At 44.9% G+C, this 72,089-nt stretch overlaps 1 protein-coding gene and 1 pseudogene across 1 annotated transcript; one reads left to right on the top strand and one right to left on the bottom strand.

Annotated features, from left to right (window-relative positions):
* Positions 1-31,401: 31,401 nt before the first annotated feature.
* LOC135052190 (5S ribosomal RNA) lies at positions 31,402-31,521 on the bottom strand (annotated as a pseudogene).
* Positions 31,522-41,103: 9,582 nt separating this feature from the next.
* On the top strand, positions 41,104-67,867 carry LOC135009246 (thiol S-methyltransferase TMT1A-like). The gene is made up of 3 exons (XM_063952258.1): positions 41,104-41,757; positions 66,211-66,450; positions 67,658-67,867. The coding sequence occupies exons 1-2, from the start codon at positions 41,257-41,259 to the stop codon at positions 66,445-66,447; spliced, it is 738 nt and encodes a 245-aa protein (XP_063808328.1). The 5' UTR covers positions 41,104-41,256; the 3' UTR covers positions 66,448-66,450; positions 67,658-67,867.
* The last annotated feature ends 4,222 nt before the right edge of the window (positions 67,868-72,089 follow it).

Raw genomic sequence — 72,089 nt, 5'->3', positions numbered from 1 at the left:
GCAAGCCTACCATCTCACCTCAGAAGAATATCAATAAATCTGAGTAGACAAAATGAACAAACAACCAGAATAGGCAATACCATGTAACTCATGCGTAGACATTACACAGGTCATGGGCAACTTACAGCGCATAATGGAAGAACAGCACAGACAACAGCAAAGTTATATGAGCATTTTTCAACACAATCAAAAGATTAATGAAAGTTTATTCCGAATAGTAGACAATCAAAATGCTGCTACACGTGAACTCAATGCCACCCTCACTAACCTGAATGAAACACTCAGATGCATGCACCAACAGCAAACAAGCAGCAGTTCTGGTACGACTACTCCAAATATCACGCCAGTCTTATCACCACCAAGACGCTCCACCAGAGCACGACAACATGACAGTGCTAAAGGCAAAGGGCAGGACAAGCAGCCACCCAAAAAAACGTGAAAAAAACAAGTTAGACATTTGTGATAAGTAACTCAAAATAGTTAGCAAGTGTTTTTATTGCAAAAAAAATATAACACTTAGCTCCTTGAAACTTTTTTCAACATCATTAATTATAAGTGGTACAAGCAAAAACATAAAATTTGTACGCATATTTATTCATTACCATTTTTTTTGTATTGGAGGAGGGAAATGTTGATGGAGCCACACATGCATGTTAGCAGGAAGTAAACTGAACACTTGATTTTTTTCTAATCAATACTCTTTCTAGATTCCAATCATTCTCTTTTCCTGCAGAAACAATAATTGCCAGCCAGGCAGAATGTCTTTACCAGGAAGTAAACTGACCACTTGATTTTTTTCTAATCATTACTCTTTCTAGATTCCAATCATTCTCTTTTCCTGCAGAAACAGTAATTGCCAGCCAGGCAGAATGTCTTTAGCAGGAAGTAAACTGACCACTTGATTTTTTTCTAATCATTACTCTTTCTAGATTATAATCATTCTCTTTTCCTGCAGACAATCCAAATTACAATGTTATTGATACATATCTTAGCTTTCTTATCTGTACAACATTACAAGAAGAACACAATTGAGTTGCGTAAAAAGCTTGTAATATGTTGGCTTTGTTTTGTTTGAAAAACATTGTCCAAATGAATGTCAGTATTGTTGGGACATGTTTGTGTGTGTTAAAAATTAGTAAGAATGTTTTTACACATGATGCTGAAACAAACAAATATGTACTTTTACAACAAAAAATATGTATAATAATGTATATGTGTGGCAAACTGTGTATTTACTTACACATCATCTAGTTTACAGCATCAAACATTAGGAAATAAATTATTCCTGATTACAGTAAGTTTGTGTGTCTTAAATATGATGGTGCATCACACATAGGGACACATGTATTCCTCAAGGCTAACATATTATATGTTGAGGAGTGTTTTTTGGGAACACAGGTTCTCAAACTCGGCCCTCAGGAACCCACACAGTGCATGTTTTGCAGGTCTCCTCACAGAATCACAAGTGACATAATTAGCTCCACCTGTGAACCTTTTAACATATGTATGTGAGTAATTCATACACCTGTGCTTCTACTGGGTTACGTGAAAAACATGCACTGTGTGTGGTCCTGAGGGCCGAGTTTGTGAACCTGTGCATTAGGACGTTACACACAATGATAAAGTGAAATACTAAATGGATGATGTGGGCTTGTAAGAAATTAGCACTGCAAGTTTACGATCACTTATCCAGACTTAATGCATGCCACTCATAATCTGTTGTTTTTAGAATAAAAATACACACAATACACATGCGACATTTGTTTTTCATATAGCGAGGGTATGTTTGTATGTGTCAAGGAGACAGACACATTCTGAGTAATGGTTTTTGGGGGAAAAGGCAAAACATCTATTTATGATTACACAACAAATGAAATAAGCAAACCAAGCGTACCTTAGAAATAGCGATTGATGATCTCTTGCCTAACCTGCCTCCCTACATCAGTACTCCAAGTATCACCAGATGTCTCTAATTCCTCTGCTTGCTGGCTGCTTTCTTCCTCCTCCTCCTCAACATGTGGCAGATGTTGTTGCAAACACATGTTATGAAGAAAGCAGCAGCAGAACACAATTTGAGTCGCCTTGGAGGGACTATACAACAAAAGGCCACCAGACTTATCCAGACACGAAACCTAGATTTCAGCACACCAAAACATCTTTCTATCACATTCCGGGTGGACTTATGTGCATGATTGTAATTGTGTTCAGCAGGGGTATCAGGTCGGGACAATGGAGTTAGAAGCCAAGAGAAACAGCCATATCCTCCATCACCTAAAAGACAGATATAGTAATGTGATTCATGTTAAGATACAGCAACACATAAGTAACACACTGTGGGGCAGATGTATTAACCTGTAGAAGGCATAAGGAAGTGAAAAACCAGTGATATGTGCAAGGTAATAAAGGCAGCAGACAATCTGTTCCTAAATGTTCATTTACATATTGGAGCTGATTGGCTGGTGCCTTTATCACCTTGCACAGATCACTGGTTTCTCACTTCCTTATGCCTTCTACAGGTTAATACATCTGCCCCTGTATTTGGACAAAGTATACGCAGGCCTACACATATCAAATTACATACCCAGCAGCCATCCATCTGGCATTTGTCCATCCTCAAACTTATCAAAGAGGGATGACTGACTGAAGATGAAGGAGTCATGGCAGCCCCCAGGGTAACCAGAAACAACACTCATTATTTTGAGATTTGCATCACAAACCACCTGCACATTTGTGGAGTGTTCGAAATGGTGGTTTGTATATATGTGCTGCCTGCCCCTAGGTGGTCTCAGCTGAATGTGTGTGCAATCTATGGCTCCAAGCACATTGGGCATGCCAGCCAGCTCATAGAAATCTACTCTGACGGCATGCCACTGAGACTCCTGGGTAGGGAAGCAGATTGAGGCCTCGATGTGGGGCTGCAAAACAGCCAAAACCTGTGTGTATATTTTAAAGAACAATAAACATGAGATTTTAGGACAGAACTGGCCACCGAGAAAGTAAAACAAACACAAAACAGAAGAGGTCGTTAGGTATACATCACCTGTGTTAAGATTCTGGAAAATGTGGGCTGTGAGATTCCTATTACATCCCCAGACACAGCCTGAAAGCTGCCAGTAGCCATAAAGTGCAACACAGCCAGGAGTTTGTGCAGGCCTGAGACAGGGCGAGAGCGTGCTGTCTCAGGGTCTAGGCCCAGTTTGACAAGGTCATACAGACGGAAAATGTTGTTACGATTTAGACAGAACATCTGTATGACCTTATCATCGGACAATGCATTCAAGTTTAAACGCCCCCTAAATAAACGAGGCCTGCGCAGCCTCCGCAGAACCTGTACAACCTGCTGACCATGTTCAGTTTCTTGGCCCTGGTTACTTACAGGCTGATGTCTGAGTCTGAGGAATCCCACAGCACACAAAAGATCACTGGCCCACAGTCCTGCTGCCATTTCTGAGTGTAGGTGTATTGAAATGGGCCTAACATCCTTTTATAGGCATCCTAATTCAGGTGTGAGTGATTTTTTATTTGCAACACATGTAAACACGACTGAAAAAAGCAGGTCTATTTTTTTGCCGCTTTTTTTTACGAATCGCAAAAAAATACGACCGCATTTGAGCACTCAGAGACTAACACCCAAATAAGAATGAATAGTGAATTCCCGTATTCTATAAAATAACAGCCGCGTTTGACCGATGGTCTATTCATTCGTATTTCGGAACGTTGTAATTCAAACCATTACGAACAGACCAGACACTGCCGAGATTGGTGCTTAGTAAATTCCCGGATTGGGACTTAGAAAAAAAAACCACAAATCGGCCAAACTCGGATTTTTAGTAAATACTGGCCCTCGTGGGTTTAGTTAGTGGTGAGTAGGAGGGAGGTTGTGCTGTGGAGGTAGGTGAATTTGTGGTTTGGTGAGGAGTGTTGGTAGCGATTTCTGAGTGTGGTATTGTGTTTGGAAGTCGTCTTGTCATTCTTGTTGTCTTGTATTTTGTGGTTTTGTCTCATTTTTAATCCAAGTTATTTTTCTTTATAGTCCCTTGTCAGTGTGTGTGTGTGTGTGTGTGTGTGTGTGTGTGTGTGTGTGTGTGTGTGTGAGAGTTGTGTAGTGGTAGTGGAGGAGTGTGTTGTTTGTCTTTTTTTTTCCTGTGTTAACTGTTTAGACACACAATTATGTGTGACTCAGAGGTGGAGGGTGTGAGTGAGGGGGAGGAGGTTGGTCAGGTGGAGGAGGTGAGTGTTAGTGAGGTTAGTGAGGTGGAGGAGGTGGGTGAGGTTGCTGCAGCAGCCTCAAGTGATAGTGACAGTCAGAGTGCTCCGCAGCCACGCACCACTACTAAGACTGGGTGGAATGTAAAGTTTAGTTTTGCTGAAAATGTAGCATTGGTGCGTGAGCTTTCGAAGTATCAGAGGCAGCTATTTGGCCCTGAGTCCGCCAAGGTGCCAACACGGAGGAAAACGGTGTTGTGGGCGAAAGTTGTTGCTGCTGTCAATAGTGAGGGGGTGGTCAAGCGGCACGCAAACGGTACTATGACATAAAGCGACGTGTCAAGTCCAAAATGGCCAAGGAGGCCAAGTCGGCTCGGAAAACCGGTGGTGGACAGCCCTATATTGCAAGTTATCTGGAGTATGAGGAGCCCATGCGGAGTGTAATCCCTCCAGAAGTTGTCTCTGCAACCCATGTCCGGGATTCAGATAGGCCCAGGAAGAATGGTGAGCATGTGTATTTGCATTTACATTCTATGTTTTTTTTGTTTTTTTTTTGGAAATGTGTGTCATGTGACGTTGCATATTACTCCCATCTTCAAGTGTGTGTCAGCAAATACATTGTTTTGGTTAATGTTTTATACAAAAGCCAATGTAACATCTTACTTTATTGTATGTCATGTGTTTTTCAGACAGATATTTTGCATGTGTAGTTTGGACTTGGTGTGTCTCTGAATTGTCCTGCAATAATGTTTTCCTTTTGGGCGTTTTTTTTTTTAAATTGTGACTATGTTTTATATTTAAGTGATCCATGTGCAATGTTTTAAAAACAGTGGTTGTCATGTTAGAGGCTGGAGTACTGGAAAGTGGTTTGGAAACCACTTACATGTGTAATGTCATCTTTAGATAATGTTAATTATTTATTTTAAAAAACAATATTTTTTTTTTTTGCTTGTATTTGTACCGTGACACCACACTACAGTGTCATTTTTATATAAATTGCTGCGTTTTGTTTTTGCTCATATAGTGGTAATGTGTCTTTGGAGTGCCACATCACAGAGCAATTTATATATTGCATCTGTAATATTTTTCCTTTCAATACAAAATGACGTTGTGTGTGTTTTTTTTTTTCTTGAACTTGTGGCCTATGTCAGTGTCCTGTACATGTTTTCCTGTGTTGATGTTGCCATAGTGCATATGTGTTTTGGTCAATGTTTTTTTTTTTTATTTATTTCTGGTCCTTATGTTTGTTTTAAATAAAAACCAAGCATTTCTAAAAGAATACATGTTTATAAGCATAATGGGTGGATGTATACACAATAGCATGAATTTTTTTTAGAATTTATTTTATACAGTGTTTGAAAAAAGCAGTACTACTCGTCGGCCAATAACTCCTATCACATCTGATGATGATGACGCTGCGGAAGCAGGTAAAGTGTCCATTGTAGTATAGGGTATGCTTGTGAAGGAATGGCCATAACAAAATTGCACTTTCATTAAAAGGTCCATCAAAAGAAGTATGGAGCAGCAGAAGTGGCACTTCTGTAAGACATCACCACAAAAAACCTGTGGCCGAAAAGAAAGCAAGGTCGTATGTCCCGGCACAAACACAGCAGGCTACCCCGCCACGAAGATTATCATCCGTATGTTCTGTACCCCCACTCCAAATTTTGGACACACCTCCAAGACGTCATCCACACTCCCCTCATCTTGATTGTGAGTATCAAACTGAAAAAAATGTGTAAAATGTCAGAACATAATCAAAATCATTCATAACCGCATTAAGTCAAAAAACATCAAAAACTAAAATACTTACCGCAGTAAGTAAAAGCTGAAATGGAATCCAAGCTAAATGGCCTTGTCCACATCCAGTAAAGATATGTATGTCCACTTGAGCCATACAGTATGACATTGTGTGTAAGATGCTGCAACAAAAAAGCATGTTGGTTTGTTTGCAAAAAGTAAGGTTGTTTTTCCAAATTTCACATGTGTGCTTGAGGTAACATTGCAAAATACATATAAAAACATTACTATGTTTGTTTGAACAAAGCTATAAGGAAACACATTATGTATTCCAATGTTTTTTTATGGTGGAGTATGTGTGAGCTACAAAAAAACTAAAGTGTTTGCTTTCACAATTAAGTAACCAGACACATTTGCCTCAAACAGGCATATGTATGTATTTAAGTGTTATGATTCCAGCACTCTGGTCAGAGGAGATCTTATGGCAAGGACTGGAGCACTGGAACGGAATGCTGGGGAAGGGAGCAGGACAGGAAAATAGCCCCTGGCGCCCTAACTCTGTTGTCTCACCCGTGTTGTCAGAAATCCCCTGCGAGACTATGGTTTCTTGAGCCCTTGACAGCCGCGTTTGAAGGGCGGATTATGTCTGCCCAACTTCAATGCCCCCCGGTCTTAATGAGAGACAAAGGGAAACCCGAGACAGGGTGATAACAAGAGGCCCTCTAACTAAACAACCAGGCCAGGGGCTAAGCAAACTCAAAACTATAATATGTGTGGAGAAACCACCAGGGAAAAGGACAACCAAAATATCCACTTGTCTAATTCTCCTACCCGGCACCGCCGAGTACCAGAGAGGACTTGTGGAAGCGGAACCCTCCGCAAATGCTCCAAACACAAAATATAAAAGGTAAAGCGGCTGAGCCGCAACACACGGCAGAGCCGCAACTCACGAACACCACTGGATATAAAACGGTGATCAGTCAGGACTCCAGGGAACTAAACGACCTCTTGGGATGAGATGACAACTCCCGAATACCGGACTTCTGAGGACTGGAATGACCGGATACAGCAGGACTGGAAACAGACTCTCAGCAAACAAAGGCAGCATGCAGGAAGCTATTACCGGCGTCTGTGAGAAGCCCTGGGAGTGTATTTAACAAGGAGTCCTCCAATCAGCTGCTAAAGGCTGATTAGAATAAATGCCATGCAGCTGCCTTGCTGCACGGCCAGAGAGCAGGTGAATATCTTAATTTCCTAAAGCCTAGCAACAGGGAACGCGGTCCGCCAGTGGCGTCCCCGTTGCTAGGGTCCGTGCGGCTCAGCGCGCCCGGCGTCTAGCGTTGCTAGGGAGCCGGCGGCTGTACGTGCACGGCGTCTCTAGTTGCTAGGCGCCGGGCCGCGCAGACCATCAAGCGGACCCCGGCGCCTAACAGTACCCCCCCTTGAGGAGGGGTCAAGGAACCCCTAAAGCCAGGTTTCTGAGGAAATTCCCGAAAAAATGCCCTCTTGAGCCTCGAGGCATGAAGATCCTTATCCAGGACCCAAGACCTTTCCTCCGGACCATAGCCTTTCCAGTGAACCAGAAAATACAGCCGATCCCGGGACAATTTGGAATCGAGAACCTTCTCTACCAAGAACTCCTGTTGTCCCTGTACATCCACTGGAGATCTACCCTGAGAGATCTTCCGAGGAAATCTACTGGAAGAAACGTATTGTTTCAACAGGGAACAATGAAACGTATTTCCAATCCTGAGAGATCTTGGTAAACGTAACCGAAAGGCAACTGGGTTGACTCTTTTAATAATAAGAAATGGCCCAATAAATTTGGGTCCCAGTCTAGCCGAGGATTGTCGAAGCCTGATGTTGCGAGTCGACAACCACACCCTATCTCCCACCTTAAAAGTGCAAGGACGTCGGAGCCTGTCAGAAAATTTCTTCTCTCGAAAGGCCGCTTTTCTGAGAGCAAGGTGCACCTTTTTCCAAATGGCTCTGAGATGGGAGGTTAAGGTAAGCGAGGAGACTGAGGAATGATGAAAAGAAGAATTAGCTCTGGGGTGAAAACCAAAAACTGAAAAGAATGGAGACTCTTTAGTGGAGGAATGACAAGAATTATTGTAAGCAAATTCAGCCAACGGAAGAAACTCGGACCAATCATTCTGGAGTTTGGCTGAATACAAGCGCAAATATTGTTTCAATGATTGGTTAACTCATTCGGTTTGCCCGTTGGATTGTGGGTGGTAACCGGATGTTAACGACAATTTCATCTTGAATGATGCACAAAAACATTTCCAGAATTGTGCGATGAATTGTGGACCCCGATCAGAAACAATATCAGTAGGCAACCCATGAAGCCTGAATAAATGGCGAAGAAACAAAACTGCCAACCCTTGGGCAGAAGGCAATCGGGGAAGAGCAATAAAATTAGCCATTTTACTAAAACGGTCCACTACCACCCATATGACTCGGAATCCGGCTGAAAGGGGAAGGTCAACCACAAAATCCATGGAAATATGAGACCACGGCCTGAGAGGAACATTTAAGGGCATAAGTTGCCCGATGGGCAAGGAACAGGGAACCTTATGCTGTGCACAAACCTGACATGAATAAACAAATTCCTTGACGTCTTTAGAAAGACCAGGCCACCATACTGAGCGAGAGACTAACTCCAATGTCTTAGAGACTCCTGGATGCCCTGAAACTTTGTTATCATGGAATTCCGTTAAAACAGTAGCTCTCAAAAACTCAGGGACGTAAAGACGACCAGCATGAGTAATTCTAGGAGCTTGGTGTTGAAGCTGTTTTAACTGGGTAAATAAATCTTGTGTGAGGCCCGCCCAGATGACCGAAGATGGAAGTATGGGGGTAACAGGATTGTTATTGTGAACCGGAAGAAAGCTACGTGACAGGGCATCAGCCTTAGTATTCTTGGAACCAGGCCTGAAAGTGATTATAAATTTGAAACGCGTAAAAAATAATGCCCAACGTGCCTGCCGGGCATTAAGCCGCTTAGCCGATTCAATGTATTGCAGGTTCTTATGGTCAGTCAATACCGAAATAGTATGTTTTGCTCCCTCCAGCCAATGCCTCCACTCCTCGAAAGCCCACTTTACCGCCAGTAACTCCCGATTACCAACGTCATAGTTGGATTCAGCGGAGGAGAATTTCCTGGACATAAAGGCACAAGGATGTAACTCCAGAGACTCCGGATCCTTTTGAGAAAGGATAGCCCCCACTCCAACCTCCGAGGCATCAACCTCCACCACAAAGGGCAATTCCGGATTAGGATGTCTGAGGACTGGAGCCGAGACAAAGGCTTGTTTCAAGGCCCGGAAGGACAACTCAGCTTCACGCGACCAGTTGGTAGGATCCGCTCCTTTCTTTGTCAGAGCTACAATGGGAGCAACCAGGTCAGAAAAAGAATGAATAAACCTCCTATAATAATTCGCAAACCCTAAAAAGCGCTGAATTGCTTTTAAATTGGTGGGTTGCGCCCAACTAAGGATGGCCTGGAGTTTCTTTGGTTCCATGGAAAATCCCTGAGGGGAAATTATGTACCCTAAAAAAGATACTTCCGTGACATGAAACTCACACTTCTCCAGCTTGGCATATAAATGATTCTCACGTAACTTTTGAAGAACCAGACGCACCTGGGTAACATGTTGTTCCATTGATTCAGAAAAAATCAGGATGTCGCCTAAGTAAACGACCACGAATTTCCCTAGGAAGTCACAGAGCACATCGTTAATGAGGTCTTGAAAAACTGCCGGAGCATTGGACAGGCCGAACGGCATCACCAGGTATTCGTAGTGACCCGACTGAGTACTGAAGGCCGTTTTCCACTCATCTCCAGATTTAATTCGGATGAGGTTGTACGCTCCTCTAAGGTCAATTTTAGAAAAAATCACAGCAGAACGTAACTGATCAAAGAGTACAGAAATCAACGGCAAAGGATAGGTGTTTTTAACTGAGATCTTATTCAGGGCTCTAAAATCAATGCAAGGTCTAAGCGAGCCATCCTTTTTCTCCACAAAGAAGAAGCCTGCACTTAAAGGAGATTTTGATGGTCTAATAAATCCTTTCTCAAGGCTCTCCTTTACATAATCATTCATAGCCGCAGTTTCTGGCCCGGATAATGCATATAATCTTCCCTTTGGCAATGCGGCACCAGGAATTAACTCAATAGCACAATCATAAGGCCGATGGGGAGGCAGAATGTCCGCATTGCCTTTGGAGAAAACATCAGCAAACTCCTGGTATTCCACCGGAATGAGTTCTGGAATGATAGCTGCTACTCTGACTGGAAACGTGATACATTCCTTATCACAAAAAGTACCCCAATGTGAAATCTCCCCCGACCGCCAATCAATGGTGGGATTATGAAAGGCCAGCCAAGGGTGACCCAGAACAACTGGAACTGCTGGGCAATGTGTAAGAAAGAACTCGATTTTCTCGGAATGTAGAGCTCCTACTGTAAGTAGTACAGGGGGTGTACGGAGAGAAATAATCCCATTAGACAGCGGACTCCCATCTAAGCCATGCATGGTGACACACCTACCCAAAGGTAACTGAGGAATGCCTAAGGCCTTAGCCCAAGTTAAATCCATAAAGTTTCCTGCAGCTCCACTGTCAACAAAAGCCGACACCGAAGAACTGAGGCTGCCAAAGGAAACTTTAACTGGGACTAATAGGGAGTTATTCGAGGAGATAAGCTGCAGACCTAGGTGAACCCCCTCACAATTCACCTGGTCAAAGCGTTTCCCGACTTGTTCGGACAATTACGAGCAAAATGTCCCTTACCCCCACAGTACAGACAAAGACCAGAATTTTGCCTTCTGGCTCTTTCTTCGGGAGACAGCCGGGAGAGACCCATCTGCATGGGCTCCTCTACGTCTTCAGGAATGGAATATACACACGGACTTGACCTTACAGGTGCTCCTTTTTCAGCCCTCCGCTCTCTGAGACGACGATCAATCTTAATAGAAAGCTCCATGAGTTTATCGAGAGTCTCAGGAGCGGGGTACTGAAGGAGACTGTCTTTTAAAGACTCTGATAAGCCGAGGCGAAACTGACTGCGCAGGGCTGGGTCATTCCAGCCACAGTCGTTCGACCAACGGCGAAACTCCATACAATAAACCTCCGCAGGATTTCTACCCTGTCTGAGAGCGCGCAACTGACTTTCAGCGGACGCCTCTCTATCAGGGTCATCATACAAGAGCCCTAAAGACTCAAAAAAAGCGTCAACTGACAACAATGCCGGATCCTCTGCTCTTAAACCAAATGCCCAGGTCTGAGGATCCCCCTGGAGCAAAGAAATAATAAACCCGACCCGCTGAGATTCAGTACCCGAGGAAGTCGGTCTTAAACGAAAATAAAGTTTACAGGATTCTTTAAAATTAAAAAACTCTTTTTTATCACCAGAAAAACGGTCAGGCAAATGCATCTTTGGTTCAGGGACTACCCTTGGGGAAGCTCGCAAAAGATCTTCCTGCGACTTCACCCGAAGAGAAAGATCCTGAACCATCTGAGTAAGATCTTGAATCTGGCTGACTAAGAGCTGACCAGGATTTGGCCCTAAACCTGTTGGATTCATGAGGCCGATAAACTCTCACAAAACTGAATGAGAAAAAATTAAACCCCGTTTAATTTTAAGTTTTGGTATGGCCGGTAATAATGTTATGATTCCAGCACTCTGGTCAGAGGAGATCTTATGGCAAGGACCGGAGCACTGGAACGGAATGCTGGGGAAGGGAGCAGGACAGGAAAATAGCCCCTGGCGCCCTAACTCTGTTGTCTCACCCGTGTTGTCAGAAATCCCCTGCGAGACTATGGTTTCTTGAGCCCTTGGCAGCCGCGTTTGAAGGGCGGATTATGGCCCTCATTCCGAGTTGTTCGCTCGGAGTTTTTCATCGCATCGCAGTGAGAATTCTCTTAGTGCGCATGCGCAATGTTCGCACTGCGACTGCGCCAAGTAACTTTACTATGATGAAAGTAAGTTTACTCACGGCATTTTCATCGCTCCGACGTTCGCATTGTGATTGACAGGAAATGGGTGTTACTGGGCGGATGCACGGCGTTTTAGGGGCGTGTGGATGAAAACGCTACCGTTTCCGGAAAAAACGCAGGAGTGGCCGGAGAAACGGTGGGAGTGCCTGGGCGAACGCTGGGTGTGTTTATGACGTCAGCCAGGAACGAAAAGCACTGAACTGATCGCACAGGCAGAGTAAGTCTGAAGCTACTCAGAAACTGCTAACTCGTTTGTAATCGCAATATTGCGCGTACGTCGGTCGCAATTTTAAGAAGCTAAGATTCACTCCCAGTAGGCGGCGGCTTAGCGTGTGTAACTCTGCTACATTCGCCTTGCGAGCGAACAACTCGGAATGAGGGCCTATGTCTGCCCAACTTCGATGCCCCTCGGTCTTAATGAGAGACAAAGGGAAACCCGAGACAGGGTGATAACAAGAGGCCCTCTAACTAAACAACCAGGCCAGGGGCTAAGCAAACTCAAAACTATAATATGTGCGGAGAAACCGCCAGGGAAAAGGACAACCAAAATATCCACTTGTCCAATTCTCCTACCCGGCACCGCCGAGTACCAGAGAGGACTTGTGGAAGCGGAACCCTCCGCAAATGCTCCAAACACAAAATATAAAAGGTAAAGCGGCTGAGCCGCAACACACGGCAGAGTCGCAACTCACGAACACCACTGGATATAAAACGGTGATCAGTCAGGACTCCAGGGAACCAAACGACCTCTTGGGATGAGATGACAACTCCCGAATACCGGACTTCTGAGGACTGGAATGACCGGATACAGCAGGACTGGAAACAGACTCTCAGCAAACAAAGGCAGCATGCAGGAAGCTATTACCGGCGTCTGTGAGAAGCCCTGGGAGTGTATTTAACAAGGAGTCCTCCAATCAGCTGCTAAAGGCTGATTAGAATAAATGTCGTGCAGCTGGCTTGCTGCACGGCCAGAGAGCAGGTGAATATCTTAATTTCCTAAAGCCTAACAACGGGGAACGTGGTCCGCCAGTGGCGTCCCCGTTGCTAGGGTCCGTGCGGCTCAGCGCGCCCGGCGTCTAGCGTTGCTAGGGAGCCGGCGGCTGTACGTGCACGGCGTCTCTAGTTGCTAGGCGCCGGGGCGCGCAGACCATCAGGCGGACCCCGGCGCCTAACATTAAGCTATGAGTGATGATGTTGCTAGCCAGAATAGTTGAAAGCAACAGTGAATGACATGTGTTCCATGTGTAGTGATTTGTTTACATTTCACAAATATATGGATAGCTAACGGAGATTTGTTTAACATTTCAGCTTCGAGTCCTGGGAACAGCATCCCTCCGCAACAACACCAACACAGTGACATGGAGGAGACAAACATCTTAGAAATGCAGCCATTAATGCAAGGGATGGGCCCCCCAGCACCTGTGAGTACACCACCACAGCAAAGCACACCACCACCACAACACAGCCCAACAACACCAGGAACACAAGGCCCTGATCAGGTGTTTTGGACTATTTGGGCTAGACAGCAGGCCACTAATGAAGATTGCCTGCGTAAGCAGACACAAATGTTTGCAAGCCTACCATCTCACCTCAGAAGAATATCAAGAAATCTGAGTAGACAAAATGAACAAACAACCAGAATAGGCAATACCATGTAACTCATGCGTACAGACATTACACAGGTCATGGGCAACTTACAGCGCATAATGGAAGAACAGCACAGACAACAGCAAAGTTATATGAGCATTTTTCAAAACAATCAAATGATTAATGAAAGTTTATTCCGAATAGTAGACAATCAAAATGCTGCTACACGTGAACTCAATGCCACCCTCACTAACCTGAATGAAACACTCAGATGCATGTACCAACAGCAAACAAGCAGCAGTTCTGGTACGACTACTCCAAATATCACGCCAGTCTCATCACCACCAAGACGCTCCACCAGAGCACGACAACATGACAGTGCTAAAGGCAAAGGGCAGGACAAGCAGCCACCCAAAAAACGTGAAAAAAAAAACAAGTTAGACATTTGTGATAAGTAACTCAAAATAGTTAGCAAGTGTTTTTATTGCAAAAAATATATAACACTTAGCTCCTTGAAACTTTTTTCAACATCATTAATTATAAGTGGTACAAACAAAAACATAAAATTTGTACGCACATTTATTCATTACCATTTTTTTTGTATTGGAGGAGGGAAATGTTGATGGAGCCACACATACATGTTAGCAGGAAGTAAACTGACCACTTGATTTTTTTCTAATCATTACTCTTTCTAGATTCCAATCATTCTCTTTTCCTGCAGAAACAATAATTGCCAGCCAGGCAGAATGTCTTTAGCAGGAAGTAAACTGACCACTTGATTTTTTTCTAATCATTACTCTTTCTAGATTCCAATCATTCTCTTTACCTGCAGACAATCCAAATTACAATGTTACTGATACATATCTTAGCTTTCTTATCTATACAACATTACAAGAAGAACACAATTGAGTTGCATAAAAACCTTGTAATATGTTGGCTTTGTTTTGTTTGAAAAACATTGTCCAAATGAATGTCAGTATTGTTGGGACATGTTTGTGTGTGTTAAAAATTAGTAAGAATGTTTTTACACATGATGCTGAAACAAACAAATATGTACTTTTACAACAAAAAAACAAAAAATGTGTATAATAATGTATATGTGTGGCAAACTGTGTATTTACTTACACATCATCAAGTTTACAGCATCAAACATTAGGAAATAAATTATTCCTGATTACAGTAAGTTGGTGTGTCTTAAATATGATGGTGCATCACACATAGGGACACATGTATTCCTCAAGGCTAACATATTATATGTTGAGGAGTGTTTTTTGGGAACACAGGTTCTCAAACTCGGCCCTCAGGAACCCACACAGTGCATGTTTTGCAGGTCTCCTCACAGAATCACAAGTGACATAATTAGCTCCACTTGTGAACCTTTTAACATATGTCTGTGAGTAATTCATACACCTGTGCTTCTACTGGGTTACGTGAAAAACATGCACTGTGTGTGGTCCTGAGGGCCGAGTTTGGGAACCTGTGCATTAGGACGTTACACACAATGATAAAGTGAAATACTAAATGGATGATGTGGGCTTGTAAGAAATTAGCACTGCAAGTTTACGATCACTTATCCAGACTTAATGCATGCCACTCATAATCTGTTGTTTTTAGAATAAAAATACACACAATACACATGCGGCATTTGTTTTTCATATAGCGAGGGTATGTTTGTATGTGTCAAGGAGACAGACACATTCTGAGTAATGGTTTTTGGGAAAAAAGGCAAAACATCTATTTATGATTACACAACAAATGAAATAAGCAAACCAAGCTTACCTTAGAAATAGCGATTGATGATCTCTTGCCTAACCTGCCTCCCTACATCAGTACTCCAAGTATCACCAGATGTCTCTAATTCCTCTGCTTGCTGGCTGCTTTCTTCCTCCTCCTCCTCCTCCTCAACATGTGGCAGATGTTGTTGCAAACACATGTTATGAAGAAAGCAGCAGCAGAACACAATTTGAGTCACCTTGGAGGGACTATACAACAAAAGGCCACCAGACTTATCCAGACACGAAACCTAGATTTCAGCACACCAAAACATCTTTCTATCACATTCCGCATGGACTTATGTGCATGATTGTAATTGTGTTCAGCAGGGGTATCAGGTCGGGACAATGGAGTTAGAAGCCAAGAGAAACAGCCATATCCTCCATCACCTAAAAGACAGATATAGTAATGTGATTCATGTTAAGATACAGCAACACATAAGTAACACACTGTGGGGCAGATGTATTAACCTGTAGAAGGCATAAGGAAGTGAAAAACCAGTGATGTGTGCAAGGTAATAAAGGCAGCAGACAATCTGTTCCTAAATGCTCATTTACATATTGGAGCTGATTGGCAGGCCTACACATATCAAATTACATACCCAGCAGCCATCCATCTGGCATTTGTCCGTCCTCAAACTTATCAAAGAGGTATGACTGACTGAGGATGAAGGAGTCATGGCAGCCCCCAGGGTAATCAGCAACAACACTCATTATTTTGAGATTTGCATCACAAACCACCTGCACATTTGTGGAGTGTTCGAAATGGCGGTTTGTATATATGTGCTGCCTGCCCTTAGGTGGTCTCAGCTGAATGTGTGTGCAATCTATGGCTCCAAGCACATTGGGCATGCCAGCCAGCTCATAGAAATCTACCCTGACTGCATGCCACTGAGACTCCTGGGTAGGGAAGCAGATTGAGGCCTCGATGTGGGGCTGCAAAACAGCCAACACCTGTGTGTATATTTTAAAGAACAATAAACATGAGATTTTAGGACAGAACTGGCCACCGAGAAATTAAAACAAACACAAAACAGAAGAGGTCGTTAGGTATACATCACCTGTGTTAAGATTCTGGAAATGTGGGCTGTGAGATTCCTATGACATCCCCAGACACAGCCTGAAAGCTGCCAGTAGCAATAAAGTGCAACACAGCCAGGAGTTTGTGCAGGCATGAGACAGGGCGAGAGCGTGCTGTCTCAGGGTCTAGGCCAAGTTTGACAAGGTCATACAGACGGAAAATGTTGTTACGATTTAGACGGAACATCTGTATGACCTTATCATCGGACAATGCGTTCAAGTTTAAACGCCACCTAAAAAAACGAGGCCTGCGCAGCCTCCACGGAACCTGTACAACCTGCTGACCATGTTCAGTTTCTTGGCCCTGGTTACTTACAGGCTGATGTCTGAGTCTGAGGAATCCCACAGCACACAAAAGAGTGTAGGTGTATTGAAATGGGCCTAACATCCTTTTATAGGCATCCTAATTCAGGTGTGAGTGATTTTTTTTTGCAACACATGTAAACACGACTGGAAAAAGCAGGTCTATTTTTTTGCCGCTTTTTTTTACGAATCGCAAAAAAATACGACCGCATTTGAGCACTCAGAGACTAGCACCCAAATACGAATGAATAGGGAATTCCCGTATTCTATGATATAACAGCCGCGTTTGACCGATGGTCTATTCATTCGTATTTCGGAACGTTGTCATTCAAACCATTACGAATAGACCAGACACTGCCGAGAATGGTGCTTAGTAAATTCCCGGATTGGGACTTAGAAAAAAACCCACAAATCGGCCAAACTCGGATTTTTAGTAAATACTGGCCCTAGTCCCAATTTGACCAGGGCCCTTTTTTTTAGCCCTCACTATAGTTCCTCTATTGGTTGGTTATATATAATTGCTTCTATGAATTTTTGGCTACCTGTGCATTGTCCCTCAGACTTTTTGTCTTTCCTTCAAAATAGGAAGAATGTGACGCCAGGGAGAGGGTGACACAAGGAAGAGGGTGACAGGAAGAGCGTGATGTCAGGGAGCTGGTGACAGGAAGAGGGTGATACAAGGGAGAGGGTGACAGGAAGAATGTGACGCCAGGGAGAGGGTGACACAAGGAAAAGGGTGACAGGAAGAGCGTGATGTCAGGGAGAGGGTGACAGGAAGAGGGTGATGCCAGGGAGAGAGTGACGCCAGGGAGATGGTGACAGGGAGAGGGTGACACAAGGTTGAAGGTGACAGGAAGATCGTGACACCAGGGATAGGGTGACAGCAGTAGCAGTCGGTGAGAGTGTGATAGAGAGAAGGAAAGGGTGATGGGAACAGACAGTGAATGACAATGATATTGCTTTTTATTCACCTTGTCTTGGTCCTAGAACTGCAGCGCGGCTCCTCTGCACAGACTGCAGTCAGAGTGACCATAGTAAGTCAGAGCAGTAGCGGATCTAGACTTTACTTTTAAGGAGGGGGGGGGGGGGGTTTAAGAATGAATACAGATTCCTCCCCTCTATACTCATTGCTCTTCCCAGTTACAGTCCTGTCAGGGGCAAACACAGGATTTACTGGGGGGGAGGGGAGTGTCTTCCCAGTAATGTAGCAGCAACCATCTGTGCCCCTTCTGTAAATAGTAGTAACCGCAAACCAGTGGATGGCACTTGGAGGCTCATGTGGTACAAAATACGCTGACACGGCAAGTCTAAATGTCAAAGTTTCAGAGCTGTGGCCCATCATCGTAATAAAAGGGCCACAGTTATGAAACGTCATTTAAACTTGCAGTTTCAGTGTATTTTGTACCACATGAGCCTCCAAGTCCCGTCCACTGGTTTGCGTATATATATATATATTTGCAGGAATGAGAGGCGGCACTCGGAGACTTCGGAAATCAACAAACGTATATTAAAGTGTAGCACTTTAATACACGTTTATTGATTTTCTAAGTCTTCGATGGCCGCCTCTCATTCCTGAAAATTTACATAGGGGTTCTTCCCTGGGGAGGACACCGTCCCAAAGGGGATCTGGAGTGCCAGAGCAGCTGCATATATATATATATATATATAGGTAAGCAGGGTCGACGGCACTCCCAAGTCCCCTAAACGATGGTATCAATAGTTGTAATGCCGGTGCCCTCCCCGGTGATGACTTAAAGACTCACGTGTCTGTCTTCATTCACGCCGAGAGTGCCGCCCGCAATCATACTCTATATATATATATATATATATACAGCAATAAAGATGGCACTCAGAGACTTATAGCGGTACATTATTGTGTGTCCCTGTGGCCTATATTATATTGGCCAGACCACCCGCAAATTTAGGGAGAGGATGAATGCCCATAGGTCGGCAATCAATATGACCTTGAACGGGAAAGATATTGACCAGCCGGTATCCCGACATTTTAAGATGGCAGGTCATTCACTAGATGATTTAAAATATTACATCATTGATCATGTGCCAGTTTCCCTTCGGGGTGGGGACCGGGCTAAACAATTGTTGCTTAAAGAATCCCGTTGGATCATCCGTTTGGGCACTACGAATCCTATGGGGTTAAATGAAAAGATCAATTGGAATAGTATGCTTTGATACATTACAGTCACTGTGATCATATAGCTTAAATTCCTTGTGACATTGATAGTTAACATTGTCTGCACTTGACCCTGTGTTTAGCCTCTGAATATCTTTTTTGATGTTATGTGTTTTTAAAGTTGTCTTGTTATTGTTCCTCTTCCCTGCAGTTCTCATGCTGCAGCCACATCGGGATCCTCTGCTGGCTTAATGGAGCGCAGGAAGCTGGCTGTGGAACGCACACATAGCGGTATCCATAGTAACGGAGGCCGCGCACCAGGAAGTACAGCAGTTGGTACTTCCGGCGGGCGCGTAGTTTGAGCGCTGGACGGAGCGGGAATCGAGGGACAGGTAAGGGTATTTATGTAAGTGTTTTGTGTTTGTCCATTGCTGTAGATGTTGTCCTGAGGACGGGGCAGTAGCTCCGAAAACGTTTGATGTATCAACATCTAATACAGATGTCTTTTTCACCGCTATAAGTCTCTGAGTGCCATCTTTATTGCTGGATATTCATTCATTTGGAAGGGCACCTGAGCAGCTGGGACTTTTTACATTGAGTGCCGGCATACTGTGGATGGGTATATATATATATATAATGTTAGGCGGCACTCAGAGTCTTGTTAATTTGTAAAAAAAAAAACCAGTGTTTAATTATCAATGTTTCAGGTACTGTCTCCCCGTCATCAGGATACACTGCAAACATTGATTAAACACTGATTTTTGCACTGGAGCAGTATTTGTAACAAATAATAAAAATAAAATATATATATTGTGTGTGTGTGTGTGTGTGTGTGTGTGTGTGTGTGTGTGTGTGTGTGTGTGTGTGTGTGTGTGTATAAAAGAATACAGACACAGACTATACACACATACATAACCACACAGACACATATATATATATATATATATATACTGTACCCGAGCTGCAGAGAAGACAATTCCAGCAGCCGGACACTATTTAGGCCAGCACAGAGCTTTGACGGCAAGAGCTCTGTGCAGCGGGAGCTGCGGTTGCGATCGCGGTCGCGGCTTTGTTTAAGACAGAGACCCGTCTGTCTCCATCGTCCCCCGAACCCCCCCCCCCCACCTGCGTGCGCTACTGATGGCCCGGGAGCGGTCCTCACCCACAGCCCTCAGCCAGCTGCTGCTCCCCTCGCATCCGGCTCTTCCTCCACTGATTGCTGCACATGAAACCCGGGGCAGCCGGCGCTGATTGGCTGCTGTCACCGGCCAGGCCCGGGGGAGACACGGCGGAGGCTGCGGCGGCAGGTCTCCCAGGCAGCAGTAACCCCCAAGTCCTGCAGACTCTCCTGACCAGCGGCTCCCACTTCTACCTGGTACAAAGGGGGGGGGGGGGGTTTGCGGGCTGCTATATGGGCTAGAGGACAGGCGGGCGGGCGGGCAGGGACTGTGCAAATACATTGAAATATTTCTAATAAAAAATATCCCAGACAGCAGATAGGGTTTTACACCCTTGGTGGCCTCTTACCCCTTCCTCTCCCCACCCCGAACCCGCTACTGCCCAATCACAGTGACAGGGGCGTGCTTTCATATGGGCTGAAAGCATGCCCCTGCCAAAGAGGCACTTCTAACAGTGCCGCTTATGGGGACTTTTTCAATGGCCTTTTTCTGCCCGATGCTTGGCCCCGCCACCCTCTTCCGACACTTTCACACAGACAGCGGGAGACACCCCAGAGCGGTGCCTCCGAAATGCTTTTAAAACAGTTTTTATACAGTGTAGAGATGATTAAAATAATATAAAGTGTAATGCAGATACTTATGACACAGAATAGTATTTTAATCGTTATGACAGGGGAGGCACTGCCTCCCCTGACTGCACGTCCCTGTGTCAGGCTGTGATAATGCATTTGTAACACAGCTCAATTAACGGGTGTGATACTGTACACCGATGGTTGGAAAGCCTGGTGGTCATAAGACTGACACTGGCATCCCAATGCTCAGTATCCCGACAGGGGTCAGGTAAGTATTCCTGGCATTTGGGCTGCGTGACGGAATTCCGGCACCGGGATTTTGAGCGCTGGCATCCTGATTGCATCCACAATTAACTACACTTAATATGTAGCAACATGTCTCACAACATAGCTTACATTACTTACTTTTGTGTGTATTTCTCAGATAAACTATGTGCCCTGTAGCTGCATGTCCTCATCTGGTCAGGTGTGTGTAATTCACACACTGGGGCTGATTCAGAGGTGGATGCTATAGTGATGTATTAGTAATGTCCCAATGTTTAAAGACCTGCACATGCACAGGATTTGCCCTGCACATGTACAGCTCCGGGGATGCGATGATGCTTGCAGTGCCCCAAACTCTGCAGCATGATTGACATACTGCTAGCATTTGGAGGCAACAACGGTGCGGCGACAGGAAGTATTGGATAACCTCCAAATCTCACAGAGTACCAGTACAGCAGTTTTGTGGTGAGTTTAAAGACAGACTTTATTATCGGCACTGTGCTCCTAGTTAGCAGTATGTAGTGTAGTGATGTAGTTCAGCGTGTAGGGGATGTAGTATAGTAGTGCAGTGGATAGGGGAATGTAGTGATGTGATGAAGTGTTATGATATTGGGGTCATTCTGACCCGATCGCACGCTGCAGTTTATCGCAGCACAGCGATCGGGTCAGAACTGCGCATGCCAGAAGGCCGAAGGCCGTCGCTGAGCTACGATCGCCTCTGCCTGTCAAATAGGCAGAGGCGGTCGCTGGGCGGGAACGAAATGGCGGCGTTTGGCCTCCGTTTCGTGGACTCAGTCCGGCCAACGCAGGCGTTGCTGGACCGTGCGGGGGACAGGCCGCAGCGGCTGCGTGACGCCACACGCAGCTGCTGCGGGCTGGGGAGCGACAAGTAGCTCACGGCCAGCACGCTAAAACTGCACTGGCCAGGAGCTACTCCTAAGTGCAAAAGCATTGCCGCTGTGCGATGCTTTTGCACTTCTGCGGAGGAGAAGGCGGCACTGACATGCGGGGCGGGATAGCCCTGTGCTGGGCGTCCCCGTCATAATCGTAGCCCTGCAAAATTTTGCTGGGCTACAATCAACTCAGAATGACCCCCATAGTGCAGTGATATAGTGCAATGTATGGGGACACACAGAGGAGCATGTATTTGAACAGGTAGCTGGAGGTGCATGTGATGTTAGTGTATTAGAATCTTAATATTTGTAGACACTCCCTTACTAATATGTGTAAGCATGAATCTTCAGTGATGGTCCCTGGGACCAGGGGGATGCTGGGAAGTTGGTGGTCCAGTGTGCAGTGTGCCTGGAGTTGGTGATGGAATAAAACAGCACAGCAGTGAACTCATATGTCTCTGTGTCCTTATGACTGAATTTCCAAACATGAACAAAACATGGTGTCAGAAGAAGTTTAACTTGGACTGCTAGTGCTCTCAGAGTGTGAAAGAATCCTGCAGAAGTCTGTAAGGCTGTGATACTCAGTGTCTGCAAAGCCTGCCGCGTGCTCCTCTCTTCAAACAGTGAGTAACCATGGATAAACTATCTCCTCCAACCGGCATGCTGATGTCTGGTAACTTGTCTGAAAACTGGAAAAGATTTAAGCAAAGGTTTAATATATATCTTGCTGCATGTGGAGCTGATACAGAGGCTGACAAAACTAAGGCATCCATTTTCCTCCATGTGATTGGAGAGGATGTGCTGGACATTTATAATAGTTTTCAGTTTGATGAGGGACAGAATATGGTGCTATCTTCTACAGTGCCAGATTAAGGTCCACCTGGGCCTGGAGCTGAAATTTCTGAAAGGCCTATTGTGTGCCTCGAAAGGAGGTGTGACTAGTGATGTGACCAGTGTGGTATGTCTGTGATCTAAATAGGGGGTGTGGCCTGTGCCATGAATGTGGCTATCTCCATGTAGGTCATAGCTAGTACCTATCTTCAACCACTTAATAGTTAACTGTAACAAGAAAAAGTTTGTGACCACCATATAATACACAGCATCAGTGACCACCATATCATACATGAAGCATCGCAGTGACTGCCATATAATACAGATAGCTGAAAAGGTGGAGAGGTCTAGAGAGGAGCAATGATGGGGAAAAACAGAGCAGATGTGGAAAGATGAGAAAAGATGGGGGCAATACAGAGCAGACAAGGAACTGAGGGCTACTGGAACACACTGACACATACACTACTTGCCGACACACTGACTGACAGACACAGCTTACCGACACATACACCCCTTACTAACACAGATTCCACTTACTGACACAAACACACTGATACAGACACACACACACACACACATACACACCACTGACACAGACTTACTGACACATCTTACTGACAAACACTTACTGATACATTTAATGACACAAACACCACTTACTAACAAATACCCCTTACAGACATCACTTATAAGCACATACATACTTAATGACAGACACCCCTTACTGACACAGATACAACTTACTAACACAGACACCCCTTACTAATACAGATTCCACTTACTGACACAAACACATTTACTGACACAAACAGCCCTTACTGACATACCACTGCCTGACACAGACACTTCTTACTGACAGACACTTCTTACTGACAAAGACACCGTTACTGACACAGACACACTCACTGACACACACTTACTGACACAGACACACTTACATAAATAGACACTCCTTACTGACACAATCATACTTACTGACACAAACACATTTACTGACATAAACACTCCTTACGGATACCACTTACTAACACAGACACCCCTTACTGACACAGATTATACTTACTAACAAACATACTTAGTCACACCTACTAATACAGGCACACTTACTGACACACACAGTTATTGACACAGATACTACTTACTGACAGATACCCCTTACTGTCACACACACACACACACACACACACACACACACACACACACATGACAGGCACAGATACCATTTACTGACAGAGACCACATAATGATCGATACCCCTTACTGACACACACATACTGACTCACACCCCACTTTTTGACACACACAACACAGAAAAACTGACACACACACTTACTGACAGATGCTACTTACTGACACAGACACCACTAACTGACACACACACACACACACACACACACACACATAAACTTACTGACACAGACATCACTTAAATACTGTATGGGAGATAAGACCCCCGAGCCTGGTGTGTGCTGCAATTCACCGGGTTTTGATCGACAGCTCTGCTCTGACATCCATTGACGAAGGGGCGATTGGGATGGAAAACCAGCTGGGGACATTTCTGAAGCAGACCTTAATAGGGGGTGGAATCTAGGTCTGATAGCATATAAAAATGTGCTTATGGTATGCTCACATCTACTCCAAAACAGCAACTCTTGAAACCAATACAGGATCACATATGTTATTATTAGCATTAACTACTTAACTTCAAACTGTGCTCTCCATCTTCTTTACAGTGCTGGTGACTGCTCCCTTCCTTCCAGCTCCTCTACACTGACACTCCTTCCACTCTGGCTCATCCTCTGCTACTTCATCCTGCTCCTTCTTTCATACTCCGGCCCCACCTCTCCTCCATCCCTCACACTCCAACACCTCTTTTCTCAATCATCCTGCTCCTTCCCTCACACTCCGGCCCCACCTCTCCTCCATCCCTCACACTCCAACACCTCTTTTCTCAATCATCCTGCTCCTTCCCTCACACTCCGGCCCCACCTCTCCTCCATCCCTCACACTCCAACACCTCTTTTCTCAATCATCCTGCTCCTTCCCTCACACTCCGGCCCCACCTCTCCTCCATCCCTCACACTCCAACACCTCTTTTCTCAATCATCCTGCTCCTTCCCTCACACTCCGGCCCCACCTCTCCTCCATCCCTCACACTCCAACACCTCTTTTCTCAATCATCCTGCTCCTTCCCTCACACTCCGGCCCCACCTCTCCTCCATCCCTCACACTCCAACACCTCTTTTCTCAATCATCCTGCTCCTTCCCTCACACTCCAACCCCACCTCTCCTCCATCCCTCACACTCCAACACCTCTTTTCTCAATCATCCTGCTCCTTCCCTCACACTCCGGCCCCACCTCTCCTCCATCCCTCACACTCCAACACCTCTTTTCTCAATCATCCTGCTCCTTCCCTCACACTCCGGCCCCACCTCTCCTCCATCCCTCACACTCTAAGGGCTGTAACACACACTCCGGTTTTTCCCGGATGGCAAAAAGCCGGACAAACTTTGTCCGGCTTTTTGCCATCCGGGAGAAACCGGCAGAGTCGCTCACACAGGACGGCTTTGAGCCGTGTGTAATGTTGTGCGCATGCGCAGCATCAGACACGGCTTCAGAAAAAACCGTTGTGTGTGAAAGCTCCCCTTCACACACACGGTTTACTGGCTCCAAAGACGGACCTTCCAGTGGTGAGACCCGGCTGCAACCCGGCAGCCGGGCCGGGGCCGTGCAGTGTGAAGGGACCCTAGCCCTCACACTGTTAACTACAATGCCGGCACGGTAAAAAGCCGTCCGGCTTTTTCCCGGCGGCAAAAGCCGGGTAGTGTGTTTCAGCACTTACTCCTCCTTTTCTTTATCATTCTGTTCCTTCCCTCACACTCTGGCTCATCCTCTTCTACATCATCCTGCTCCTTCCCTCACACTCCGGCCTCACTTCTCCTCCGTCCCTCTCACTCCGGCCTCACCTCTCCTCCGTCCCTCACACTCTGGCACCTCCTCTTCTCCATCACTCTGCTCCTTCCCTCACAGGCTACGGGGCTACGGGGGGGGGGGGGAGAAGTTTAGGCAGTGAGGATGGGAGGTTAGTTTCAGGCACCTCCGGGGGTGATGCTTAGGGTTAGGCACTAAGAGGTGAGGTTAGGGTTAGGCTGCAGGTAGGGAGGGTTAGGAGGATGGGGAGAGGGGAGAACAGCCCTTACTCACCCCTTTTGGCTTCTTAATCAGCGGGATCCCAGCGTCGGTATTTCAAACGCCGGGATCCTGTGCGCCGGGATCTCATACTGATCCCTTTAAATTATGGCTTCGCTATCCCCCCTTAAATAATATTGTTCTGCCACCTGCATACTCCCCCAATTTACATTTAAGTTGTGCCTCCTATTCCCGCTTTTATATTAATTTAACTTGTTGTCGGCCCATCTTATATATTTAACTTATGCCGCTATCTCATCTTAAATAATAATTTATATTAATACTGTATGTTCTTTTATTAATTTGTGCCACATACCCCCTTACATATTTGATTATGTTGTCATCTCCCATTATATAATATATATATATATATATATATATATATATATAAATTTACGTTGTGCACACATTCTCCCTTCTATATTTAAGTTGTGCCTCCTGACCTCCTTTATATTGAACGTTTGGCCCTGTTCCTCCTTTTATGTACTGTATATGTAACTTATGCCCCATATATATTTATATAACTTGAGCTGCCTGTGTCCCCCCCCCCCTTTTATAATAATTATTTAACTTATACTCTCCGTTCTCTTACATACTATATGTACTTAAGTTATAACACCATCCCCCACCTACCTTGCTCTTCTACTGCTACATTTACTATGTGCACTGCAGCACCACACAAGACAGGGTAAACTACAGTGAAAAGGCTTACTGTGTGTGCTGCCAGTGCCACACCCAGATGCGGGGGCGGAGCTTCAGGCCGGGATGGGGGCGGAGTTTCGGACGAGTACGGGGACGGAGCCTATGGCAGATTATCATTCGGGCAGAGGCAGAGACAGTTCGGACAGCCCCCGGCGTGGTTGGGACTTCTATCAATTGGGTTTCGGAGTGAAGGTGAGAGAGCTGCTGGTGATGACAGGATTTTCTTTCCTGTCAACACTGGCTGCAATGGAAGGGATCCTGTAGGCCTATTTTCAATGGGGGGCCTGGAGCTGCAGCTCCATCCGCCCCATTGTTAATCCGGCCCTGATCTTCTATAATGCAAAAGTTTGAAGATTACTTTGTGCCAAGGAAAAATGTGACATATGAAAGATATAAGTTTTTCACACGTGATCAGAAGTCTGGAGATGGATTTGATCAGTATGTTACAGAGCTGAAATCACTCGGTAAAACCTGTGAGTTTGGTGATTTAAAGGATTCACTGATCAGAGATCATATTGTCTGAGGAATACCTGATAATGGACTCAGAGAGAGAGTGCTGAGAGATCAAGACCTAACACTAGAAAAGGCAGTGACTATGTGCAGATCTGCAGAAATAACTAGATTTCAAGACAAAAAGTTACACAAGGAAGCTGATGCTGCTGTACATGTAGTGCAGAAAACAGAGCCAAGCAAACCTCCATTCTCAAGAATGAAGCAGTCTAAGCCACAGTCTAACAAGGAAATGTGTAGTAGATGTGGAAATGCTCACAATCCTTAAATGTGCCCTGCTTATGGTAAAACCTGCATGAAATGTGGTCGACTTAATCACTTTGCCAAATGCTGTAAAATTAAAAGTGAAACAACCAAAGTGCATGCTGTTAAACAAACAGAGGAATTCTTTGTGGATTGCATTGAACTTTGCAGTGCAGATAAGAAATAATGGATTGTCCCTTTAACTGTGAACGAGATTGTCATTCCCTTTAAGCTTGATACTGGCGCGCAGGTGAATTTAATATCGTTTCAAGACTATAAGACTTTTAGAGTAAAACCTAAAATTCATCCAGCCAAAATGAAAGTTACAGGGTACACTGGGGAGGAAATTCCTGTGAAAGGTACATACTTAGTGACACTGAAATATAAGGGACAACAGTTTAAAACATCTCTACTGATTGTGGATAAAAATGTGCAACGGATTCTAGGATTAAGTTCCTGTGAGAAACTAAGCTTGCTAAAGAAAGTTTTTATGGTGACATCACAAGTAGAAGATAACTGCAAGTCAATGTTTACAGAATACAGAGACTTGTTTGAAGGTCTAGGTTGTTTGCCTGGAGAGCATAAAATAAATATAGACACGCAAGTTTCTTCAGTGATACACCCCTGTAGAAAAGTGCCATTTGCGCTGAGAGAAAAACTGATACAAGAGTTAAATCGCATGTAAGCCTTGGGTGTGACACAGAAAGTTGATGAGCCTACTGAATGGGTAAGCTCCTTAGTAATTGTTGAAAAGAAAAATGGACAACTCAGAATATGTCTAGACCCCAGAGATTTAAATAAAGCTATTAAACGAGAACTTTTCAAACTACCAACTAGAGATGAAATTATGTCGCAATTTGCGGGAGCAAAATGGTTCAGTAAATTGGACGCATCTTAAGGATTCTGGCAAATGAAGCTAGATGAGGCCAGCTCAAAGCTTTGTACATTTAATACACCAGAAGGTAGATACAGATTTCTTCGATTACCATATGGAATATTGTCTGCTCCAGAAGTATATCACAAAAAGATACACATGATTTTTGAACATATTCCAGGTGTTGAAACAATGATGGATGACATTATTGTCTGGGGATATACAAAGGAAGAACATGATTCTAGATTGAGACAAGTAATGGAACTTGTCAAGAAAGTGAATCTCAAGCTAAACAAGGACAAACGTGAATTTGGCGTGAATACACTTACCTTTATGGGCGACGTGGTCTCGGATCAAGGTGTAAAACCAGACCCAAGGAAAATATCAGCCATAGTGAACATGGAACGTCCTAACAACAAAGACGACGTCAGAAGATTCCTAGGAATGATTACTTACTTAGGAAAGTTTATTTCTCAACTCTCTGAATGAACAGCCTCTCTTAGATGGTTGTTGGACAAAGATAACGAGTGGGTGTGGTCACATGAACAAGAAGAAAGTTGGCAAAACTTGAAACAGATCATTACAGAGCAACCAGTGCTAAAATTCTTTGATCCTGCGAAAAGAATAAGAATTTCAGCAGATGCTTCGCAATTTGGCCTAGGCTCAGTGCTGTTACAAGAACATGAGGATACATGGCAACTAGTAATCTATGCATCAAGAGCACTGACAAGTGCTGAAACAAGGTATGCTCAGATAGAAAAATAACTTCTAGCGATCACATATGCATGTGAGCGATTTCATCAATTTGTGTATGGTCAAACATTTACAGTGGAAACTGACCACAAGCCATTGGTAGCTATCATGACTAAATCATTACATGACTGTCCCATGAGAATTCAACGAATGCTTATCAGACTACAGAAATATGATGTACACTTGCTGTACTGTCCTGGCAAATACATGTACATTGCTAATACACTTTCTCGTGCTGTGGACAAAAGTGAAGGTTCCAAAAGTCTGATGGATGTAGAGATAGAAGCCTATGTTAATTTGATTGTAGCTTCTCTACCAGTGTCTCTTGCAAGACAAGAACAGATTAGGAAGAAACTGAGACAGATGATACAATGAAAGTGTTGAAAGATATCATTCTGAAAGGTTGGCCAGCAGAAAAACATGTGTGCCCGCTGTCTATTCATGATTATTGGATGTACCGCAGTGACCTTACAGTTGTCAATGGTATTATTTACAAAGGCAATAGGTTTGTCATACCTGCGCGACTAAGAAAAACTATGCTGTGCAAGATAAATGAAGGCCACTTAGAAGAAGAAAAATGTAAGCGGAGAGTGCGTGAAGTTATGTATTGGCCAAGAATGAACCAAGACATAGCACAGACTACAGCTACCTGTGAATTATGTCTTATGTATAGACCGAAACAACAAGTCGAGCCACTGGGTCCTCATGCAGTGCCAGAGAGACCGTACCAGAAAGTTGGCACAGATTTGTTTGATTGTAATGGGAAAACATACATTGTTGTGACTGATTATTACTCTAACTACCCTGAGGTAAAGACACTACATACAACTACTAGTAAAGCCGTAATCAATTGCATGAAGTCAATCTTTGCAAGGCATGGTGTTCCTATGGAAGTGTTCACTGACTTTGTTCCTCAGTTTTCCAGTACTGAATTTAGACAATTTGCTGATGAGTGGGAATTTGTCCATACTACGTCAAGTCCCCACTATCCACGCTCAAATGGGTTGGTGGAAAGTTCAGTAAAAACTGTAAAGAGTCTCATGAAAAAAGCTCAAGAAGGCAAAGAAGATATCTACAAAATACTTTTAATCTACCGCAGTACACCTTTACAGAATGGACTTTCTCCTGCACAGATGCTGATGGGAAGGAGGATTAGAGCAAATCTCCCGATACATGATGAACTGTTTAATACACATAACTCAGCGTTGGTCAGACTGAGTAAAGGAACGTCAACAGGCGAAGCAGAAACTGTTCCATGACAGGCGAACAAAAAGCTTATCTGATCTAAAATCAGGTGACCAAGTCCGTCTCAGAGATCACGAGAAAGGTATTTGGGTGCAGAAAGGTATTGTGCAAGCACAAGTAGCACCAAGATCTTATACTATACGTACAGAGCGTGGAACGGAAGTAAGAAGAAATCGGGTGGATTTAAGATCTCAACCTAACCATAATGAAGACAACATGACTGAAGAATACCCTTCATCTGACATGTATGATGATCCTGATAATGGTAAACAAACCACGATTCTAGAAAGGTCCAACATGGTAGAGGAAACACAGACTGTGTATGAAAGACCCAAAAGGGAAATACGCAGACCTGAGAGACTCATTGAAACGTGTTAGATGATGTTCTTAATATGACGTTAATTGTTGCATTGCAGTGTACAGGGCTTATCTTTAAAGAAAAGAGGATGTGATGTTAGTGTATTAGAATGCTTAATATTTGTAGACACTCCCTTACTAATATGTGTAAGCCTGAATCTTCAGTGATGGTCCCCGGGACCAGGGGGATGCTGGTAAGTGGGTGGTCCAGTGTGCAGTGTGTCTGGAGTTGGTGGTGGAATAAAACAGCACAACAGTGAACTCACATGTCTCTGTGTCCTTATGACTGGATTTCCAAACATATGAACAAAACAGTGCATGTGACACATTGGGCATTTGAGGCACATAGGGGAATAGTGTCCCCTTTCTAAAAAAAAATTTTGATAATCTACTTACTGTAGTCTGACAGGGTTTTTTTTTTTGTTGTTTTGGGGTTTTTTTTGTGGGGGAGGGTGTCGGCGGGTGCCAAATTACTGCCTTGCCCCGGGTGACGAAAATCCTAGTTTCGGCCCTGTCTTATGAATATTTGAATATGTGTATCTACATACATGAGTACATAGTACAGAAAGGACCAAAAGAAGAAATTTGGAAAAAAGACTCTTTTGTGGGAGCACTCTAATTCAGAGGTTATAAATATAATTGGTGAATTATTAACAAAAACAATTTAATAAGCAAAAGTCAGATTCTGGGAGTGACTGTATGTGAAAACATTAGCTTAGCGAAAATATTAATCAATTAAATTATTCGTGATCTCCAAATTCACGATTTACAAATTGCCAGGAGTAATATTCTGTGATGCTTGTGTCACCATAGTTCTGCATAATATATGTTATGAAATGTATGACCATCATTCATTCTGCTAATATCCATTACGGATTTTTATAGGTGCAGAGAATAAAATCATAGGTCATGCGAATTCCAATATTGGATGACATAAAGTTGAGTGCCAATGTGTCCAATAGCCAATTTATTGCAGTAGCAGGGTGTTCAAAGGAGGTCTCCCTTCCTCATACTGACCCGGCCTTTCACTGCTTAGCTTCCAAGTTCAGAAGAGATTGGGCATCTCCAGTGAAGTGTGACCGCAATTATTGGACTCCTCTCTTTGATCACTCCAAATATATGCCAAGAGGCTACTATATGTTGAGAATGGAAAGCATATGTGATTCGTAACAAATTGAGTTACAAATGAAAGATTACATGCAATCAGCTGATTAGTCAGCATGTGACACAACGATCACTGAGGTGATTTTTTATGTCTAATCACTTAGATGTGTGGAAAAAATTCAAATATACCACATATGAGAAAATATGTGACACGGCGGTCACAAAAAAAAAGGCAGATAAATGCGTACAGTCACAAATATTCAACAGCTGATGAATCAGTATGCGACAAGGCGGTCACAAAAAAATGATCATAAGTGCAATCACTAAATTTATACAGCATGTGTCTAAATTTATAATTAGCGTGCAGTCAGCTGAAAAATGAATATGTGACACAGCGGCCACAGAAAAAATTAGATGCGTACAATCACCTTAACAATCACCAGCTGATTAATCAGCAAAAAAAATAGATGCATACAATCACCTTAACAATCACCAGCTGATTAATCAGCATAAGACACAGTGGTCACAAAGATATAATTATAAATATAATCCCTCGATTATGTAGCATGTGACAAAGCAGTCACAGAAAAAAATCAAATAGATTATTAGGAATAATATATGTGGGAAAATTCATAAACGCCACATATCATCACTAATTGATTAATTTTAAATCTGAGCTTAGAACAGGTCACCAGTACGGCCGTACCAATTAATTTAAATGCCTAATTCAATTTATGCTGTAGAAGACAGCGTGAGATTATGGCGAAATAGCAGACAAACGGACACATATCAAACGGATACCAGCTCTTTGTGGTGGACCCCTCTGGGTCACGGAAGGGAAAAGAGGGAAAGGGGGGAAAAAAAGGGGGGGGGGGGAGGAAAGGAAGGATAGGGGGAAAATTATATGTATCACAGCAGGTTATATAAACTTGCAGGGAGTATTGCTGCCTTCTATTCAAGGGATAATTGTTCTAAAAAAGGCTACTAATTGTTCTAAAAAATCTTTTTGGACTGGGGCGGTTCCCTCCTAAACCCCATTTCCTATACATGAGTACATGTAACTATGTACATGTGTATCTATGTATAAGTGAGCATTGAGTGTATGTATCTATGTACAGTATATGAGCGTTTGTATTATTATTATTATTATTATCCTTTATTTATATGGCGCCACAAGGGTTCCGCAGCGCCCAATTACAGAGTACATAAATAATCAAATAGGAAAACAGCAACTTACAGTTGATGACAGTATAGGACAAGTGCAGGGTAAATAAACATAGTTACATCAGCAGATAACACTGGAATAAGTATCAGGTGGCAGAAGACTGCTGGATGTGGTACAGTTGAAGATTATTAAAGTAAGACAAAGGATAAGCACATGAGGGAAGAGGGCCCTGCTCGTGAGAACTTACAATCTAAAGGGGAGGGGTAGACAGACAGGGGTGACACAGATGGGGTACATAGAGAATGTGGAACAGAGGCTTAGGATGAGATTTGGCTGGGTTTGGTGAAGAAGTGGATCTTGAGAGCCCGTTTGAAGTTTTGTAGATAGGTGGAGAGTCTGAGGGGGAGAGGTAGGGAATTCCAGAGAAGTGGTGCAGCATGTGAAAAATCTTGGAGGTAGGAGTGGGAGGAAGTAATCCGTAGGCAGAAGAGTCGTCGTGCATTAGCAGATCGAAGAGGACGGGTGGGAGTGTAAAGGGAGATAAGGTCAGAGATGTAGGTGGGACAGGAGTGGGTGAGGGCTTTGTAAGCGAGTGTGAGAAGCTTGAAATGGATTCTGAAAGGGAAGGGAAGCCAGTGAAGGTCTAGTAGGAGAGGAGAGGTAGGCGTAGTGCGTTTGGTGAGGAAAATGAGCCGGGCAGCAGCACTGAGGATAGATTGAAGTGGAGAGAGGTGTTTGTCAGGAATGCCAGTCAGGAGGAGATTACAGTAGTCCAGTCTGGAGATGACCAGTGAGTGGATAAGAGTCTTAGTAGCATCCTGGGTCAGAAATGGTCTGATCCTGGAAATATTTTTTAGATGAAAACGGCAGGTTTGTGAGAGGTGCTGAATGTGTGGTTTGAAGGAGAGGGAGGAGTCAAGGATTACTCCAAGACAGTGCACTTGGGGGCTAGAGGAGATAGTAGTGCCATCAATAGATAATGATATTGTAGGAGGTGAGGTCATGTGGGAGGTAGGGAAGATGATCAGCTCGGTCTTAGACATGTGAAGTTTAAGAAAGCGCTGGGACATCCAGGAAGAGGTAGCAGAGAGACAGTTGGAGATAAGAGTGAGGAGAGCAGGGGAGAGGTCTGGAGAGAAAAGATAGATTTGGGTGTCATCAGCATAGAGATGATATTGGAAGCCAAAAGAACTAATGAGCTTACCTAGTGAGGATGTATAGAGAGAGAAGAGAAGAGTACCAAGGACAGAACCTTGGGGTACACCTACAGTTAGTGGAAGTGAGGTGGAATCATGAGAGGAGACAGAGAATGAATGGTCAGAGAGGTAGGAAGACAGCCAAGAGAGGGCAGTGTCACGCAAACCAATGGAGTGAAGGATTTGCAGTAGGAGAGGATGGTCCACAGTGTCAAAAGCAGCAGAGAGATCAAGTAGAATAAGTATAGAGTAGTGTCCCTTAGATTTAGCAGCATGGAGGTCATTGCATACTTTTGCAAGGGCAGTTTCAGTGGAGTGGAGAGGACGGAAGCCAGACTGGAATGGGTCAAGTAGTGAGTGTGAGGAAAGAAAGGAAATAAGGCGGTTGTAGACAATGCGCTCAAGGAATTTGAAGGCAAAAGGGAGGAGAGAGATGGGTCGGTAGAGAGAGTGTTTGGATCAAGGGTAGGTTTTTTAAGAATAGGAGAGATGAGTGCATGCTTGAAGGCAAAGGGGACAGTGCCTGATGAAAGGGAGAGATTGAGAAGGTGGGAAAGATGGGAACAAGCAGAAGGAGAGAGGTAGCGGAGGAGGCGGGAGGGGATAGGGTCAAGTTGGGAGGTGGTGAGGGGACTGGAATGAATGAGGGCCATGACTTCCTCTCCAGATGCATGGGAGAAAGATGTCAGAGTTGGTGGGAGGGATGGGGAGGGGTGGTAAGGAATAGGAGAAAGCTGGTTACTGATGGTCTGGTGTGATGTGATGTCCTGACGTATGGAGTCAATTTTGGATGTGAAGTAAGTGGCAAAGTCAAGAGCAGAGAGTGAGGAAGGGAGACGAGGTGGAGGTGGGCAGAGGAGTGAGTTGAGAGTGGCAAAGAGGCGGCGGGGGTTGGAAGACTGGGAGGAGATGAGGTTCTTGAAGTATGACTGTTTAGCAAGAGAAAGGGCAGCACTGAAGGATGAGAGCATAAGTTTGAAATGGAGGAAGTCTGCCTTAGAGCGTGATTTCCTCCAGTGACGCTCAGCAGTACGTGAGCATTTTTGCAGATATCTGGTGCATTTGGTGTGCCAGGGTTGAGGTGTTAATTTGCGAGGGTGAATAGTGGTTGGTGGAGCAACAGAGTCAAGAGCAGAAGTGAGTGATGCATTGTATATGGAAGTGGCTTGTTCAGGGCATGAGAGAGAGAGAATAGGAGAGAGAAGTGAGTCAAACAGGGAGGAAAGGAATGTAGTGTCAATAGCCTTAATGTTACGCTTAGTGATGGTAGCCTTGGGAGGTAGAGATGGGGAAGTTGAGAGAGATAGGTTAAAGGAAAGCAGGTGGTGGTCAGAGAGGGGAAATGGGGAATTGGAAAAATCAGAAATATCACAGCGGTGAGTGAAGACCAGATCCAGTGAGCTCCCATTCACATGGGAGGGTGAGGAGGTCCACTGGGAGAGACCAAGTGAAGAGGTGAGGTTAAGGAGTTTAGAGGCAGGGGATTGTGTGGGGATGTCAATAGGGATGTTAAAATCGCCTAGGATAATGGAGGGAATGTCAGAAGAGAGGAAGTGAGGAAGCCAGGAAGCAAAGTTGTCGATGAATTTGGAAGCAGCGCCAGGGGGGGCGGTAAATGACAGCTACTCTAAAATGGACTGGTTGGAAGAGGTGTATAGTATGGACCTCAAATGTAGAGAATGTAAGGGATGGTTCCGGTGGTATGAGTTGGTAGGAGTAACTAGAAGGTAAAAGGACCCCAACACCACCCCCATGGCGACCCCCAGGTCGGGGTGTGTGTGTGAATGCGACGCCTCCAGCAGAGAAAGCAGCAGGAGAGGTAGTGTCAGAGGGCGTAATCCAAGTTTCAGTAATGGCTAGTAGGTGTAGGGAGTTGGAAATGAAAAGGTAATGAGTGGGGACCAGTTTGTTACAAACAGATCTGGCATTCCAGAGGGCACAGGATAGGGGGTATGAGTTTGTGGGAGAGATGTGAATGAGATTATCAGGGTTGCTGTAGCGATGAGGAGAGATTAACTTTGAGGGATGGGATGATGAGAGAGTAGTGATGGTGCGGATGCCTGAGCTAGGAGGGGAAACTGCAGGAGGTGGGCAGGGAGGGAGGTCAGTGTGATGTGGATGGAGGTGTGGGGAGGTGACAGGGAAGGAAGGGATGGAGCAGGGCTGAGTTGTGGGGAAGCAGGACCATGGGGTAGACGTGAGTGAAAGTGGGGTAACAGGAAAGGAGGGGAAAGAATACAGAGAGATGGAGGGGAGGGAGGAGGAGGTGTAGGAGACTAGGGGGGAAGGATAAACACACATGATTAGGTAGACACTGAGTGATGTGGGGAGTAAAAGAAAGCCTTGACATAGTGTTTAGTAGGTAAATAGGTTGTGGGAAAGTGGAAGAAGGAGTGGAGGCTGTAAGGGATTCAGAGCCGAAGAATTGCAGAAATGCAGGTGAGAAAAGCAGTGTCGGCTCAATGGGTGTTGATTTAGTATGAAATGAATCAGAAGCGTAGCTAAAGTGGGTGTTGAAATGTATTTGTATGAATTGTGAGGTTTGAGAAGCAATGGTAATTCTGTACGATTTTAAGTTTTTGTAGGTAAGATTGCATTGGTGCAGCTGTGCATTAAAAACAAAATTACAATAATACAGATACAGGCATTTGTTGGTGAAATGGATGGTTTATGAAATGTCCAAGTAAGGTAGTTCCGTGCTATTTAATCAGATGCAACAATCAGGAGGTGAGTGATCTGAAGAGTAAGTGACTCACATTTGTTATTAGTTCCTCTGTTTTCTTTGTTTTGTTAGATTGGTGTGCTTCTGTATTCCTTCTTTTTCACTCCGATTGAACGCTGATGGAACGCTGCTGTTATGTGTCAATTTTATCACGCTTTGATAAAAATGCACGCTTCGAGACTATGTGTGCAGGGCCGTCAAGACCAGTGACAGGCACAGGTATTGGGGGAGTGGACAAATCAGATAGTTGTTAAATTGTCCCTTCCAATACTTTTTGTTTCATAATGTACTATGGGAGTGATGCAGACCTGATCGCTGTGCTGCAAATTTTGTTGTCCTGCGATCAAATAGTCGCCGCCCAGGGGGAGTGTAAATTTACTCGTGCAAGTGTGCGTTCGCATGTGTACGTCATACTACAAATGTCCCTCAGTCAGAGGACAGCTGCAAATCCGTTTGCACCTCACTCACCATCTAATGTTTTTTCCACTGTGTGCAGTCTGTGCGCAGCCCAGGACTTACTCCTACAGTGCAATGAGAACAGGTTGATCAGGGCCAGAGCTGACATCACACACCCTCCCTGAAAACGCTTGGGAACACCTGCGTTCTCCCTGACACTCCCAGAAAACGGTCAGTTACCACCCACAAACGTCCTCTTCCTGTCAATCAGCATGCGAATGGCAGTGCGATTGAAATTTTCGCACCAGCCTGTCACTGTTCAGCGATGCCTGTTGCTTGGCGACATGTGTGTGCATTGCAGTGCATACGCAGTCAATCAATGATCGCCCGCTGTGTGAAAACTGCAAAGGTGCAGACCCGGGGGATGGGGGGGGGGGGGGGAGGGGGATATCAGTGCAAATGTATTTACTGTTTATTTCAACTGGGGATTGAGCGGTCAGCGCTTACAGATACTGGGGGGAATATACTAAAGGTTAACTTTGGTCAATAAGCCATTTTTGGGTGAAAAAGCCAAGGTTTTGTGAATCGTGAATTTGCTGAGGATTAACAGAGGAGGGGGCCCATGTGCACCTCCGGGTGGGCCCCCTCCTCTGCACGGCGTGGTAGTCTTCGGCAATATGCCGGAGTCTACTGCGCATGCGAAGGTCTCAGGAAACTGGTGCACGCCATGTTTCAGAAACCAATTTGGTTACTGCACATGCTCTGTGACCATTTTGGCTGCGATTTTCAATGCCAGAGCAGCGCCCGGCGCTGGACTCCGGAAAGGTGAGTATGAGACTATGGGTGAAATGTGTGCCCCCCTGGACCCAGGGGCCCATGTGCACCGCACACATTGCTCCCATTCTAGAAACACCAATGCGTCCCATCCAAAGTCCCACCAAAATCGCACCTCAATGAACCACTTCCAAAAAACATGTGAAAACCATTTTAATTATGGTTAAACCAATAAGAATGCTAATAAAAGTCCACCAAGTTGCCTGCAGCACTCACTTTCTGCTCATAACTATGGGGGTCATTCCGACCAGATCGCTCGCTGCAGTTTATCGCAGCGCAGCGATCAGGATCTGCGCATGCACCGGCGCTGCAGTGAGCCGGCGAATGCTGGACGGCCGAAGTCTGTTTTACCATAGCGATCACCTCTGCCTGATTGACAGGCAGAGGCGGTCGCTGGGTGGGAGGGGACTGGACGGCGGCGTTAAGCCGCTGTTTAGGGGGCATGGTCCCCCCAACGCAGGCATGGCCGGACTGTTGGGGGGGGCAGGCGGCTGCGTGACATCACACGCAGCCGCTACGACCCGGGCAGCGAAGGGGTTCTCCCGGACAGCCGCAGGAGCTGCGCTGACCGGTAGGTACTCCTGAAATGCAAAAGCAACGCCGCTGTGTGATGCTTTTGCATTTCTGCGGGGGGGGGGGGGGGTACTGACATGCGGGGCGTCCCCCCGCACGTCTGCGTGCCTGATCGTAGCTGTGCTAAATTTAGCACAGCTACGATCAACTCGGAATTACCCCCTATGGCAGAAGCAGGCTTTGGAGTGGCCTGGATCCAGGAATTTAATTCATGTGGGCTGCACCAGCTGACTGAAAGGGTCCAGGACCAAGAAACAGAACAGAGGAACCAGAAGCTTGGAATGTATTTTGGGATTTTGCTGCTTTACGGCGAGTTGAGGTGCAAATTGAGGTGTTAATAGCCTTGTGTTGGCATGCGACTTCTGAAGCGATCTCCCATGCGAAAAATGCAACATCATCATAAATCGCACACGCCAAAATTCGACCACATACACTATCGAAAGACAAAGACGCAAGTGAAAACGCTTTTTATTAAATGTGCTATTTTTGTTCCGGCGATTAGGGGCACTTAAGGGCGATTTGTAATCTCACCAAAAATCGATTCCTAGTAAATGTCTCCCTGCGAGTTTATTTTCACTGTGGGATACATTCTTCAATGGGGACCTATGAACATGGGGGTAGAGCAGTGGTTCTCAAACTCGGTCCTCAGGACCCCAGAGTTCAAATTTTGCAGGTCACCCAGCAGCTGCACAGGTGTACTCATTACTCACAGACACATTTTAAAACATCCACAGGTGGAGCTCCTTATTTTACTTGCGATTCTGTGAGGAGACCTGCAAAACATGAACTGTTTGGGGTCCTGAGGAACGCGTATGAGAACCTGTGGGGTAGAGTAATGCCACATGGAGATTTACTGCCACTTTGAAGGTTGGGGAATTAATGTCACAATGGGGACATATGGATGCTTGGGGGGCGCTAGATATTTTTTCCACTAAAATATTTGAATGTCTTTTTAAAAATGTTTTCGACTTAAAAAAATAAATAAAAAAAATGTTGTATGTCATTTAAAAAAAAAATTATAATCAGCAGTTATGTGGTTAAAATAAATATCTATGAGTATTTTCATTTAGGGTTTATCCTTTTAAATTTCCTCTCTGTGAGAATCTTAAACGAAAAACAAAATCCCAGTTGAAAAAAAAAATAAAGTGAGCTATAGAAAGTAAATGTTTGCATTGTCCCTTTAAGATGAGGAGTTGCTGTTGCTAGAAGGAGGGGGAGGGGTATGGCGATGGGATCTGTGGTCTCTCAGTAGCAATAAAGGAGGTAATTCAGACCTGATCGCTACTGTGCGTTTTCAACAGCACCAGGCATTGGTGCCTAGCGACAAAAAAAACGATCACACGGGCGATCGCAAGGTGATTGACAGGAAGTGGCCGTTTGTGGGTGGCAACTGACCGTTTTACAGGAGTGTCCAGGAAAAATACAGAAGGGACCAGGCGTTTTGAGGGAGGGTGTCTGACGTTAGCTCCGGCCCCGATCAGCAGCAAACAATCGCAGCAGCTGAGTAAGTCCTGGGCTGCGCAGACACTGCACAAACTGATGTTTTTTGTGCAGCTCTGCTACAAAAGCGATCGCACTCCTGCACAGCACTTTTCTTCTCCCCCTATAGGCGGTGACTATCGGATCGCAGGGCTGTAAAAATCGCACCCTAGTGATCAGGTCTGAATTACCCCCAAAGACGTCTGGTTACTGGTAACACTTCCCTATTACATTTCCCTGCCATGTGCATCACCCTTCAGCTCACTTGTATCATAACATCAAGCCTGTAAAACTAGAAAGCAATCATTTGAAAAAAGGAAAGTGCGGGTATGGGGCGTTAGGTCGACGCAACTTAGGTTGACACAACTTAGGTCGACCACTATTGGTCGACATGCATTAGGTCGACTGGGTCACTAGGTCGACATTGTCATTAGGTCAACATGTGCTAGGTCGACAGATCAAAAGGTCGACATGAGTCTTTTTTTGTTTTTTTGTGTAGTTTTCTTCATAAAGTGATGGAGAACCCCAATTAGTGCGCCATGTCCCCTCGCATGCTTCAGGCAAGGTGCCTCGCTGCGCTCGGCACAGGTTGTCGTTCCCAGTTGTAGTCCACGTGGATCATAAAGTATGAAAAAGTTCAAAAATTGAAAAAAAATTTGAAAAACTCATGTCGACCTTTTTAACTGTCAACCTAGTGCATGTCAACCTAATGACCATATCGACCTAGTGACCCTGTCATCCTAATTCATGTCGACCAATAGTGGTCAACCTAATGACTGTTGACCTAAGTGGTGTCGACCTAATGACCGTATCCCGAAAGTTCTTATCTGTTACAGGATAGCAGCATGCTGCTGTGTATTGAATTTGCTTAATCAGAAATTGTGTCACAGTATTCTTAATTACATGCTAAATATTGCAAATTTCTGCTATAAGCATATTGTGTGTAATTAGCATAAAGGTCGGTGTCACAAGTTGTCTGAGGGTGGCGTCCGTCTCTTGGATACAGGGGGGGCAGATGTATTAACCTTGAGAAGGCATAAGGAAGTGATAAACCAGTGATATGTGCAAGGTGATAAAGGCAGCAACCAATCAGATCCTAACTGTTAATTTACATATTGGAGCTGATTGGCTGGTGCCTTTATTACCTTGCACATATCACTGGTTTATCACTTCCTTATGCCTTCTCCAGGTTAATAATACATCTATCCCAGGGTTTGTTCTCTGGCTGAGCTGTAATAGAAGGACAGCCCACACTCCAGGAACACCCCTCTGCTGACAGATCTGCTCCTGTGAGTGACCCATCAGGCAGAGAGAGCAGACTAGAGGTGCTGCTTACTGCAACTGCAAGTGAGGATGATGGCTCTGCACATACTATTCTTTCAGCTATGTGTTTGTGTTATTGCTTTTCCAATACACATCCTGGCCTTGCTGGGTCTGTGGGAACCGATGGCTAAGAAGTGGATGCCTTTCCTGCTGGACAGGATGACAAATACCTACAACAAGTACATGAGAGAACACAAGAAACAACTATTCAGCAACATGAGTGATTTTAAAGGCCCTTCTGGGGAACTGAAGGTCCTGGAGCTTGGCTGCGGCACCGGTGCAAATTTCCAGTTTTATCCTTCAGGATGCACGGTCACCTGTGTCGATCCCAACCCTAACTTCAAGAAGTATTTGAGTAAGAGCCTGGCTGAGAATGATCATGTGCATTTCCAGGATTTTCTAATTGCCCCAGGGGAGATCATGCCCCAAGTCGCAAGTGGTTCCATGGATGTGGTAATCTGCACCTTGGTCCTGTGCTCTGTGGACAATATTGAAGGGATCCTGGCAGAAATACGTCGGGTTCTGAAGCCTGTGAGTCCAAACAACCATATAAAAAGTGCTGTGTAAAAACATATAGGACTCGATTCAGTTCAGCGCGGATTGAATAGCGCCAGGAATTAGCTCCAGGTGCTATTCAATTCAACTCGCTGTCATGTCGGAGAACGCTGGTTCTCGCAGACTAAATAGGGTGTTTTGTCGCGAGAACCGGCATTCTCCGACTAAAGTTCCTGGCGCTATGCTGTTTCCGTCACGCTAAGGGCATAAATCAGCATCGCACCAGCACTTTTGTCGGATTTCTGCTCGAACTCCTCCGGGGGTGCGAGAAGAAACCCTCTCGTCTGGCGTTACATCGCGCTGAATTGAATAGCACCGGGAGCTAATTCCCGGCACTATTCAGTCCACGTTGAATTGAATCGAGCCCATATAATGTATAAAGGGCCCGTGCATGATGCAGCTGAGGACAGGTGTTTTAGTGTTACATCCAGGACATTAGTCACCTTATATAATTTGGGCCCAGACCTAAGGTGGCATGGACAAGTCTTTGCTCACTTTGTGCATAACTTTGTTGTGTTGCATGCTAATAACTGTGATCTATTCTATTCAAGTTCATAACATGGGGCCCCCTGAGGTTATCATACCTAAACTGCTTCAGATTATCAGTAATCTTGTCCTGAATATTAAGTAAATAAAGTGTTACATTAGCAATTTGTAGACATTGAAGTGTTAAATTAGTTTAATTAATATTCTAAACAAGTTTACTGATGTTATTTAGCAGTTTAGTTATACTAACCTCAAGGGGGCCATGTTCTGAACTTGAACCAATCGACAGTCATTAATTAGGTCGACCACTGAAGGTCGACATGCATTAGGTTGACATGGTCAATAGGCCGACATGGTCATTAGGTCGACATGTACTAGATTGACAGGTCAAAAGGTCGACATGAGTTTTTCAAATTTTTTGGATTTTTTCATATTTAACGATCCACGTGGACTACGATTGGAACGGTAACCTGTGCCGAGTGAAGCGACACACCTTGCCCAAAGCATGGCGAACGAACACAGTGCACTAATTGGGGTCCCCGTCACTTTACGAAGAAAACGACTCCAAAAACAGTTTTAAAAAAAACATGTCGACCTTTTGACCTGTCGACCTAGTACATGTCGACTTAATGGCCATATCTACCTAATGCATGTCGACCTAATGACTGTCGACCTAATTTGAGTCGACCCAGCGACCCATACCCTTCTAATCGTTAGTCTGAATTACTTCATTCTGTTGATGGATCTTATGAAGAGGTCTTTGGCAGCAGGTGGGTTGGCACAGAAAAAGTGTCCAAAGAGCCGAAAATGTCAATCTGAGCCTGTAGTATTAACATGCATATGTTGCTTTTATTTTATTTATGCATCCTATCCAATGTTGAAATATGATTCATAGTTAGCGTTAGTATGTAATGTTTAATCGTTTGCAGTTGAATAGATCAGTAATGAAAAGAATCCCTGATTTTATTTTGTATCTATCAGAAGATGTGTTAATTCAAATGTTATCGCAGTTCCCCGTGCCCGCACCAGCAGCTATTTTAAATGTTTCTGCCGGCGGGTCTAAGACCTTAATTTCAGCTCGCTGTCACCGGGGGTGGTGAGCTGAAATGCGCAAAAAGTGAATTGTTTGGGCGCCCAAATGGGACTTTTTGCTTCACACTCATTCGTTTAGTCAGGTTTTGCAGCTTTATGCTGCTAAATGCGACTGATATGGGCGTGATAAGGGGGGACAATTGAATATCGCCCTGCGATCTCCTGTAACTTTAGATGGGAGATCAGGCATGCTTAAACAATTTAATTCCCCCCATAGTGTTCATTCTAGCACTCTTGCAGTTCTTCTTTCCTACCTGGGGTGTCGCGCTCTGCTGTGGTGCTACTAGCACACTCTGGTCTGTATCTCGGCACTGAGATACAGACCAGAGTGTGCTAGATGCACCAGAGCAGAGAGCAACTCCCCAGGCAGAAAAGAGGAACTGCATATGTTGTGACTGGTGCAGGGTGCTAGAATTAACACTAGATTACATATTTTAACATCTGCAGATTGTTATAAATGGGGGTGTAACAGTGATGGACGATGGACTTAAACTCTCAATGGTTGAGCTTTCGCTGGCTGGGTGCTTTGAAGCATATACGCAGACCAGTGGCGTGCGGTGAGGTCGGTGGCTGGGGAGGCACTAGCAGCCAACCGCCACCCCCCCATAGAGTGGGGTAAAAAAAAAAAAGTGTAGCCCCCCCCCACATTCGTGAAACCAGCACCGGGCAGAACCAGCCAGGGGGGTCTAATGCCATAGCAGAGGAGACACTCGGTGTGGGGTCCCCCTGCCATAACATTAATCTGCCCCCCCCTCAACCAATCAGCCCAGGGCTAGAATTCCTCGGAAGTGGGGACCCCAAAAAATGAAAATGGGGTCCCTCTCCCGAGCAACAACCAGCATTGGGCTGACAGCCCAGTGTTATCCCCCGCACCCCTGGTGGCGGTGGGTGCGGGGTTCATTGTTAATATTGTTCTTGACAGGTGCCCTACAGGTCCCAGCAAGCCTGCCCCAGCATGCCGGCACTTGGAGAACCACAAGTGCCAGCATGCCCGGACATAAATGGCCCGCTGGCACCTGTGGTCCACCTGTAAAGAACAGTAATATTATTCTTTACAGGTGGCCAACAGGTCCCAGCAAGCCTGCCCCAGCATGCTGGCACATGGAGAACCACAAGTGCCAGCATGCCCGGACATAAATGGCCTGCTGGCACCTGTTCTCCACCTGTAAAGAAAATATTAAAATAAAAACACCAGTCTCTTTAAAAAACAATAGTTTATTTGACAGGGTCTTCACCTGGGGGCGGCGGCCTTTAAGCTCTTTTGCATGGCCGCCGCCTCCCCAGGGCTTCCGGCGTCTTCACCTGGGGGGCGCCACCTCCCCAGGGCTTCCAGCGTCTTCCTCCGGCGTCTTCACCTGGGAGGTGGCGGCCATTAAGCTCTTTTGCATGGCCGCCGCCTTCCCCAGGACTTCCAGCGTCTTCACCTGGTGGGCGGCGGCTGCTAAGCTCTTTTGCATAGCCGCCGCCCATCCAGGACTTCCGGCGTCTTCAGCCTTCAGGAGCTCTTCTCCGCTCCTCCTCCGCCGTCGGACTGACAGCCGCTCCCTCGCGCTGACTTATATAAGTCAGCCAGAGGGGGCGGAGCGATGACGCGGCGAGCCGTGATTGGCTCGCGGCGGCCATCTTCAATTTCAAAAATGACGCTGAGGCGCCATTTTTGAAATGGGTTACCGCTCCGCTGCCAAACTCTGCATCGCCGCCGCCCGCACCTCCGCCGTCACCCACCCTCCACTGCCGCCGCCAGCACCTCCGCCGACACCCGCACCTCCGCCGCCAGCACCTCCGCCGACACCCGCACCTCCGCCGCGCCCACAACAGTGATTGACAGCGGATCCAGTGACGGATCCGCTGGCCAATCACTGTGGTCGGACTGACAGGGGACGTGCTTTCATAGGTTGAAAGCACGTCCCTGTGTGAAAGCGGCACCACTAATGGTGCCGCTTTCCTATGTTATTTCAATGGGCTTCTAATGCCCATTGCTAGGCCCTGCCCGCTCCCGCCCCCTGCTCCCCATACCTTTCCCTATCTGACCGGGAGGCACCACGATCGGTGCCTCCCAACCCCATTTAGACAGGGATAATGATTACATTAATATAAAGGAGATACTTATGACACAGAATATGTGTCATAAGTATCTTCTTTATATTATTTTAATCATTAATGACAGGGGAGGCACTGCCTCCCCTGACTGCACGTCCCTGGGGTGTAAAAATACTGACAGCAAGAACTAGGATTAGATATTTTATCCAAGTCAAAACTTCAAAGTTTATTGTTACAGAAAAAAAGAAAGTTACAAGAATATAATAGTTTAAATAGTCACACACGTAATCACAATCTCAAGAAATTAAAATAGGGAAAAAAGGTACAAAGTTCTTATCACCTAGGCAGGGCTGAATGCTGATTGAGGTGAAGTCTCTTCTGGTAGGTATGTTTCATTATGATCATCTAGACCCATTCACGATAATGGGGGTCATTCCGAGTTGATCGCTTGCTGACGTTTTTCGCAGCATAGCGATCAGGATAAAAATCGGCTATTCTGCGCATGCGTATGGGCCGCAGGGCGCACGCGCCAAGTAATTTCACACAAGACTAAGCAATTTTACACAGGGGCGAGCAAAGCTTTTCAGTCGCTCTGCTGATCGGTGAGTGATTGACAGGAAGTGGGTGTTTCTGGGTGGAAACTGACCGTTTTCCGGGAGTGTGCTAAAAAACGCAGGAGTGGCTGGAGAAACGCAGAGCGTGTTTGTGACGTCAAAGCAGGAACTAAACAGTCTGCAGTGATCGCAATCTAGGAGTAGGTCTGGAGCTACTCAGAAACTGCAGGAAAAGATTTTTGAGCAATTCTGCTAAGCAAAGATACACTCCCAGAGGGCAGCGGCCTAGCATTTGCATTGCTGCTCAAAGCAGCTAGCGAGCGATCAACTCGGAATGACCCCCAATGAACGTTTTGCATCAAGAGTTTCTCATATTTAAACATATGCTGCAGCTCGCCCCCAGCCCCCACCCTCTTGGGAGTACTTTAATCCAACCAAAGTGTAAATAGTCTCAGATTGCACTGTGGGGTTTCTTAGCAGGGGCGGATAGCTTTATCTTTTAATTGTTTGTTTGAAGCTCTGGGCTAAGGTTTACAACTGTAGTATGAGGCCTGTTTAAATATCCTGAATCGTTCTTACATTAAGAAAGGCGAAAGTATCACACCTGGATTTCCAGTGTGTCTCTACTAGGTCGCAGGGTGGACCCCTGCGGTATTTATTCACATATTCCTGTCCCATACTCTGGATCTTAGAGCTGATTAGCATCTTGTCTCTGGAGTTCTGTGGCTATAATGAAATAACAGCAGATCAATTAACTTTCTACCGTTTGACATGCAAAGACATTTAACTGGTATAATACATTGGTACATCAATCAGAATAATACAAATTTGAATCATGTCCATTTCAATATAATATTGGACGTTCCTTACATCACCTGTGATTAAGTATGGATGTCATTTTAAAACAGGACTTTTAGGGTGTTTTAAGCACAGAGTTTGGGAAATATGGACCATATATATAATGTTTAACGTTTCTACAAATCATCTAAGCATAAAGAAGTATCCTAGAGAGAACACTAAAGAATTAGAATTGGGGCTATATTTACTAAAGGTGGGTACACACCAGTGACCTGCGGTGAGGTAAATGGCTGGGGAGGCACTGGCTTGCATCAGAGCCAGATTTACACACACATATATGAACCCAATAGAGGCGTTTTTCCGGGAGGACTGTGCTGTGTTGCACACTTCACCCCGATAACATTTTGTTAGCTTTTCATTGTACAGAAGCTCCAAACAAAACTGCTAAAGTGACAATCAGCTCCTAACTGTCATTTTTCAAACACAGCCTGTGACATGGCATTTAGGAGCTGGTTGGCTGGTACTCTATCACCGTCCACTTTATCGCCATCCAAGGCTTAGTAAATAAACCCCTTAGGGCAGGCATGTCCAAACTGCAGCCCTCCAGCTGTTGAGAAACTACACATCCCAGCAAAACTGTTAGGGCATGCAGGGATATGTAGTTTCACAACAGCTGGAGGGCCGCAGTTTGGACTTTAGTCACTTAACTAACAAGCTGGTGCCGCTGTATGGTCAGAACTAAAACCTCAGGATGATTTACAGAATTTAAAAGTCTGGCTAGCAATAAATATGTAAGGCTTAACCTGCCTCTGAAGCTTACAATAAATCATTACTGTATTTATCAGGTTACCAGTCTGATGGTGTCTACACGATTTAGGCTTATGGACGATATTGGCTAGAAACTGCCCAGAGGCATGAGCCTCCAATCTAGCCAATAACAGCCCAGCCTGCACAGTGTATTTGTCTTACGATGTTGATCCCACGGGAGCGCGCATCGGCATCGCAAGAACATACACATGGTGCAATATGCACTAACTTTTCTTATGATTTTGACTATATAGTCAAAATGGTAAGGACAAATCGCACCATGGGGGTAATTCCAAGTTGATCGCAGCAGGAAATTTTTTAGCAGTTGGGCAAAACCATGTGCACTGCAGGGGGGGGCAGATATAACATGTGCAGAGAGAGTTAGATTTGGGTGGGTTATTTTGTTTCTGTGCAGGGTAAATACTGGCTGCTTTAATTTTACACTGCAATTTAGATTGCAGATTGAACACACCACACCCAAATCTATCTCTCTCTGCACATGTTATATCTGCCTCCCCTGCAGTGCACATGGTTTTGCCCAACTGCTAACAAAAATCCTGCTGCGATCAACTCAGAATTACCCCCCATGTGTACGGGGCTTAACACACATACAACTGTTTCACATAAAACAACTGCAGCTTACCCAAATTACCAGACAACACTTGATGTGACCTTTTTGCAGGCTTTGTAAGAGAAGAGTATAGAGGCACCTATACATACCTTGGAATCTGGAGAAGTGACCATTAGACAGCAATGTTAATAACCCCTGAAACACCCAGTGAGTGTACAGCCCAGCAGCAGCTGATCATCTCAGCCAGTAAGCAGTTTGATACCTACTCTAGTATAATGCACCCTACACGCTGGGCGATGGAAGCAATTTTGACGATGATCGATCTCGATATCGCCCAAATTGACTTGCATTGCAAAACGACGGAAACCAACGATGAACGATGCAGGAACTCGCATTGTTCATCTATGGTGCATACACACTCAGCGATATGAATGATTTCTTGTTCATTACTGAACGAGAACGTTCATATCACCCTGCAACATCGCCCAGTGTGTAGGGCGCATATAAGATGAAGAGGGAGCATACAAAGTATTGGAAATTATGTGAAAATCACACACAAAACTAAAAATAATAACAAAAATTGCAGTTAATGTTATTTCAGTTTTAGAGGCCAACACTACAAAACAACACAAACTACAGGAGACACCTTGCAGTGTTCTATACACACACTTTACTGCATTCTATATAACAGACACATACTGTAGCTAAAGGTCCCACCTAGGCCATTCAGATTGGTCACTCCCACTAATCACATACAGTAGAAATGTGCAGAGTATGCTACATGCAGTACTGTACATACCAGATTACAGTCAGTGCAGCTCCTGATGTGCAAGTGGCTACTCGAGGGCATTCATTTATCACCTTGCCCAACACTTTTGTACAGTAATCCATTTATCAAAAAACAACAAGTATGATATGCCTATGGGAGGGTCCCACACAATTGCAGATTAGTAATGTGCAACATTAATAGACCTAGAGAGCAGCATGAATGGTGCACTGCAGCAGGGACGTGCAGTCAGGGGAGGCAGTGCCTCACCTGTAATACAACAGATACAGAGTTTATATTATAAAAATGATCTGGACAGTACAAAGTAAATATTTCTAACTTATAAGTATAAACTTTGTATTCTCAAATAATTTTTATAGTGTAAACTCACACGTGTAGCAGTGCTCCAGGAAAACACAGAGAGTAGCGAGGCAGCATCCAGCTCAGCCTCCCCTGTGATAGTAAGAACTGCCTAGTGCAGGGGTCGGGGCTCTGCCGCTGCCAATAATCTCACAGAGAAAACGACCACTAGAGGCAGCTACTACATCTGCCTCAATGATGATCAGGTGACCTATCCAGGACCTGACCAGGAAGTTCAGACAGCTCGATTCCGACAGAGCACACAGCACTGCCGCTGCCTTCATGCTCCTAATCCTCCTGTGCTCTGGCTAGGTAAGGTCCTGTAATATACATTATCTGTGCCTCAGCTCTGTATACTCTATACTATAACACAGTCAGTGATGATCTAGATTCTATACAGAATTATCTGCACTGTTATCACACAGCTGATTGATCCTTCTCTATGACATGAGCCTGCCTGCTGCTTTTAATGCCCATTGCTAGGCCCTGCCCGCTCCCGCCCCCCGCTCCCCATACCTTTCCCTATCTGACCGGGAGGCACCACGATCTGTGCCTCCCAACCCCATTTAGACAGGGATAATGATTACATTAATATAAAGGAGATACTTATGACACAGAGTGTCATATGTGTCATAAGTATCTTCTTTATATTATTTTAATCATTTAATGACAGGGGAGGCACTGCCTCCCCTGACTGCACGTCCCTGACGCAGACCTACAATATTGGTCCTCGACAGCCGATGTTCTTAAACATCGTTGGTATGCCGTAGATGGGGAGGGGGGAACATATAAAACCATCCATAGACCACCACACCAGTGGTCTATGGCCATCCCTAGTGTATCTAAACTCAGTAGGGCTGATGCAGAGCTGCACGCAAGACAGTTTTGTGGACAGATCTTGCAAATTGTATCGCTGCGCATGCTCTGTATCTGAGCATACCCAGCTCTGAGCATCTATAGGTGATTTAGAAAGGTATACACACTCCACTTGGGGCCTAAGGGGCATTGCTGGGTGACAATAGAGCGCTCACATGTAGACTAAGTTGAGTGAAGGCGCATCATTGGCATGCAGACGGAATTGTGGGTTATACAGTATTGTGCATATACAGAGATCTATTTGGTTTTGGCTGGATCTCTTGCACCAGTTAAGGGATAGTGTAAATGAAGATGGCTACTTTCACAAGCAGATATATAGGGGAGGTGTGGTATACACTCTGCATAAGGGCAAATATGCAAATGTATTTCTATGCATGCAGTGCAGGTGTGATGGCAACTCTGCATTAACCCGAATGAGTCTTGCAAATCTTTTTTATGTTGAAGGCATGAATAATTATAGATCTTGCTTATCTTATTCTCTGGTATTTTAACTGTTTCAAGATTAGCCACTCCTCAACTCCAGCCTTCTCACAGTGTAATAAAATGTCCATTTACTCTAACCTACGACTAAAGCTGTGGATTAGAGTAAATGGATGGCTTTAGTCCTGGTTAGGGCACCATAACCATAGACTTGTCACACATTTCTGCTCACCGCCTCATTAGCCAGCTAGCAGAACTGTGTCCACCCATAGAATGCACGCCGAACGTAGCAATAATTGAATTGCTCTGCCGGGTGCCAACTAATTGGCACACTGCTGAAAATCATTTCATTCCTCCTGTTTCTTTTTGTTTGCGCGTTATCCACTTTATAACAGTATTTGTTCGATTCCCACCTGCGACTCCTGCTAGCTTCAGTAAGATGCCATACCCTAGTGCCTGCTATCTGTCCTACGCAGTCTGGTATGATATTATGCAGTGTGTAGGCACCAACGATTAACGATGCACGGCCCCGCGCTCGTTAATCGTTAGTGCCCCGTCGCTTATGCATGCAGGCCAATATGGACGAGATTGTCCATATTAGCATGCAGTGCAATGGAGCTGGGAGACGGGGGGAGTGAAGAAACTTCACTCCCCCATCACCGGGTCGCCCGTCGGGCAGCTTGGCGGCGGATCGGTAAGTGTGTAGGGCCCATTACAGTTGAGCAATTATCGGCTGGCTGAGAATGCGTCTCAGTTGGACTGTGCTGGTGCCAAGGTAGCTTTGTGATGTTGCTCCTAGTGAGGATTTATTTGCAAAGTAATTGGCAGTTAGGGACCGTTTGGGGGTGGTTACAGGTGTGGCTGCAAAAGTGCAGGCAAGTTTTGGGGCATGTCTCTGCCTATATCTGCGATCTTAAATGCAGAAAACATAGGGGGTAATTCAGAGTTGATCTCAGCAGCAAATTTGTTAGCAGCTGTGCAAAACCATGTACACTGCTGGGGGGGGGGGGGCAGATATAACATTTAGGTGAGTTATTCTGTTTCTGTGCAGGGTAAATACTTGCTGCTTTATTTTTATACTGCAATTTAGATTTTAGTTTGAACACACCCTGCCCAAATCTAACTCTCTCTGCATGTGTTATATCTGCCCCCCCCCCCCCCCCCCCCTCCTGCAGTGCACATGGTTTTGGCCGACTGCTAACAAATTTGCTGCTGGGATCAACTCTGAATTAGGCCCATAGGGGGTCATTCCGAGTTGTTCGCTCGTTATTTTTTTGTCGCAACGGAGCGAATAGTCGCTAATGCGCATGCGCAATGTCCGCAGTGCGACTGCGCCAAGTAAATTTGCTATGCAGTTAGGAATTTTACTCACGGCATTACAAGGTTTTTTCTTCGTTCTGGTGATCGTAATGAGATTGACAGGAAGTGGGTGTTTCTGGGCGGAAACAGGCCGTTTTATGGGAGTGTGTGAAAAAACGCTACCGTTTCTGGGAAAAACGCGGGAGTGGCTGGAGAAACGGAGGAGTGTCTGGGCGAACGCTGGGTGTGTTTGTGACGTCAAACCAGGAACGACAAGCACTGAACTGATCGCAGATGCCGAGTAAGTCTGGAGCTACTCAGAAACTGCTAAGAAGTGTCTATTCGCAATTCTGCTAATCTTTCGTTCGCAATTTTGATAAGCTAAGATTCACTCCCAGTAGGCGGCGGCTTAGCATGTGCAAAGCTGCTAAAAGCAGCTTGCGAGCGAACAACTCGGAATGACCACCATAGTGCATACTTGCCTACCTGACCCTCTCCATGAGGGAGAAAATACTCTGTTCCTGGACTTTCCTGGTAATGTATGATTGCCATCACCTGTGGTGAAACACCTTTCTTATCAATTACCTAGCTCACCACAGGTGATGGCAATCATACATTACCAGGAAAGCCCAGGAACAGAGCATTTTCTCCCTCATGGAGAGGGTCAGGTAGGCAAGTTGACATAGTGCTAGCGTCTCAGTTCCTGCTTCTATTTGTGTGATCATAGGGTTAGTCAGATGGCCTGAGGCTCTACGACCACAACTGCGTGTTTGCATGCAGATGCTAATATTTGCAAGACCACCAGTGGGTGTCTCAATACATTTTCTGGAGGTGGCAGCATTAGCATACAGTATATTGGCACAGTAGCTGTGTACGGGATCACCGCTGCGAATGCACTAGTCTATTTCCCTTAATCAGGCCCTATGTTTTCAAGGAATACATATGTATTACCGGCAGATGGGATGTCGGCTGTCAGCATCCCGCCTGTCAAAATCCCTGAAGCGAAGGCAGCTAGTCCCCTCGTGGGCTCGCTGAGCTCGCCATGCATCGGGTACGGTGGCTCGCTTTGCTTTCCACAGGTTATATTCCCACTCTGTTGGTGGCGTGGACCCACCAGCCGAGTGGGAGTAGGAATACCTATAGGTAGTAATGATTCCGGGCGTTGGTATTTCACCGGCTGTCGGAATTCCGACATCTGTCTCCTGAACGCCAGGATCCCGACAGCCGGTATTTTACCTGCATCCCGTTTTCAGAGCTTGACTGTGGGAACTAAAGCCTTCTTTAGCCCACTGCAAGGATGGGATTCCAAAGAGAGATCCAGCCCTTACAGTGCACATTTGGAACCTGAAAGTGTAACCTTTTTCTGCTACTATTAGTGGTGAATGTGTTAGGGCTCGCAGGAAAGTGGGTTATCTGGGCAGCTGGTCCAACAGATTGTGGCAAGTTACATTTGGAATTGGTGCTATTAATATTGAATTAATATTGAATTCCAGAGACGGGCAACTTGGTAAAATTCAGGGCCGAATTAGATGGTCCACCAACCTTCAAAAGGGCCCCACCAACCTTCAAAAGGGCCGCACATTACTCTTAATATCAGTAGTTAGCTAATTTAAAACTTTTAATCAACCAAAAGGAAACTTTTTTTTGTAATAACGTATCGGCATACCTTTTAAATAAGTGTTACAATCTACAACAAAGGAGATAGAGACGGATACGGTCGTTAGGTCGACACAGCTTAGGTCGACAATTATTAGGTCGACCACTGAAGGTCGAAATGCATTAGGTCGACATGGTCAATAGGTCGACGTGGACATTAGATCGACATGTACTAGGACGACAGGTGAAAAGGTCGACATGAGTTTTTCCCCTTTTTTTTTTCATTATTTGGATTTTTTCCTTGCCCGAAGCGAGGGGACACGGTGACCATGTCGACCTATTGCCCCTGGCGACCTTATGCATGTCGACCATCCTTGGTCGACCTAATGATTGTCGACCTAAGTTGTGTCTATCCAACGACCCATACCCATAGAGACTACATGGGATGACTCAGAATGCCGGTGGGGGAGTGTAAGCGCAGCAAACCCCTTGCGAGCTATGGGTGTCGTGGACTCCCACGAGTGGGAATAGTCCCTGCGGGTCAGCATGCTGAGGGGGCGGGATGTAGGGGGAGGTAATGTGACTGGCAGTCTCCTGGTCTCATCACTGTTGTAGTCCATCCATGTTGTAGACCTGCTTGATATTACATAGTTATCATAATGAGTAAGATGTAAGAGACTGAGGGCTAAATGTAATAGCCTACGTGAAGCAGGAAGTGCCAGATTTTTATAGTGGCAATCATTTGCACGGCATAACCAGATTTATGCCATGTAAATCTAGGCAGGTTATGCCGTCTAAATGATTGCTGCTTTAAAAATCTGGCCAGACCCGCACTTCCTGCTTATTGCAGGCATTACATTTAGCCGCGAGTGTGTAAACCAACTGTGCTGCTAGCCATTTCAGCCTGAGAAGTCAAATAATGATACAAAACTGTAAATGGAAGTCAGAGGTTATGACAGGCGGCACAAATTCAAAGTCACAATGCGAGATGTGGTCAGGGTGGGTTGGGGCCGCGTTACTGGCGGCCGGGATCCTGTCGGTCAGCATCCCGACGCCGGGATCCCAGACGCAGAATGCCACGCAGGGGGGGGGGTGTAACAAAGTCCCTTGCGGGTTCTTTTCCCACTCTGTGAGTGTCGTGGACACTCATGAGTGGGAATAGTCTCATCCGACTATCGGTATTTTAATTGTTCAGGATGCAAGGGAAGGTTATGTGACTGTCGGTCTCTTGAACATCAGTCACATAACTACATCCCGTCAGGGTTACTAGCAGACAAGTGTAATCAGAATATATGCAGAGTTGGTAAAGGGTGATGAGAATGAGGATTGGACCTTGCAAGATCAGAGATCAAATATGTTCTTCAGACAGTTCTGAGTACACTATTAAGCCTAGACCTGCGGTACGCAGTTAAAGGAGGTATTCCATCAGAGCTTTTAGCTCGCTGTAGAGGATAGAGATGTTAGAGAGATTTTCTTTTTCTGTTTTAGCCAAAACCAAATTATTGTTGTTGTGTTTTTTTTTAGGGCTCCTTATAGGTTGCATATCACAATGGTATAGTCTCAGTATATTATGATAAGAAAAACAAACGTACTGAATGCTACAAAATATCTATACTAATTGCTCACAGAAGTTTTGCCACTTCCCCACACAACAGCGAATTAAAAAAGGAATCCATGCAAACTGTTGTAAATCTATATTAAATGGGTGGTCTTCGGTTTTCCGGCTGTTGGGATACCAGCGCACAGTATACCAGCGCCGGAATCCCGACACCCGGCATACCGACACCTCTTCTCCCTCATGGGAGTCCACGACCCCCCTGGAGGGAGAATAGATAGCGTGGCGCACGTAGCGTGCCACCGTACCCACAGCGTGGCGAGTGCAGCGAGCCCACAAGGGGCTCATTTGCGCTCGCCCAGCTGTCGGTATGCCAGCGGTCGGTATTCCGGCGCCGGTATGCTGGCCGCCGGAATACCATACTGCACCCATATTAAATTTGAGTGGAAAAAAAAGATTCTTTTCTATATACCTGGGTGTCTGGTTCTGTGATCAATAAAATAACTAAACCAAGTAATACCAATATATACACCTGGCGCTGTCACTTACAGAGTGAGAGCAGCTGATCTCGGGGAACTGATCCAAATTTCCCCAAAATGTAAGAAACCAAACAACCAAATAAGACAGCGCTTCTCACTTTGTATGAATTAGATTTCTTTTACTTTTAAATATACGCAATTAATACAGTAAGATACCGGCCAGTATCAATATACACATAATATTAAAAAATACAATAAAAACAATTGTTTAGAGTAATTCCAAAACTAAGAAATTTTATTTAAAGCGCATTGGTATCATCAGATTACCATCCATATATGTTATGGCATAATCCCAATGAAGCTCTAAACAAACAAACAAACAAACAGTTTGATTATACTTTCATTTTCAAAACAATTTTTAACCATACACAATCTGATTGTTAGACCCACGTCTAACTAATTCAAGGTGTTAATCAAGCAAGCAGCAGATGGTTAATAATAAAGTCCGCATATGCAAGGAATCAGATGTTAAATAAGCGAGTGATTAGTGAAGTAAGCAGCAGATGGTTACTAATAAAGTCTGCATATGCAAGGAATCAGATGTCAAGCAAACGAGTGATTTGAAAGCAGAGATAATTGCTTTAGAATCCATCCATACTAATAGGCAGTTTTTTAGTATACTTTGTAGATTGTTAGTAATATGCTGGCATCTAAAACCAGCTGATCCCAAAACAATTGAATGAATGGCAAATTGAACACTACAGTCCCAAATCCACTTTAGAGTACAGTAAGCTATGTACCCAAATTTGTACCTCTCCTAATTATGTTGTGGGCATTGCAGCCTCATCCAAGGAGTATAGTGGATAGTGGAAGATCTGTGCGGCGTGTTCTTTACAGGTGCCTCTCCTCCGTATTACCAGCAGCTGGATCTTCAGTGCTGCTATAGGTAATAAGATGTGGTTTTTAGCCAGAAATGAGTCTCCAAACGCGTTTCTCCACCTACCCTCCGGTCTCAGCGGCTTCCTCAGTGTATAATTATATCTCCTCCATCAACTGGGCTTTAAATACCGGAGTTGCCGGTTTGCGCATGCGCAATAGCGCTCGCGATTCAAGCCTCGTTTTCATCAGCGCTCACTTCCTGAGCATACATGTCGTTATGGATACCGGAGTGATGTGGAATCACTATATTCTAATATTCCACATATTGGGGGTTTAAAAGCGGTTGAAAAGTATTTATCACAAGGTGATACCTCGGACGCTCTGCGTGCCTTTCTGCTTAAATCAATTAAATTTATACTAACACACAATTATTTTTTATTTGACTCACAATATTATTTACAGACACTGGGTGTGGCCATGGGAGCCAGATTCGCGCCGAGTCTGGCCAATCTCTATATGGGGGTCTTTGAGGACCAACATGTCTGGGGAGGTGGACTCGGCGTGAATCTGATATACTATGGCCGTTTTATAGATGATTTAATTATTATTTGGGGGGGCACTTTAGATCAATTATTGAGTTTCACTGAAGGTTTGAATAAAAATAGTTATGGGTTAAAATTTACCTGTACATATAGTAACACAGAACTTAATTTTCTTGATATAGCACTTACGGTAGAGGAGGGAAAACTGACAACCAAAACATATATTAAACAAGTTGATCAAAATAATTATCTTCAGTATAGTAGTTCACATAAAAAAGAATGGAAAGATAATATCCCCAGGGGTCAATTTATCCGGATACGGAGAAATTGTTCATCTGTATCAACGTACAGGATACAAGCTAATGCACTTATGACATCCTTTAAAGAACAGGGTTATCCACCCTCATTATTAGAGGGAGCTCTACGGGAAGTGGAACAGCTCGATAGAGCTGTATTGCTAGAACCTAAAAAAAGAAAAACCGAGAATAATCTGGGGATGGATAATGAAATAAATAAAAAAAGAAATATGATGTTTGTCACACAATACAATAGCTGTGCGTATAAGATTCAACAAACTATAAAAAGAAATATGTCCCTTTTGATGATGGACGAGGTATTGAAACCACAGCTAGATCATAGGAGGGGGATGATCTTTCGAAAAGCAGAAAATTTACGATCCATTTTAGTACCCAGTCATTTTGAGAGAGCAAAAAAGAAGCCTTCATTGGAGGGGATGTGGATACCTATGAAACCACCGGGATTCCACAAATGTGGGAAACTAAATTGTTTGTCTTGCAAAAATGTGTTGAGAAAAAGTATAACCTATACTTCATCTAATATTGGTGAGGTGTTTCAGATCAAAGACTTTCTTAATTGTGGATCAATGTATATCATTTATTTAATTACTTGTAAATGTGGAGCTCAATATATAGGGAGGACTACACGCACTATGCATGTGAGATATATGGAACACAGAAGAAATGTTTTGAAAGGAGCCAAACATTCATTATCTAGTCATGTTATACAGTGTCAAAATTCTAACTTTGACAATTGCACCATGATTGCGATAGAACATATCAAAAACACCATAAGGGGAGGTGATCGGTATAATCGATTATGCAGAAGAGAGGCATATTGGATACATAAAATGGAGACTTTAATGCCCTCTGGGCTAAATGATACAGTAGAATTTAATGGGTTTAGTGAAACATACATAATTCATATACCTCTTTCCATATATATATATATATATATATTTATGTATTTATTTATTTGTGTTATTTTAATTGTGTTATTTAATTTGTCCTCTCTCTCTCTCTCTCTCTCTCTATATATATATATATATATATATATATATATATATAGGTCAGTTGTGCCATATTGTGTTATTCCACTAGATGACACTGTAGAGTGAAACATGTTATGGTTTATAGTAAATAAAGATATAAATTAGGGTTGAAATAAGAACACTGTAAAGATCTGTGGTTAATTAAACACAAAAAGGAGGCTTGGATCAGAGAATGATGATATATATGCTCGGGAAGGTGAGCACTGATAAGAACGAGGTTTGAACTGCGAGCACCACTGCGCATGTGTGAACCGGCAACTCCGGTATCCATAACGACATGTATGCTCAGGAAGTGAGCGCTGATGAAAACGAGGCTTGAATCGCGAGCGCTATTGCGCATGCGCGAACCGGCAACTCCGGTATTTAAAGCCCAGTTGATGGAGGAGATATAATTATACACTGAGGAAGCCGCTGAGACCGGAGGGTAGGCGGAGAAACGCGTTTGGAGACTCATTTCTGGCTAAAAACCACATCTTATTACCTATAGCAGCACTGAAGATCCAGCTGCTGGTAATACGGAGGAGAGGCACCTGTAAAGAACACGCCGCACAGATCTTCCACTATCCACTATACTCCTTGGATGAGGCTGCAATGCCCACAACATAATTAGGAGAGGTACAAATTTGGGTACATGTACTCTAAAGTGGATTTGGGACTGTAGTGTTCAATTTGCCATTCATTCAATTGTTTTGGGATCAGCTGGTTTTAGATGCCAGCATATTACTAACAATCTACAAAGTATACTAAAAAACTGCCTATTAGTATGGATGGATTCTAAAGCAATTATCTCTGCTTTCAAATCACTCGTTTGCTTGACATCTGATTCCTTGCATATGCGGACTTTATTAGTAACCATCTGCTGCTTACTTCACTAATCACTCGCTTATTTAACATCTGATTCCTTGCATATGCAGACTTTATTATTAACCATCTGCTGCTTGCTTGATTAACACCTTGAATTAGTTAGACGTGGGTCTAACAATCAGATTGTGTATGGTTAAAAATTGTTTTGAAAATGAAAGTATAATCAAACTGTTTGTTTGTTTAGAGCTTCATTGGGATTATGCCATAACATATATGGATGGTAATCTGATGATACCAATGCGCTTTAAATAAAATTTCTTAGTTTTGGAATTACTCTAAACAATTGTTTTTATTGTATTTTTTAATATTATGTGTATATTGATACTGGCCGGTATCTTACTGTATTAATTGCGTATATTTAAAAGTAAAAGAAATCTAATTCATACAAAGTGAGAAGCGCTGTCTTATTTGGTTGTTTGGTCAATAAAATAACTGATTCCAAGTTGGTAAAACAAACAAACAAACAAACAAAAAAAAACAACTGTCCATATTTATTCACACAGAAATCTATCAATTTACACTATGCATCACACTATTAACTCCATTCAGTATGTAGATCAGTGGTACCCAAACTTTTTTGAATCGCTGCACCCTAGATTACAGAATTTTTTTCACTGCACCCCTAGAACAAACGTTTCTTACTGAGACATTTTGAAAAAAATATTACATTAAGTAAATTGTGTTTATAGGTCATCCTTAGGTTCAGTTGGGTGGTCTTCAGTATGCCGACTGACGGGATCCCGGCGCACAGTATACCGGCGCCGAGATCCCGACAGCCGGCATACCGACACTTATTCTCCCTTGTGGGGGTCCACGACCCCCCTGGAGGGAGAATAAAATAGCGTGGCGAGCGCAGCGAGCCCGCAAGGGGCTCATTTGCGCTCGCAACACTGTCGGTAAGCCGGCGGTCGGTCTCCCGGCGCCGGTATGCTGGTCGCCGGGAGCCCGACCGCCGGCATACCGTAGTTAACCCGGTTCAGTTGTGTGGTAAGGTACAAGATTTGCTTCTGTTTAGCCACATATTTTATGATTAGAAGCCACCAGCACTGGTTTTGCCTATTACACTGACCATAAATAATTTAAATTGGTCCTGGACCACCAATCCAAGGCACCCCTGCAAGTGTCCAGAGACACCCCAGGGTGCCATAACACACAGTTTGAGAACCACTGGTGTAGATAGAAAAATAGGATTTTAATACCTACCGGTAAATCCTTTTCTCTTAGTCCGTAGATATGCTGGGGATGCTTCAAGAACCATGGGGTATAGATGGGATACGCAGGAGACATGGGCACACTAAAAGACTTTGGGTGTGAACTGGCTCCTCCCTCTATGCCCCTCCTCCAGACCCCAGTTATAGGAACTGTGCCCAGGGAGACGGACATTTCGAGGAAAAGGAATTAGTTAATTATTTTAAAACTAAGGTGAGATACATACCAGCTCACACCTCAAACACGCCGTACAACATGGCATTCAACAACAACGCATGCAACGGCATGACCAACAACAGTCACAGATTGACTGAACTCAACGCAACACGAGCGTAACTATAACCAAACTGCAGATACAGCCCGCACTGGGACGGGCGCCCAGCATCCTCTACGGACTAAGAGAAAAGGATTTACCGGTAGGTATTAAAATCCTATTTTCTAATACGTCCAAGAAGATGCTGGGGATGCTTCAAGAACCATGGGGTTTATAACAAAGCTCTAGAACGGGCGGGAGAGTGCGGATGACTCTGCAGCACCGATTGACCAAACAAGAGGTCCTCCTCAGCCAGGGTATCAAACTTGTAAAACTTCGCAAAGGTGTTTGATCCTGACCAAGCAGCAGCTCGGCAAAGCTGTAATGCCGAGACCCCTCGGGCAGCCGCCCAGGATGAGCCCACCTTTCTGGTAGAATGGGCTTTTACCGATTTCGGTAACGGCAATCCTGCCGTAGAATGAGCCTGCTGAATCGTATTACAGATCCAGCGCGCAGTAGTCTGCTTAGAAGCAGGAGCCCCAATCTTGTTGAGAGCCCACAGGACAAACAGAGCCTCTGTTTTTCTAAGCTGCGCCGTCCTGGCGACATAGATCTTCAAAGCTCTGACCACATCGAGAGACTTTGACTCCGCCAAGGCGTCAGTAGCCACTGGCACCACAATTGCCTGGTTTACATGAAATGATGAAACCACTTTTAGCAGAAATTGCTGACAAGTTCTCAAATCCGCTCTATCCGCATGGAAGATTTAAATAGGGGCTTTTGTGAGACAAAGCCGCCAATTCAGATACCCGCCTTGCGGATGCCAAAGCCAACAACATGGCTACTTCCCAAGTTAGGAATTTTAACTCAACCTTACGTAAAGGTTCAAACCAATGAGATTTCAGGAACTGCAATACCACATTAAGATCCCACGGTGCCACTGGGGGCACAAATGGAGGTTGGATGTGTAGCACACCTTTCACGAAGGTCTGAACTTCTGGAAGGGAGGCCAATTCTTTTTGAAAGAAAATAGATAAGGCCGAAATTTGTACTTTAATAGAGCCCAACTTTAGGCCCGCATCCACACCTGCTTGCAAAAAATGGAGCAAACGCCCCAGCTGAAATTCTTCCGTAGGAGCCTTCTTGGATTTATACCAAGACACCACATATTTTCTCCAAATACGGTGGTAATGCTTCGCCGTTACTTCCTTTCTAGCCTGAAGCAGAGTGGGAATGACTTCACTGGGAATACCCTTTCTGGCTAGGATCTGGCATTCAACTGCCATGCCGTCAAACGCAGCCGCGGTAAGTCCTGATACGCACACGGACCTTGTTGTAACAGGTCCTCCCATAGAGGAAGCGGCCAGGGATCTTCTATGAGCAACTCCTGAAGATCTGGATACCAGGTCCTCCTTGGCCAGTCTGGAACAATGAGTACCGCCTGAACCCTTGTTCTTCTTATAATCTTTATCACCTTTGGAATGAGTGGAAGTGGAGGGAACACATAGACCGACGGAAACACCCACGGTGTCACTAGGGCGTCCACCGCTATTGCTTGAGGGTCCCTCGACCTGGAACAATATCTCTGAAGTTTCTTGTTGAGGTGGGACGCCATCATGTCTATTTGAGGAACTCCCCAACGACTTGTCACTTCTGCTAAGACCTCTTGATGAAGACCCCACTCTCCTGGATGGAGATCGTGTCTGCTGAGGAAGTCTGCTTCCCAGTTGTCCACTCCTGGAATGAAGACTGCTGACAGCGCGCTTGCATGTCTTTCCGCCCAGCGAAGAACTTTCGTGGCCTCGGCCATCGCCGCTCTGCTCTTTGTTCCGCCCTGGTGGTTTATGTACACCACTGCTGTTCTGTTGTCTGACTGAATCAAGACTGGCAGACCGCGAAGAAGATGTTCCGCTTGCAGTATGCCGTTGTAAATGGCCCTTAATTCCAGAATGTTTATGTGTAGACAAGCTTCCTGGCTTGACCATTTTCCCTGAAAGTTTCTCCCTTCTGTGACTGCTCCCCAGCCTCGGAGACTTGCATCTGTGGTCACCGGGATCCAATCCTGAATCCCGAACCTGCGTCCCTCCAGAAGGTGAGAACTGGGCAGCCACCACAGAAGGGAGATCCTGGTCCTGGAAGATAGGATTATTTTCCGGTGCATGTCCAGGTGAGACCCGGACCACTTGTCCAACAGGTCGCACTGAAAGACCCTGGCATGGAACCTGCCATACGGAATGGCCTCGTAGGCCGCCACCATCTTCCCCAGCAGCCGAGTGCATTGAAGAACTGACACTTTTGCTGGTTTCAGAGAATCTGTTTTACCATGTTCTCTATTTCCAGAGCCTTTTCCACTGGAAGAAAAACTCTCTGTAATTCTGTATCCAGAATCAAACCCAGGAACGACAGGCGTGTCATCGGAACCAACTGTGATTTCGGAAAGTTTAGAAGCCAACCATGTTGTTGCAGAATCGTCAGTGAGAGCGCAACATTCTTCAGCAATTGCTCCTTGGATCTCGCCTTTATGAGGAGATCGTCCAAGTACGGGATAATTGTGATTCCCTGCTTGCGCAGGAGGACCATCATTTCCGCCATAACCTTGGTGAAAATCTGTGGTGCCGTGGCAACGTCTGAAATTGGTAATGACAATCCTGAGCCGCGAACCTCAGGTATGCCTGATGTGGAGGATATATGGGAACGTGTAAGTAAGCATCCTTTATGTCGACCGACACCATAAAATCCCCCTCCTCCAGACTGGAGATCACTGCTCGGAGAGATTCCATTTTGAATTTGAACCTTTTCATAAAGAAATTTAGGGATTTTAGGTTCAGAATCGGTCTGACTGAGCCATCCGGCTAAGGGACCACGAACAGACTCATATAAAAACCCTCCCCCTGTTGTGACGGGGTACCGTGACAATGACTTGATTTTGACACAGCTTTAGTATCGCTGCGCATACCACTTCCCTTTCTAGATGAGAAGCTGGCAAGGCCGATTTGAAAAATCGGTGAGGGGGCACGTCTTGAAACTCTAATCTGTATCCTTGGGTTACTATTTATACTATCCAAGGATCCAGGTCCGAGTGCACCCAGACGTGACTGAAAAGTCTGAGACGTGCCCCCACTGGTGTGGACTCCCGCAGAGGAGCCCCAGCGTCATGCGGTGGATTTGGTAGAAGCCGGAGAGGACTTCTGCTCTTGGGAACTTGCCACAGCCTGTGACCTTTTTCCCCTTCCCCTTCCTCTCGCATCAAGGAAGGAGGACCCTCGTCCTTTTTTTTAATTTATTGGGCCGAAAGGACTGCATCTGATAGTGAGGCGTTTTCTTCTGCTGTGCAGGAACATAAGGTAAAAATGACGACTTACCGGAGGTAGCCGTAGACACCAGGTCAGTGAGGCCGTCCCCAAACATGACACTACCGTTAAACTGTAACGACTCCATCGCCTTCTTAGAGTCAGTGTCAGCATTCCATTGATGAATCCACAATGCTCTCCTTGCTGTGACTGCCATCGCATTGGCCCTTGATCCCAAAAGGCCAATATCCCTTACAGCTTCTTTTAAATATGCTGCAGCGTCCCTGATATGACCCAGAGTCAAAAGCACGCTATCCCTGTCTAGGGAATCTATCTCAGATGACAAGTTATCTGCCCACTTTTCAATAGCACTACTCACCCATGCCGAAGCAACGGCAGGCCTGAGTAGGGAACCCGTAGTGACATAAATGGATTTTAGTGTATATTCCTGCTTACGATCCGCAGGATCCTTTAGGGCTGCCGTGTCAGGAGACGGAAGCGCCACCTTTTTGGATAGACGCGATAAAGCTTTGTCTACCGTGGGGGTTGACGCCCACTTTTCCCTGTCCCCAAATGGAAACGGATATGCCACTGGAATTCTTTTGGGAACTTGTATCTTCTTGTCAGGATTTTCCCAAGCCTTTTCAAAAAGAGCGTTCAGTTCACGAGATGGAGGAAACGTTACCTCAGGTTTCTTTCCTTTATACATACAGACCCTTGTATCAGGGACAGCAGGGTCCTCTGTTATATGCAACACTTATTTTATTGCCACAATCATGTACTGAATGCTCTTAGCCAGTTTTGGATTTAATCTGGCATCACTGTCCGTGTCGGGATCTGTATCAGCTATCTGGGTAAATGCACGTTTCTGTGACCCCGAAGGGGTCTGAGCTTGTGACAAAGCATCCTCCATGGATTTCCTCCATGTCTGGTTCTTAGACTCAGATCTATCAAATCTCTTAGTCAACCGAGTCACATTTGCATTTAAAACACTCAACATATTTACCCAATCATCCGTCGGCGGCGCCGACCCGGTCACTCTCACAGTATTTTCTGTCCCCACTCCAGCCTCCTCCTGGGAAGAGCACTCAGCCTCAGACATGTCGACACACACGTACCGACACCCACAACCACACTGGGGCTATAGGAGACAGACCCACAACAAAGCCTGTAAGAGAGATACAGAGGGAGTTCTGCCAGCTCACCACCCAGCGCCTATCCCGGTACTGAAGCAAGTAAAAAGACTGCCCAGACCTATTAGCGCTTTATATATATAAACAATTATATAAACAATTAGCACCAAATCACTTGTTCCCCCCCCCCCCCCCCCCCCCGTTTTGCACCCTGTTACTTGTACAGCAGTGTGGAGGTCAGGGCCAGCGTCTCTGCAGCTTCTGTGAAGAGAAAATGGCGCTGGTCAGAGCTGTGAGGGCTAAGCCACGCCCCCTACATGGCGCGCTTCAGTCCAGCTTGAATTCCATATTTATACTGGCGGGGGTCCTGTAACTAGTGCCTAGGCACTGTTTTTACTTACGCCAGTGCTATTTGAGGGTTCAATGCTGCCCAGGGCGCGCAGCGCGACCACTGCACGGTACCTCAAACGCCGTCTTCTGCCGTCACTGAAGTCTTATGATCTTCCTATACTCACCCGGCTTCTGTCTTCTGGCTCTGTGAGGGGGTGATGGCGTAGCTCCGGGAACAAGCAGCTAGGCGCACCAAGTGATCGAACCCTCTGGAGCTAATGGTGTCCAGTAGCCTAAGAAGCAGAGCCTTTGAACTCAGAGAAGTAGGTCTGCTTCTCTCCCCTCAGTCCCATGATGCAGGGAGCCTGTTGCCAGCAGGTCTCCCTGAAAATAACAAACCTAACTAAGTCTTTTTTCGAGAAACTCTGGAGAGCTCCTCAGTGTGCATCCAGTCTCACTGGGCACAGAATCTAACTGGAGTCTGGAGGAGTGGCATAGAGGGAGGAGCCAGTTCACACCCAAAGTCTTATAGTGTGCCCATGTCTCCTGCGGATCCCGTCTATACCCCATGGTTCTTGAAGCATCCCCAGGATCCTCTAGGAGGTATGAGAAATACAGTTTTGAGTCACACAACTAAGGGGGGCTGAGCTCTCTCCTCTTCCAGCTGTCAAACTAGGGAAACCTGCAGCCACATACCACCAATGGTTGACTTGGGAGGGTGGGCAATACAAAAAGCAGAATGTACAGTGGTTGTGCTAAGACAGCTTGTCTTTCTACATGGTTGTATTGTTCTGCTTTACTTGTTGTTTTTACTAGAGAGCAATAATTTGGCTATATACATTAGTGCTCCTTTTTTCTGACCTCTCAAATGTTTCATTTCAGGGAGGAGCGTATTATTTCTTGGAGCACGTTACTGCAAATCCTTCCTCATGGAACTATTTTTTCCAGATCATTTTGGATCCAACTTGGAAATACATAGGTGATGGATGTAAACTTACAAAGGAAACATGGAAGTACCTGGAAAAAGCCAATTTTTCACAAGTGAAACTTAGACACATCATTGCACCATTTAATTGGAACCCAGTCAAACCCCACATTGTTGGGTATGCTGTAAAATAAGTGGTATGTCATCAATAACAGATTGGACTTGCTTGATATAATATAAAGTCAATTTATATAACTGACTGCTGATAAAAATGATGTAATAAATTTTGCATATGGTGACAGTTTGTGGAAACTTTGACCCCTCTTACTAAGATGGGAGAAGTGGGGAAGAGAGAAAAAGGGGATGAGACAGATAGATGAAAAGGATGGAGGGGTGGAGACAGAGGAAAAAATGAAAAACACAAACTATGCCGAGTGCATGTGACAGGAGTAAAACCGGATGTCATTAGGTGTAAACTTATCTTGCACCCGACTGCAATTATACATTAGCCACCTTAATACGGATCTGAAGGCAGAGCTGCCTCTCTATAAAACTCTTGGCCGATGCTAGATTTAATGATTTGTAGTAGTGCACTGAGCAGTACATTGTTGATGTCGGTATGTTTATCGCAAACCAAATGGAGGGCTGGGATCAAGCCATAAACCCAACAGTACTTTGCAAGGGTGATAGATTTCTACAGATGATGATCTGTGAAAGAAGTAGTAGTAGTAGTAGTATCTTCATCAACTTTTATATGGCACCAAAAGGGGTCCTTAGCACCTTAAAGAGTAGATAAACCGAAACAATATGAACAAAAACCAAGAAAGTCACTTACAGTATAAAACATTGCAGAGCATGGGTAAGTGTATAAACATTGCTACAGTAGTAATCGTAATATCCATATGAGCAGCGGGGTGGCCAAACCCAAAGGTTTGGTGCTGTTGTTGGTCATACAAAGGAGATGATGGTATAAGCGAGGGAAAGAAAAGCATATAAGAGAAGAGGTCCCTGCTAATGAGAGCGAACAGTCTAAAGGTTATTCTAGCATTTGTAGAAAGACAGGCAGAAGGTTTAATCAAATTATCAGGTGCAGACAGAAATATTAGTATTTGCCATGAGTTTAATAAGTCTCTCAATATAAAATACTAAAGCTTTATTTAATCAGCAAACCACATACTATTCGGCTGTAGAGATAGATAATGTCACAAAAGGAATCTGCTGCCTGCTCTGTGGAACCAAAACATAATTTGTTAATCATACCAGATGCATGAAATATTAAGATCCAATTCATAAGGTTATTTTCCTGTTATGTGTGTGTCTGTGTGTGCGGTGGGAAGGGAGGGGTGGGGGGGGGTTCTTCTTTTATTCTTACAATTTATTCTTTTTGGTTTTATGAATCGACAGTAATACTTGGAAAACAACAAGATGATGAAATACTATGGAAACTAATTTGCCACAAACTTCTCAGCACTTACAAAAATACAGCAGATGATGGACTTAGTTTGGGAGCATAAAAGAAAAAGAAAAATTATATCTGGATCGCTAAGAGTTTGGATTCAGTTTAAGTGTGAATGTTTTATTACTATGGTAAATAAACTTTTTACCTACAACAAACCTTTTCTCTTACTTGTGTGTATGGTTCATGGGCTACCAACACCTCTCCGCCAAGCAAGGAGGGCACCCAGTCTTAGAGAACGCACTGATCGGAAAAGTCTGCTGAAACCAGTGCCACACCTAGCAACTACTCTGGATTTTATTCCATCAGATCCGATCAGCATTGGGTACTTATTTATTCATTTTTTAATTTAGCCATTGCTTAATGAATTATTGTTATGCTATATTTATAAATAGCTGTCATTGTGTAGCCCTGTACATGGAGGTGATCATGACACAATGGACATGAAACAGATGGTAAAGATAGCTCAGCCAAAAAGAGTTTATAATCGGATGGGCCCTACACACCGATCCGCTGCCGAGCTGCCCGACGGCGGATACGGCCGACCGGCGACCCGGCGCAGTGGGAGGGAGTGAAGTTTCTACACTCCCCCTGTCACCCGGCTCCATAGCACTGTATGGACAATCTCGTCCATATTGGCCTGCATGCATAAGTGACGGGGCACCAACGATTAATGAGCGCGGGGCCGCGCATCGTTAATCGTTGGTGCCTACACACTGCACGATATGAACGAATTCTCGTTCATTAATGAACGAGAACGTTCATATCGTGCATTTTATCTGCCAGTGTGTAGGGCCCTTAAGAATTATGGGGAACACTTTATACATAAATTATAGCAGAGTTACAATTGTAGATGTTGGCAGGGACAGAAAGTACAGCTACAGTAAGGCAGAACCATTTCCAGCCGCCAACAAATAATCATTGGTGACTGGTGTATCTGTTGCATTACCGATGGTGTGGTATGGATGGATTGAGCAAAGACTGTGTGGGCGATGGGGCCTTAAAATATGAACTATTCATTTTATAAATATCAATGTATAGATCCGTCAACCAGGGCCGTAACTACGTGTGTGCCAAGTGGGCTTGGCACACAGCGCAGTTGCCCTGAGGGCGCACGGCCAGCGGCATGTAATGAGTCAAATTGACTCATTACATGCCGCCTCTGCTGTGTGCGCCGTGCGCCGCGCTGTGGAGGGAGAAGAGACTAGCGCCGGGCAGCGGAGAAGGAAGAGGAGGGAGGGGGAGCAGGGAGCCGCAGCAGCGCTATTTCATTGGTAGTAAGCGCCGCTGCAGCATCCCCCTCTCCTTCTGTATTGGCTGCCCGGCGCTGCTGTGGATGCTGGGATGCGGTTCCTCCATTCCAGCATCCACAGCAACGCCGGGCAGCCAATACGGAAGGAGAGGGGGATGCTGCAGCGGCGCTTACTACCAATGACATAGCGCTGCTGCGGCTCCCTGCTCCCCCTCCCTCCTTCTCGCCTCACTGCCTGCACCGAGGGAGCTGCACGAGGAGCCTTACTGCCAGCAGGGAGGTGGTAAGTATGTCTCTCTCTCTCTCTCTCTCTCTCTCTCTCTCTCTCTCTCTCTCTCTCTCTCTCAGGGGGACACCGTCTGCCGCAATGTGTAAAAAGGGGGACTGGCTGCCGCAATGTGTAAAAAGGGGGACTGGCTGCCGCAATGTGTAAAAAGGGGGACTGGCTGCCGCAATGTGTAAAAAGGGGGCCTGGCTGCTGCAGTGTGTAAAAAGGGGGACTGGCAGGCGCAATGTGTAAAAAGGGGGACTGTCTGCTGTAATGTGTAAAAAGGGGGACGCTGTCTGCTGTAATGTATAAAAGGGGCTCTACCTGGTGTAGTGGCGCTACTGTGCAGCGTAATTTGAATAATGTAGACTACTGTGCACCGTAGTATGAATTGCTATTATTTTGAAGCCACGCCCCTATACATTTTTCGCACGCCTACGGCGCGCACTGCCCCTATCTTCCATGGGGAGGGGGGGCGCCACTGTCGTTTCTTGCACACAGCGCTAAAATGCCTAGTTACGGCACTGCCGTCAACTGCTATACCACCTGTGGAACTCTCAGCCACGTTGATAACATGAATTTATTTAAGACAATCGCTAATGTTGTTCTTTTTGGGGGGTTTTCTTATCATTCTCTGCAATTACCTTTAATGTTGTACTGAACCGAAACTAAGGTTCTGTATTTATGTACCTATATTGATTCCAGCAAGTGATCTACCCCAGAATCTTGTTTGATACATTCTTAATATTGCTATATCCAGGATGCCTTCTATATACACACAATTTTATACTTTTACACCTAATTATTGTTTACTGATAGATATTACAATAGGTGTAAGCAATAGTCATTTTAATAATTTGGACTGAAATAGATTGTTGCCTTACAGCCATAACTGACCTGCATGCACAGACAACAACAATATTGTTAACGACCTGCTGGAGCGCACCTCGTTAATCATTTAGTGCATACACACTGGGCGATATTACAGATGTGTCCTCTTATATCTTTGCTCCATGCGCTACAAGTCGAGTTACACATAACGCACGATTGTCGTGTGACTCAATAGCGCCTTTTTTGTGTGTCTTAGATGCAAACTAATGTAATAGAACACACGGGCATCTGCTGATTAAAATGATATGCAGCATGTCTATGTTCTATGTGTGACTGCGACTGTATTTGCATACAAAATGCTATGCTACAGTGTTTTCCAGGAAAACACTGTAACGCGGCATTTCAGATGCATCCTATTACATTAGTTTGCTTCTAAGATGCATTTCCGCGAAAAAAAAAATGCAACAAGAAAAAAGAAAAGACGCTTGGCGCTACCAAGTCCCACCACGGCATGGCACGACTTGAAGGGCTGTTTAGCGTGATTGCAGCAAGGATGTAAGAGGACACATCTGTACAAACGATATCACTCAAATGGTGAAAATTAGCTATATCTTTTAAAACATCGCCTAGTGCTGTGGTTCCCAAACTTTTTTGAATCATGGTGCCCTAGAGTATCAGAATTATTTTCACGGCACCCCTAGGCCAATAATTTCTTATTGAGAAATTTAGAAAGAAATATTAAATTAAGTAGATTGTATTTATATGTCATCCTTAGGCTCAATTTTGTGGTGAGGGACAAGATTTGCTTCTGTTTGTCCCCATATTTTATGATTGGCAGCCACCAGCACTAGTTTTGCCTTTTATATTGACCATAAATAATTTGAATTGGTCCTGGACCACCAATCCAAGGCACCCCTGCAAGTGTCCCGAGGCACCCCAGGGAGCCACGGCACACAGTTTGGGAACCACTGGCCTAGTGTATACCCAGCTTTATATTCCTTCATGTGAGTGCAAGTTTCTAACTTTCCAAAGCTGTGCCATTGATGTCTGTGGCTCATGGATCCATAGCCTCCATTGATTTCAGCTGCATTTCTAGAACATGTAAAAATTCAGTTTCTATGAATACGCTATAGAAGTGATTGGAGTTCTAGAAATCACTGTGGAAAAGAATACATCAAAATGCTGGTTACACCACTTGTGTATGCCCAGCGCTGTAACAGGGAGGCAGTGTGCCCTGTACCAGCTCCCCCCCCCCCCAAACCCGTGATGTCATGATACCACACCTTGGGGGCGGGGTGATCTGTTCTGGGAGCTAGAGCTCTGCTTGACACGTCCTAAGGATGCTCCGGGCAGCTCCACACGCTACATAGTGCCTGAATAGGGCTTTCCTTGTATACTTCAAGTGGGTCTGCGATGGTGCCACCCTCAACTATGTTGACTTAAATAGATCACATTGCGTCCAAATGTGCCCAATTTTGGATTACTGTGGGGATGTGCGCTCCTGATACCTGTGGTTTCCAGTTAAAAAAAGTGGTTGGAGATTTCTCATTACTGAAAACCCAGCAATGCGAGTAAAAAAAATTATGCTCACCTGTCCAGTGGTGTCCCCTCCATCTTGCTACTAGGGAGGTGGCTGCTGCTGGAAGATGTGTGTTCTCCCAGCGGCCAACTCTACGGAGGATGACACTGCACAGGGGCGGTCGCACACAACCCACATACTCTCTGCTGCTGCTGCTGCAGAAGATCTGACTCCCGACATTGGAGAATACACCGCTTTGGAAGGTGAGTAATTACAGACAAATTAAGCTATTTAGGGGGACACTTACTAAGCAGTGATAAGAGCGGAGAAGTAAGCCAGTGGAGAAGTTGCCCCATCAACCAATCAGCAGCTCTGTATCATTTTATAGTATGCAAATTATAGATGTTACTTCAGTGCTGATTGGATGCTATGGGCACTTCTCCACTGGCTCACTTCTCCGTTCTTAATCACTGCTTAGTAAATGTCCCCCTTAGAAACTTCCAATTGCTT

The sequence above is a fragment of the Pseudophryne corroboree genome, chromosome 2, assembly GCF_028390025.1.
Source record: "Pseudophryne corroboree isolate aPseCor3 chromosome 2, aPseCor3.hap2, whole genome shotgun sequence".
In the NCBI taxonomy this organism is placed as follows: Eukaryota; Metazoa; Chordata; class Amphibia; order Anura; family Myobatrachidae; genus Pseudophryne; species Pseudophryne corroboree.
Note: the sequence above shows the minus strand (reverse complement) of the source record. Positions and strands in the feature narration are given on the sequence as shown.

Excerpts from the sequence above, each read along its gene's own strand:
- LOC135009246 (XM_063952258.1), top strand. The coding sequence starts at position 41,257 with ATGATGGCTCTGCACATACTATTCTTTCAGCTATGTGTTTGTGTTATT. Across the intron at positions 41,758-66,210 it reads TACGTCGGGTTCTGAAGCCT|GGAGGAGCGTATTATTTCTT; the intron begins GTGAGTCCAAAC and ends GTTTCATTTCAG.